At 41.3% G+C, this 72089-nt stretch overlaps 2 long non-coding RNA genes across 2 annotated transcripts; both read right to left on the bottom strand.

The window, feature by feature from the left end:
- Positions 1–41987: 41987 nt before the first annotated feature.
- Positions 41988–44053, bottom strand: LOC311057827. Its single transcript, XR_014602007.1, has 3 exons — positions 44009–44053; positions 43567–43896; positions 41988–42526 (listed from the first exon to the last, which is right to left on the bottom strand). It is a non-coding gene; the product is annotated as an uncharacterized lncRNA (long non-coding RNA).
- Positions 44054–48744: 4691 nt separating this feature from the next.
- LOC311057759 lies at positions 48745–58794 on the bottom strand. Its single transcript, XR_014602004.1, has 6 exons — positions 58654–58794; positions 58030–58157; positions 56247–56375; positions 55880–55989; positions 55688–55771; positions 48745–49003 (listed from the first exon to the last, which is right to left on the bottom strand). It is a non-coding gene; the product is annotated as an uncharacterized lncRNA (long non-coding RNA).
- Positions 58795–72089: the final 13295 nt, after the last annotated feature.

Raw genomic sequence — 72089 nt, 5'->3', positions numbered from 1 at the left:
TACTGGAGTATTTCCAATTGTCTATACTTTTACTTCTACTCCACTACATCTCAGAGGCAAATATTGTACTTTTACTCCACTACAATTATTTGAAACCATTAGTTACAAGTTACTTTGCAGATATAAAGTATTACATTATAAAACATACATTAACCACTTTAGCACTTTTTTATACCTGGGCTATTTGAAAATAGCAGACCTACAAGCTCACAACACGTCACATTGCGATGCGTTGTGAGCTTGTACTGTAGATCTGCTATTTTCAAACATTTTGGTACTTTAAGTACATTAGGATACCAATACTTTTGTACTTTTACTCAAGTCAATTTTGAATTCCGGACTTTTACTTGCTTCTACCATGCAGTATTGATACTTTTACTTACGTAAAACATTTGAGTACTTTTTCCACCACTGCCCCCTCCCAACCATTTCACTCTGTCTTTATTTTGCCTTCACACACACGCGCGCGCGCACGCACGCACGCACGCACGCACGCACGCACGCACGCACGCACACACACACACACACACACACACACACACACACACACACACACAGAAGAAACTTGTGTGAAGAACTTTCTCAAGGTTCTCAGTCTCCCATGTCTTCTTTGATGGTGGTGAAATACTGCAAAACTGCCCAACAAAATCACGCCGAAGGGTCTCCATCAAGGACCCCCCCGCCCAAAAAAACAGCTTGTTCCGGAGCTTTGATGCTTTGCAAACCACTCGTCTCTCTAGCTTCCTTCTTCCTCTTCGTTTTCTGACGGTATAAACGCCATAAAAGCGTTGATTTAACTCTTAGAGGGCAGGCTAAAAATGGATCTCTCTCTCTTTCTCTCTCTCTCTTTCTCTCTCTCTTTCTCTCTCTCTCTCTCTCTCTCTCTCTCTCTCTCTCTGTCTCTCTCTCTCTCTCTCTCTCTTAGAGTTTATTTTCCTCTAACTCTGAGAGTGTAATGGTTAGTATTTCATACTTAAGTAAAAGTATCAATACTGCAATATAAAAATACTCTGCTACAAGTAAAGGTCTGGAATTCAAAATGTACCAAAAGTAAAAGTACTCATTATGCAGAATGTCCAATTTCACAAGTTTTCAAATGTATATTTAAAATCTTTGGAAAATGGCAGATCTACAAGCTCACAATGCGTCGCATCGCGACGCATTGTGAGCTTGTAGATTGGCTATTTTCAAATGGCCGAAATGTATAGGGCTGAAGTGGTTAATGTATGTTTTGTAATGATAATCAAACAAAATGGTTCCATTTTGTACTCAGTCGGAGTAAAATAAACAGTGAGGGTTTCACAGTGCAGCGGCGTCTGTTTTTCCCACACAGGGTCAGTGGAGCAGGTCCATGCTGAGCCAGAGGATTTTCTTCTTCTTGGTTCTATAATTATTTACTAACACAAACCCTCTTGACATTAGTAACGCTGACTTAATTACAACAGCGTTGCATTTTTTTTTCCATTTTTATAATGACTTTGTGGTGGAATTTAACTAGAAGCTACAGCACTTGAGGATCTTTCTGCATTTATTCTATATCTTTTAGACTCAAGCAAAAAAGGCGATGTGGTGTTGCAGTGTTATTTCGGCTTGCCCACCGTTGCCAGGTCTGCGCTGACAACACGTCACAAAGCAACAGGTTGATCGGTACCCACTACCCAGCATTGGCCGTATTATTGCTATTATTGCTATTATTAAAGCGAAATTAGCTTGGGATCAATACCTTTTCGGGTGTGTGATCCGGTCGGGAGCGGAAGCAGCCCTACTGTATGCCTCACCCCCAAATAACCTTGGCCACGTTGTTTAGCTTATTTTTATAAATACAAAATAAATGTAAGTGTACTTTCCGGAGACTATTTAGTCTGCCTTTGTAATCGATTCAGCATTTAAATTGGGGAACCAAAACAAAGTGGCTCCGCAGAACCGGAAGCAGCAAAAAAACGGAAACCGGAAGCTATTTTTTTTTTCTTTCTTTTTTTACCTGATCACACAGGCCATTTAATAACGAATACCAGGCTTTCCTCCGAGGTGGAAAGACTGGTGACGCCAGGTTAGGGTGAAATAGGCTCTCTCCTCTACCTAAATGCAGTGGTGTGTTCTACCGTGTTACGCTATATACGTAGTATGACGTGCAGATTTTTTTGGAAAAAAAGCGTAGCCCTCTTCTACCGACCATTTCATCCATTGACCAGGCGCATGTCATGCAGGGAATGATTATCGTATGCCCTCCGAAAAAACCTAGAACACACCACTGCCTAAATGGTAAATGATGCATTTATATGGGTGCATTTCTCCATTCCGACATGTCGCCTTTCCGACGTTGACGAACCCTATACCTAACCCTAACCCTAACCCTAACCGCACGCGGAAGCCACTAGTCGGAGTGGTGAGATGTCGGAATGGAGAGTGAACACCCAACACCCATTTATATATAGCCTTTATCCAGTGCCAGCTTAACGGAAGCACAGGGCACCAACCTTGGGGGGCCACCAACCTTGGATGGGCACCACACAGCGTGGAGAATGTGAAAGAAGACAGAACTGTCGCCGAAAAGCGATAGTTTAGAACCAGCGGCTGCTGACGGAGCGCTAAAGCGGTGAAACGCGTCGGTGAAGCGTAATTTTTTATGCTTAGGAGAGAGTAGAGAAGCAATTTTTTTCCACGCTGCAACCCCCCCGCACCGAAACGGGTCGTAGCACAGGGCACCACAAAGGGTTAATCCGGCCCTGCCTTTATCCAAGGCGCTTTACTGTACATTCACCCTTCCACACACACACACACACACACATACACACACACACATTCACGGTGGAGGAAACCATGCAGAGGTTCAGGGTCTTGCTCAAGGACACTTCGTCAATAACTCTGGGCGAGCCTGGGGGCCGAACGTCCGGTTCACTTCCGGTTCACTGAGGATAAATCATATGCTGAAGTAACCTCTGTCATGGTGGTGGGGGGGGGGGGGGTGGATCAGCTGGTTGGTGCACTGACCACATTCGAGGACCCGCGAGTTCAAATCCGACACCCGTCATGTCTCATATGACTCCTCTCTGCCCTAGGTGTCCTGTCTTCTCTACTCTCTCCTAAGCATAAAATTCTCCCCAGGAATTAATCTCAACCACTTAACTACCTATTTTATACTTTCAAAATCTTCCAATAACAGGGAAAACAACAGATCTCCAAGCACACAACGTGTCGCAATTCGCAATGCCACACGTTGTGAGCTTTTATAATGGCAATTTTTCAAAACTGTTGAAAAGTTTAGAAAATCTTTGCCGAACAACATGCCCAATGTAATATTAGTCTATAAGATTGGTTCTCAAAGTGGGGTCCCCAGTTAGGAACCAAATGGACCCTTATGTGGTTGTAACTCTGAGAGTGTACAAATGGAACCAAATGGACCCGTTCCATTTGAGTTATGGTGGTCCGTGGTCTAATGCAGGGGTTCTCAAAGTGGGGTTATTTTCAAAACATCTTGACATTCTTTGAAAATGCCTGAATATTTTTTGAAAATGTTTTGAAAAAATACACATTCATTTAGAGGTCCTTGACATGAAAAAGTTTGAGTCTGGTCTATAAGATTAAAGGAGTCAACCTTTAGACAACCCTATAGGAGCGACATGCACCATTCTGTCCGTTTGGTACTTGATAATATGAATGTGTTGTGATTCTATTCTATTCTATTACTGCTACATAAGGAGCTGAGGAAGTGAACTGCTCCATGCAGAACTATTACTGCTCCACTCCCATCAGCATGAGAACACATTTCCTCTGCTGCTAATCCCTTCGGCCATTCCCTCTGAATGTTGGGCTTTTATGATTGCTGCTGTGTGTGTGTGTGTGTGTGGGGGGGGGGGGGGGAGAGAAATAAGAGAGAAGATAGAAAAAGAGAGAGAACAGAGAGAAAGAAAGAGAGGGAGAAACACGAGAGAAAAACAGATAAATAAGAGAGGAGAGAGGGAGAGAGAGAGAAATAAGAGAGAAAGAGAGAGAGAGATAAGAAAGGGAGAGAGAGCTGAGTGAGAGATACATAGAGAGAGAGAGAGAGAGAGAAAGAAAGAGAGAGAGAGAGAGAGAGAGAGAGAGAGAGAGAGAGAGAGAGAAACAGGCATAAAAAAACATGTCGGGGAGACATAGAGAAGAGGATTTTCTGCTACAAAGCCCCGGGCTGCATCTTTTTTACTCCTGAGATCCACCATCGCTCCCCCCACCCCCCCGCCGCCTGCCTCCTCCTTCCCCTCCGTCTGTCCCATTCTTTTTATCCCCTCTTCATCCCATCTTTAATTCTCCATATTCCCAGACATTTCAGTCCTCTGCTGCTCTCTGTGCCTTTTCTATCTCTCCCTCAGCGGAGATGAAGCCATTACGGTTGCATAATTTACCCGCAGAGCAAAAGTCTCCCCCCCCAAAAAAAAGGAAAGAAGAAGAGGGCTTCTTCTTCTTCTTTGCTTTGTGTGTGTTTTCAATACCAGGAGGAAGTGCCTTTGTGCAAACTTCAACCCGGCCCCCAGACTGTTAGGCTTTTTAAATACGCGCTCCGGGGCCACAAAGCTAACAACACCGGGCCGCTGGCCACAAGTTTGTTCAAAGAACCTTAACGCAGCAAGACCGGGAACGCATCTGTGTGTCATTTTTAGATTTATTTGGCTAATCAAAAAAATAGCAGATCTACAAGCTCATAGCGCGGCACCGAGTGCCGCGCTATGAGCTTGTAGATCTGCTATTTTTTCTATTGAATATAAATGTATTTTTAAAGCAAACATTTCAACTCAAATCTTTGCTTCTGGGGAATCTTCAAATCTCTTCTAAATCCTAACAAACTTATGTTGCTACAAACAATAGTTCTCAAACCTTTTTTCATGTCAAGGACCCCCAAGATGATATGTGTTTGGCCGCGGACCCCCATCTCAAAATATGTTGTTCCAGGGACCCCTCAGAAGCAAAGATTCGAGTTACAAATGTTCGCTTTAAAAATATATATATTCAAAGATTTGCACACATTTTCAAGATTTTTCAAAAATAGCCAAACTATAAAGTAATGGTTAAAGTGGTTACACAGATGCGTTCCCGGTCTTAATGGGTTAAATAGGGCCCCGGCTTAACGCTCGTAATGCATATGTTCCCGGTCTGGACGTCTGCCCAGACATTTTAGGACCGTAGAATACAAGCACACGCTCCAACTGGCTTAAAAGAAATCTGTCTGCGATTTAAATGGACTGTGTTTTTTTTGCGAGTGCGTCGGGTTGCATGCATGAGCGGTTTTGTGCACGTTTTAGAAGAGGCGGGTTAATGAATTCCGCCGCCGTGGCAGTGAGATGCATTGCAACGGAAGTGCTCGTGCATAATCACCAAAGACGACACTTAGGTGTGCATTTTAAATACCTAAACCAACGTTTGCACTCGTGTTTGGCTGGTAGTGTGTGTGTGTGTGTGTGTGTGTCTGCATAATGTAGCCCGAGCTCGACCGATATATATATTTGGCCGATGTATCGGCCATTATTTGACTTTTTTTGATGACGTCGGTAGTGGCAAGTATGTAGAAATCATGCATACAATTATGCAAAAAAGCTTTCACCTACACAAATCAACACATACAACATGTACTGTATACATTTCTATAAACTTTTACTTTTCACTAAACAAATTCCTCAGAAGGTCAGTTCACTTTTTTTTCTCTTCAAACCATGTCAGAAGGTCATATCACTGCTAAACATAATGGTAACATTTTACGCTGCCAAATTGGAGAAATTTAATAGAACACAGAGAAGACACTGGAGCAGCTCGGACAACGGAAGCGCCTGTGTCATTTTCGATTTTGGCATTGGCTATTCAAAAAATACCGATACAAAGTTTAAAAGGTGCAATAATGTGTTGTTTTTAACACAAATCTTCACTTCCGGGGGTAAAATAGCACATTTACAAGAACAAAATGTATCACGACGCAACGCATTGTAATTTTGCACTTTTAAAAAAAGAATTTTACAAAAAAATATCTAAACATGGGTAATCGGTGGTCCAGGACTCTACAACATCGTGATCGGCCTCTGACCCCAAAGTAAGGGATTGGTCGGCCTCATGTATATATGTGTGCAGAAGTCATGCAGTCCCAATGCAATATCAGTTCATAAGCTTTATTGGTCGGGCTCATGTATGTATTTGTGCAGAAGTCATGCGGCCCCAATGCAATATCAGTTCATAAGCTTTATTCCATGCTGAACGCAGCCAAACAGCAATCCTTATATTACATGCTGTATGTATAGCTGTTCTGGATCAACTACTAAACCACAGTAAGATTAATGATGGTCTGCAACACGTCTTGATTAAAAAATGCCTGCATATTGTGATATCATCATCGCTGTCGGTTGAAAACCATGTATGTCCAAAAAAACACAAATGATCAGAAATCGTGAAAATAAACATATCTACATGCTCGCGACGGCATTGTGAAGTTTGGAGATATGAGGTTTCTGCCTGACAGCGACGACATACCAAATTTACATGAGGCTGGCCCGTGTTAAGGCATAGAAAACCTCTTGCGACTGCAAAGCACATACACACACGTTATGAGCATGATGTATGTGCTCTCCAATACGTGGCATGCATATTACACAGTGACATGTCAATATGCCCTTGCTGTTTCTTTACTAAATTCATGTTGTGTCTCATTCTGCACTATAGGGGTCATACGTGGGACCATTTGTCACGGCTGTTTGTTCTCAGGGTTGGATTTGCAGGGGAAGGTGTTGATTTCATCGACTAAAACTATGATGGAAAATGTTCGTCGACTACCTTTTTTCACGTAAACTAAATAAAAACTAAATAAAAACTAAGCTATGATGACTAAAACTATGACCAAATATACTGACAATTTCGTCAACAAATAAAAACGAGACTAAAATGTTAGGGAGAGACGAGTGGAGAAGATGTACAACTAAAACAAGTCATCAAGGGTCCGGGCGGGTGTCGCAGCGCGACGCGTTGTGACCTTGTAGATCGGCTATTTTCGGCATGTAGCTAAGTGAAAATCAGCCATTTCGATGGCATCACGGCCAGCCCCAAAAAAGTGCTGTCAAAATCAACACTGATCCATATCTGGTCATTTATTTTGTATGGCTGTGGTGGGGATGTGTTTTGTCCTTGTGTCAGACTTAAATTAATTAAAGTAATTAAAGTACTGTAGCCGCGCACTCGAAGCTGAAGTGCCAAAACATCATATTTTGCCTTCGTCCTCCATAAATATTTGGGCACTTTAGCTACGAGTGGGCTGCTGTGGCTACTCGGATGTTTCTTACTCCATGTTTTATTTTGTAGTGATATGCTGTTCTTAGGTTTTACTTTACCGCTGTGTCCCTTTTATTTTGAATTCATGAGATAGTTCACCCAAAAAATTACTTATTTTCTTTCAATTAGTCACCCCATGGAGACTTGAATTCATAGATAGTCTTTTGATTTCTTAAGAAAAGAATGCAACAAAAACAAAAGAATATCTCTGAATTCAAGTCTCCATGGGGTGAGTAAGTGATAGAAACAAAGTAATTTTGGGGGTGCACTATCTTTTTAATGTTCCTACTGTTTCCTGTTGTCTTGTAGCTGTTGTCTGTGTTGTGTCGTCTCACCCAGAGTGTAGAAGAGAGAGTAACGTGAGGCTTTGATCTCGCCGCAAAGCGGGCTGCTATGGGCTATAGTTACAAACATTGGAACTATCTCAGTGAGATAGACAGAGCACTTCCGCATTCCATTCTTACAATGGGAGTCAACGCTAGTGTCATAACTCTCTTATACGGCTCTGGTCTCAACTACCCTGTGATTTATTGTTAATTTGAGTCACGTGACCTGTGTGTCCTGTTTTGCCCCAGTCAATCTCTGTGTAGTTTCACCTGTGTCTAGTTAGTTCCCTGTGTACATATGCCTGTTTTTGTTCAATCCTCTGTTTACTTAACCTGTGTTTGTTGTAAGTTCTGTCATCCTGTGTCCTCACCTACCCTGTGATTTATTGTTCATTTGAGTCACCTGTGTTCTGTTTTGCTCCAGCCAATCTCTGTGTTGATGATTGTATCTTTGAGTTTCACCTGTGTCTAGTTAGTTCACTGTGTATATATGCCCGTTTGTTTTTCTGGACGTCTTTGTTCGATCTTCTGTTTACGTCGTAACCTGTGTTTGTTGTAAACTCTGCCGTCCTGTGTCTTGTGGGCTGGAAGAATAGCACTTTGTTTTCACTTAATGTTGGACTCCTGCACCTGGGTCGAGCTTTAGAGAAACCCTGACATTTTTTGTGTTGTTTACCAATGGTCGGTACCTCTGTGGGACTGGTGTGTGCGTGGCACCTCCGTGAACTTAAACACACAAGTCTCCTTTTGGGGAAATGGACACTATGTGATCTGTTTCACATGTTTGATAATATCACAATTTAATAACTATTTAATTATAGATGTACGTTAACCACATGAATCCTGGTGTCCCTACAGTGAGCTTGTGCTGTAGATCAGCTATTTGCCAAGATGCATATACTGTAGGACTAACTAAGTACATTTACTCAAGTACTGTACTTGTTTTTTTTTACTTTACTGGAGTATTTCCAATTTTCTGTACTTTTACTTCTACTCCACTATATCTCAGAGGCAATTATTGTACTTTTAGTCCATTACAATTACTTGAAAACATGAGTTAATAGTTACTTTGTAGCTTTTGATTATTATTGCAAAACATACATTAACCACTTCAGCCCTATATGTATTTCGGCCATTTGAAAATAGCAGATCTACAAGCTCACAATGTGTCGCGATGCGACGCATTGTGAGCTTGTAGATCTGCTATTTTCAAAAGATTAGTCTACAAAAATGGTAGATTAGTCTACCTTTTATACATTTGAAAACTTGTGAAATGGGACATTTCTGCATAATGAGTACTTTCTACTTTTGATACTTTAAGTGCATTTTGAAACCAATACATTTGTTCTATTACTCGAGTAAATTTAGAATTCCAGACTTTTACTTGTAACAGAGTATTTCTGCATTGCAGTATTGATACTTTTACTTAAGTAACAAATGAAATGTGAGTACCTTTTCCACCACTGCAACCCCAAATGTATTCATGGCTACAACATCAAGATCTGTTTCTGAGAAGCTTATGTTTGACAGAAAAATGGCATTATCCTGTATTTACAGAATGATGCCGGGGCATGTGGCATCGGGATTTCAAGATGTGATCTCTCCTACCACGTCTGTTAGTCAGTCTGTCTGTCTGGCTTGCATTGTTTTGCTGTGAACAAAAAGAATGAATAGAAAATCCAAAAACCTTCAGCTATAGCCTTGCCGGTCGATTTCGATTTCACTTTCAATTCTATGAAATGCTAACATCATTTTAACTCTTTAAGACCGGGAACGTATCTGTGTAGTTTTTTGATTTCTTTGGCTATCAAAAATAGCGGATCTGCAAGCTCATAGCGCGGCACTGAGTGCCGAGCTACGAGCTTGTAGATCTGCTATTTTTGAAAAATCGTGAAAATTTGTGCAAATATTTCAATTTGTAAAATGTTTTTAAAGCGAACATTTTTAACTCAAATCTCTGCTTCTGGGGGTCCCTGGAACAACATATTTTGAGATGGAGGTCAGCGGCCAAATACAAACATACGTTTTTAAAAAAAACTGTTAGGATTTAGAAGACATTTGTAGAATCCCCAGAAGCAAAGATTTAGATTTGAGTTACAATTTGTCGCTTTTAAAAATATATTCAAAGTTTTGCACAAATGTTGAGGATTTAAAAATAATAGAGCTTGCAGATCTGCCGTTTTTGAATAGCCAAAGTATAGAATAATGGTTTAAATGGTCACACAAGATGCGTTCCCGGTTTTAATGAGTTAAAAGAATGAAGACAGGTGCTCTCAGTACATTTTTGTGGAGAGAAGAGAACAAAAGAGATTGAATGAAAATGAACCATTTTCATTGTGAAGAGCAGAGAAAAGGTTATGTACTGAACTGAATGTACTGTATTGTGAAGAATCACAGACAGTGTGGGAGTGGAGGAATAGTGATTGACAGAGACATAGGATAGAAAATAGAAGGTGGGGAGGGGGGGGTTTGGGGGCAGGGGAAGATGGGAACATCAAGCAGCACAGATGTCATCCATTTATTAACCCCTTTTCAACCTGGCATCGCTGTTTTGTGTCAAAACACATTAACCCCTTTCAACCAACCATTTCGGATGTTGTCAATGCACCGAATGGGACATTATTACGTTTGATTAGACTATTGATTGGTCTAAGTAGGTGAAATACTGATCTACCCATGTTTAATCAGACTATTATTGAATATTGATTGGTGAGATACTGACCTACCCACGGGGCTCAGTAGGTGTTTTGTATAAAGTATAGTTTTGGACCCTCCGTCGCAATTTCGGCACAGCAACTCACTTGCTCGGTTGTAGCCTGGGACCAGACGAATCTGCGAGTGCAAAAAAAATTGCACTCTGCGATTTGGGTCTGGCACCGTTCCATAGAGAATCCATTTCCTGCTCCAGAAGACGTGTGTAACCAATCGGGGCCCAGTATTCGAATATGGGAGACTGTAATTGGTAGTTGGTTGTAGGTCTAACCAATTGCGTCGTGGGCCATTGTTTTGATCCCGCCCCCTTGGGAAAAAAAAACGTCCTCATGGAAGCACCAGACTCCCCCGTGGGTAGGTCAGTATCTCACCTACGTAGACCAGGGGTCTTCAACGTTTTCAGGCCAAGTACCCCCTAGCTGAGAGAGAGATGAAGCAGGGACCCCCTCTATACTGTTTAAAAGTGTGTTTCAGATTACTTTTTTTGTTTACTTGGTCTGCTCTTTTTTCCCTCTACACCTATACTTTTTTTCCCTCTACACCTATACCTCTTTGCCCAAAATAGCCGATCTACAACTCACGCGCTGCGAGGCGTTGTGAGCTTGTAGATCAGCTATTTTTGGCTAAAGTTTTCCTCAGAAAAAGGGATGCTAGGGTTCAAGTGGTTAATGGGAAAAAACAAAACATATCACACAAAGATTTGACGGACCCCCTGTAGTAACTCTGAGGACCCCTAGGGGTCCCGGACCCCCTGTTGAAGACCCCTGTCGTAGACCAATCAATAGTCTGATTAAATGTGATAATGTCCCTATGATGGCTGACTCAGCAGCCACACATTGAGACTATACTATATGGTAATTCTTCCTTTTGGTTTATATATTTAGTTTGTTTATTTTCGGTTGTACATTATACACACATGCAATCTAATATATATAACCACACACAACCAGTTGGAATAACAGTTTATTGTTTAGTTGTTTTTCTCTGAGTTTATTTGCATTTGAGTTGACTGAGTTTTCTTTGAGTTACCAGTTCTGTGTGAAGCTGCTGACAGAAATGGAAATGATGGGCTGGCGAAAGGAATGGGAATCAGCTGCTCCTGATCTGCAGCTAATCTGGACAATTGGACTGCACCACAGTCCCTCTGCACCATGGGGAGGGGCAGAGGTTATTAGAGGGTGTTTCAATGGTAGTCTGTGTCTTTTCCCCCTTTATGTTCACAGTGGTCTGACCCGTCCCTATATATTTCCACCTCGTGTGTCAGCCTGTTCCGCAAGAACATAATGTCAGTCTCACTGAAAAAAAGAAGATCGTTTGGTGTTATATCTGACATACAGTCTGGTGCAGAATACCAAAGGGTGTGGGATAGTGGAGTCCTTGGGAAAGATGACTTGACACTAAGGTGCACCAGTGTTCAAAAGCTCTAAATACAGCATTTGGCCTATTCAGTGTCAGATTATTGAACTGAAACCGGAAATGAGGAAAAGGCATGTGTTGATACAAGCATTATGGTTTGGGCCAACTAAACCATCCATGTTTTCATAACTAACACCATTTGTTCAAGAAGCCTCATCATTAGAAACTGCAGGTATTAAGTGGCAAGATAGACAGGGAAACGGCCATGTTTCTAAAGTGTTGATTTGTAGCTCTGACTCTGTGGCCCGTCCATTGCTTCGAAATACTAAACAGTTGAATGGTTTTTATGGCTGTTTTTATGGCTACCACCTTTGTTTGCACAAAGGTGGTAGATCATATCCATATGAACAACCGGAACCCCCACTTCGAACGGAGAGAGATCACTTCAGTCATGCAATGGCAGGTACAGCTGATGAGCCAGTGTATGGAGTCAAAGGACCATCTCCTTTAATGAAGCTTAAATACTTCCAAATTATAAACGGCTTCATTCCAGAGTATCAACACAATGTGAGTCACTAGGTAACTCTCTAAATTGTGGTTTGAGTCAACAAACAGTGGATCTCCCTGGTACATTGGCAATGACATTGATGAAGTCTCCTATTCTATGCTCTGCCTGTATTGAAAGGCATACTCCCTGCCAAATTTTGGAACCATTTGTTCCTTCTGGTGTTTGGCATATACACATTGTTGCAGGAGAACATTAAGACTGGAAGCATCTTAGTATCAGAGCTAGCTCTTAAAAAGTTTGTCATTGAGTTCCAAAGATTGTATGGGAAAAACAACATGACTTTTAATGTGCACTTGCTCACACACACTGCTCAAAGTGTCAAACTATGGGGGCCATTATGGGCTACGTCAACCTTTTCATTTGAGTCCAATATGGGCACTCTCATGAAGTATTTTCATGGAACACAGTATGTCCCCTCACAAACAGTTAGGACATTTCTATTGTGGAGGGAATTGCCAGAAAAGGCCAAGCACACTATCAACCCAGAACATGAAAAGGTGCAATCTTTTGTTGAAGAACTTTACCTTAATAAAAGAAAAACGCAAAATGGTGAAATGCTAAATGAAAGTGTCAGAGGTTTTGGCCATCCGCCAGTGAAAAGAAATATTTCAACTTCATATAGGCTTGCCATTTCAAAGTTAGGTGGAACTATAAGCAACTGCTTCTGGTTTTACAACCGTTTTTTGATTGATGGGGTTCTGTATCACAGTCAAAACTATGACAGATTAAAGAAGAGATACAACAGTGCTGTATTCTTGAAAGATGGCATTTTGTTTAATTAATGACTTGGTTATTTTTAAACAAGAGTGTTCACATCAAATTGCTGCATTGTGTTCGTGTGCCAATGTGACATGTACATATCGCCGTTGCCAAATCAATATGAACAGGACTAGACCCTCGTCAATAAAATCAAGGAAAAATGTTTGTGTTTGTGTTTGTTTAAGAAACATAAAACATAAAAATCATGTAATGATTGTAATGTAATTCAACATTACAACTATTTACTCTAAGCTATTAAACCCCAAAGCAGACTTGTTACTATAAACTTAATCTCTCAAGAACAGATTCAGGCAAAAAACAGCAGAGGGCGCTGTTTTTCCCTTTTCTTTGACGATGGGTTCCCAGATTGCTATAAACTTGAACATGTATGTTTATTTAGTATGTAAAACATGCTGGGGTAATACGTCAAATAAGTCAAAGTGTGTAGTGAAAAACATAGTGTAATCAATTGAAAGTAAGCACCTGTTACCTTATACTTAGATCAAGATATACTATAAGTTTATATACTTTGCCTCAGGAAGTTTAAGTATAAGCCTTAGACTTTTCTTTATACTTTTCAGTATACAACAAGTATACTAGTCTCAGGATGTTTAAGTATAAGCCTTAAACTTCTCTTTATACTTTTCAGTATAAGACAAGTATACTTAAGTATACTAGTCTCAGGAAGTATAAGTATAAGCCTTAGCCTTTTCTTTATACTTTTCAGTATAAGACAAGTATACTTAAGTATACTAGTCTCAGGAAGTATAATTATAAGCCTTAGACTTTTATTTATACTTTTCAGTATAAGCCAAGTATACTTAAGTATACTAGTCTCAGGGAGTATAAGCCTTAGACTTTTCTTTATACTTTTCAGTATAAGACAAGTATACTTACGTATACTAATTTCAGGAAGTATAAGTATAAGCCTTAGAATTATAGTACTTGGTAGTCTAATTAGTATACTTAGACTTTTCTTTATAGTATAAGCCAAGTATACTTGAGTATACTAGTTTTAAGTCTATATCTGTTGAGTATATAAAAAGTCAACTTAAAGTATACTGTCTCATTTTTAGTATAAAAGAAGTATACTTATAGTACACTTTAATAAACTGCTTTTTGCTAAGGGTCTCCTTCCGACCAACTCGGTCCCTGACAGTCCACATTTTCAAATATGACTCAAATGTTGTGACCTTGTAGATCGGCTATTTTCGCCGAATGTTCGTCCCAAAACAGGGACGCTAGGGTTCACAATTGGTTAAACCCTTATATACATAGTTGACTGGGGTCCCCCATAGGGCTCCGCTCCTTTTTTCCCTCTACACCAAATATTTTTAGCCGAATGTTTGCCTCAAAATAGGGACGCTATAGGGTTCTTCTGGGTTAAATCCTATTATATTTAATTGACCGCGGGGTCCACCATGGCTATCCGCTCCTTTTTTCCCTCTACACCAAATCTTTTTTGCCGAATGTTCGCCTCGAAATAGGGCCGTTTATAGGGTTCATGTGATTAAGTGGTTGAAGGAATCAGGCGTTTGGCCCGAGAAGCTCCTCAGTAAAGAGGGGTGGATGCAGAGCCCAGCAGATACGAGTACAGAGTGGATGAGGGGTGTACTGTGTGCAGATTAATGCATTATGACCGGGAACGCATCTGGGTCATTTTGGATTTTTTTTTAGCTATAACCATAATTTGATACTTTGGACAATTCAAAAATAGCAGATCTACAAGTTCGTAGCGCGGCACTCGCCGCGCTACGAGCTTGTAGGTCTGCTATTTAAATTAGAATTTGAACAATTTTGTGCAAATCTTTGAATACATATTTTTTTTAAAACAACATTTTTGACTCAAAATCTTTGCTGGTGGGGTCCCTGGAACAACATATTTTGATGGGGGTTGGCAGCCAAATACATATCATTTTGGGGGTCCTTGACATGAAAAAGTTTGAGAACCACTGATTATACAGTAGCAACATAAGTTTTTCAGAAAACTTTTAGGATTTAAAAGACTTTTGTAAGAGATTTGATATATCAGTGGTTCTCAAACTTTTTCATGTCAAGGACCTCCAAAATGATATGCATTTTGGCCTTGGGCCCCCTTCTCAAAATATTTTGTTCCAGGGACCCCCAGAAGCGAAGATTTGAGTTAAAAATGTTCGCTTTAAAAAAATAAAATAATATATATAATATAATATATTTTAATAATATATATACAATATATTTTCCACGATAAAAAAAAGAATTGCAGATCTACAAGCTCGTAGCGTGGCACTCTGTGAGCTTGTATACTGGCTATTTTTTTAACAGCAAAAGAAATCTAAAAAAATGACACAGATGCATCTCCCGGATCGAATGGGTTAAGTGTGGTATTAATTCTGACCCCTAATCTCCTTGCCTCTGTAATTGAGGTCGCTCGCCAGGGGAAAGGAAGGCTGGGGAAGAAGACTGGGGCTTTCTGATTCGCTAAGCCCCAGAAATTGGGAGCAAAAAAAAAACAGCTGCGTAACTGAAGAGAGGAGATACAGCCTCTCTCCCCATAGGCATGTGTACTGTAGGCAGTTTTGTTTATCCCAGACAAACTGACAGGCAGAGGCTAGACAAGCCTGGGCCAGACAAACTATATACCTCGGTTTGAGCCCAGGAGAAATCAAAACTGGCCTAGTTAACCCGTTAAGATCGGGAACGCAGCACGTCACGTGTGTATTTTTTTTATTTCTATGGCTATTTTTGAAAAAAAAAAAAAAAGAAAGCGAACATTTGTAAAATATTTTGTTCCAGGGGCCCACAGAAGCAAATATTTGAGTTCCAGGGACCCCCAGAAGCAAAGATTTGAGTTCTAGGGACCCACAGAAGCAAAGATTTGTGTTCCAGGGACCCCCAGAAGGAAAGATTTGAGTTCCAGGGGCCCACAGAAGCAAAGATATGAGTTCCAGGGGCCCACAGAAGCAAAGATTTGAGTTCCAGGGGCCCACAGAAGCAAAGATATGAGTTCCAGGGACCCACAGAAGCAAAGATATGAGTTCCAGGGGCCCACAGAAGCAAAGATATGAGTTCCAGGGGCCCACAGAAGCAAAGATATGAGTTCCAGGGGCCCACAGAAGCAAAGATATGAGTTCCAGGGGCCCACAGAAGCAAAGATTTGAGTTCCAGGGACCCACAGAAGCAAAGATTTGAGTTCCAGGGGCCCACAGAAGCAAAGATATGAGTTCCAGGGGCCCACAGAAGCAAAGATTTGAGTTCCAGGGACCCAAAGAAGCAAAGATTTGAGTTCCAGGGGCCCACAGAAGCAAAGATTTGAGTTCCAGGGGCCCACAGAAGCAAAGATATGAGTTCCAGGGGCCCACAGAAGCAAAGATTTGAGTTCCAGGGACCCAAAGAAGCAAAGATTTGAGTTCCAGGGACCCAAAGAAGCAAAGATTTGAGTTCCAGGGGCCCACAGAAGCAAAGATATGAGTTCCAGGGGCCCACAGAAGCAAAGATTTGAGTTCCAGGGACCCAAAGAAGCAAAGATTTGAGTTCCAGGGACCCAAAGAAGCAAAGATTTGAGTTCCAGGGACCCAAAGAAGCAAAGATTTGAGTTCCAGGGACCCACAGAAGCAAAGATATGAGTTCCAGGGGCCCACAGAAGCAAAGATTTGAGTTCCAGGGACCCACAGAAGCAAAGATTTGAGTTACAAATGTTCGCTTTAAATATATATATATTAAAAGATTTGCACACATTTTCACCATTTTTCAAAAATAGCAGATATACATGCTCATAGTGCCGCACTATGAGCTTGTATATCTGCTATTTTTGAATAGCCAAAGAAATCTAAAAATGACACAGATGCTTTCCCGGATTGAATGGGTTAAGAGTTGAGTCTGAGTCCATGCGAACACCAGAGCGTTAAAGTCAAGGGCAAGCAGGGCCGGCGAGCTGAGAAAGTCGAGTTGTTTTTGAGAGATTTTGGAAAGATTCTTCGTTGTTGTCTACAGGGTAAGGTTAGGGTTAGATGTTCAGTGCTCTCGTCAACACAGAGAGACAACGTCGGCAATGGAAAATGATCAGAGGATTTCCAGAGGAAGGAGTGTATAGCCAACCTAAGAGCAGGGGTGTAAAGTAACTAAGTACATTTACTTCAGTACTGTACTAAAGAACAGTTTTGAGGTATTTCTTACTTTACTGGAGTATTTCCAATTGTCTGTACTTTTACGATCTACTCCACTACATCTTAGAGGCAAATATTGTAGGCCTACTTTTACTCCACTATAATTATTTGAAAACTTTAGTTACTTATAAATGATTATATTATAAAACATACATTAACCAGTTAAGCCCTATTGGAATTAATGAATTAAGCCCTAATCATACATGAGGAACAGCTGAGACAGGGAGCCAGCCAGAACAATCACAGGTGAGTGGCAGGTGAGTGTCTAGCCATAGACCAGGGCAGCAGAGCCAGCAAGGCAGGGTAGACACTAGCCCTGAAACATGACTGTCATGATCTACTTCTGTTTTTGACATTTCTACATTTACAACCCCACACACATATCTGTGTTGTCACTGCTGTCATATCCTACTGACTCACCTTCCAGTGAGGAGCCTCCACCGGGAGGATGTAGAAGAGCCTTCGTTCTACTCCTCCCGCCCAACACTCCCCACTGACCGGTGCCGCCCCCAACCCGAGCGCCTTTTTTTTTTAAAACTCATTTTAACTCAGTTAAATTGACACTCAGGATTGTGTGCAGAAACCTGGATTGGGTTTTTGAGTAGATCAGGGCTGGGTCAGAGTAGCTATGCTGGAATGACTATCAAGTGCTCCATCTATCACTGCTGTTTAATGGAATTGGACCCAGTCTCCTCCAATAGGCTCTACTACAGCATTGTGTGCGTGTGTGCGACTGTGCGTGTGTGCGTGTGTGCGTGTGTGCGTGTGTGCGTGTGTGCGTGTGTGTGTGTGTGGGTCCATCCTAAATGAAGACCTCAGCACTACACCATCCACATGCAGTATGTCTGCTTGAATGTCTGGCAGCACTCTTCTTTGAATGTTAAACTTTCCTTTGATAAGAGTCCCAGTATGCTGGTCCCTACCTATCTATCAATTCCACAGGGGAAAAAACTGTTTATTTCTATATCGATATAGATTATCAACCAGGGCCCAGTTCAGACTTTTAATCCCTATCCGAGTGGATAAGATTCGGATTTTGGTATAGCTAAAAAAAACAACTTGGTTGGCATCAGTGATCATATCAGCAAACATGTCAATAAGAAATATAAGTTTGATTAATCAAATGATATCTTTAACCCATTAAGACTGGGAACGCATCTGTGTCATTTTTTTATTTCTTTGGCTATCCTAAAATAGCAGATCTACAAGCTCATATCGCGGCACCGCTAGGAGCTTATATCTGCTATTTTAGAAAAATCTTGAAAATGTGTGCAAATCTTTGAATATATATTTTTTTACTTTTTTATTTTTAAAAGCGAACATTTTTAACTCAAATCTTTGCTTCTGGGGGATTCTACAAATGTCTTCTAAATGGTTCTCAAACATTTTCATGTCACTCGGTGCCGCGCTATGAGCTTGTATATCTGCTATTGAATAGCCCAAAGAAAGTGACACAGGTGCGTTCCCGGTCTTAATGGGTTAACACCCAAAATCCAGCTCTGATCCGCTCAGATAGGGATTCAAAGTGTTGAACTCCAGGATTGGGGCTTTCATCCTTGTTTGCCAGAGCTTATCAAAACGAGGGCTGGCATATCGTATTATTATTATGCAGCCCAGGGGTGTTTCTAGCAAAGTTTTAGATGAGAGGCTTAGCTCTTGTTAAGTGTCTGCACACAGTATTTATCACACCGTCATAATGTCTTGTCTGTTTAACTTTAGCATAACCATAGACTAGAGCCTTCAACCTCCTGACTGATGCTGACAACATCTGTCTTCTTCTTAAACCACTTAAAGGAGAGATCCAGTCAGTTTAGGTGTTTGCTTTGATGTGTCGCTAATCACTCACCGACATACCAGGGGCAGTTGACTTTTTTCATAGAAACCCCTTCCACTGGCATAATGGAGTTATGTGGATAAACGAAAATCGCCTATTTTAGCAGCTCTAAAGTTCGTTTTTTTCCACTAATCCTCATTATGCAGTGTCCTGACACTCAAACATGCACTGAATGTCCCTTATGAGCTGCCGTTCATGCAGAACGACATGGAGCTGGTTGCTTGTTTCTCTCACAGAATCTGGCAACACCGAGGACTAGCTTCTGCACTATGAGCTTGTATATCTGCTATTTTTGAATAGCCAAATCTAAAATGACACAGATGTGTTCCCAGTCTTAATGGGTTAAACATATACTTTGTTGACCGGGGTCCCCCAGGGCTCTATGCTTGGTTGGCACCGTCAGACAGTGACCAGTCTGAAGGACAGGCACACAGCTGGCTGATGTGTGAGTGATGGATCAGTGGGCCGGTCGACCTTTTCCAAGGATGATCACCCAGCGCCAGACAGTGAAAACCACCAAACTTTTATAAAACTTTCACTTTGTTTTATTATTTTCACATTTCTACAACAGGACAAAAGCAAGGTCTTACCATCCTCACCTGATCAGCTCAGACAGAGACGGGTGCGTATAGGGATCAGGCGTCTAGAACAGTGCTTTTCAACCTTTTTCATATCAAGGTGCATTATTTATTGGACATTTGAGCCAAGGTCAGGATGAGATTTAGCCTCTCAGACCCAAGACTTAGAATGTTTTGCTATCGTTGGATAAGATTTTGTCCACAATTCCATCCATGCTGTATTGATGTTGGTACCAATAGGAGAGATAACAGGCAAACGTTGATCAAAATAACAATTCTTCTACATTCTCTAATTGTGTAGACTTCTTGTAAATCAAGTAATGGAGATGTTTAACATTAATTTAACTCTTGAGAGTGTAAAATTTAAATGGACCCGTAACTCTCAAGAGTTAAAGATCTATAAGGGTCCATTTGGTTACCAACTCTCCATCATTCAGCTGGGGACCACCTGGAACCCCCCCAAAGACCGCTGGTGGTCCCCGGACCACTGGTTGAGAACCACTATAGAATATAGTCTACAAACTTTATTTAGCACACATATTGGCTATATAAATGTCCCCATTCACGGATACCGACGGGTGACCGACCACACGACACAACTAAATCACATGAATACATAAAAGAAAAAAAGAAGAGCTATAACTAAATAAATACAGCTATGGTTATGCCAGACCATTTAGAGTACAAGTAAAATCATTTTAAAAATCAATCCTAAAAACAACCGGGAGCCAATGTACAGTAGTGATGCTAAAGTATGTAGAGGGAGTTGGCTGAGAACAAGTCACGTGCCGCCGGCAGTCCTCCTCTCCCTGCTTGGTGTGCAGCCATCCTATGAACGTCCTGTGAAGGTCACAGTTTTCTACTCTGTGTTTGGGTTCCTTTGTGTCCTGGATGAACGCCAGTGTCTCCTCAACCGTGAATTCCACCAAACCATCCGCAGTAACAGGCTTCTTTTGGCAGCCGATCTTTGTCTACGGTTTTGTCGAGTTCCTTGCGCAGCAGCATAGGTCATTCACGGTGTTCATCACACAGTGGCACTTCTTCAGCTTGTGCTTCGTCTACTGCCTTATCAGCCCTACAGGGCCTGATAACAGTTATCAGCCTTACGGCTAATATCAATTACCAACCCGCTCTATATCCTTTTATCATTCCAGTCACTCAGGGGCAAATAAAGGCTGGGCAAAAAGTGATAAATAATTCATAGTCCAGAGACTTGAGAATAAATATCTCCATGTTAAAAAAAGTTATGTTATCTCTTATCTGCCAATGCGTTAAGAAAATACGTCTTGAAATCAGTAAGCAAACACTTTAATGAATCGTTTAGGGCTTGTCTCAGCTATAGTTGGATTTGCCCCCCGTTCACTTTTTTTGGGGTTCTTTGGCCCATGTGAAACTTCCACGAGGCTATACTCTCTCTCTGAGTTCCTCCTCTCTCTCTTCTTCAGCATCTGCTGCCCAGGATCGATATTTTAATAACTGGAGAGCTGAAGGCCTCATCATAATCAATAAGAGTTGCGTATGGCCGGGCGGAGGCAGACGGAGAGAAATCATTGCGGCCGACGGCGGAGCTGAATGACTCTGACACCCCATTCATTACGCTATTGAATAACCCATCACTAGCTCAGATGAACCAAAAAGCACTGGCTGCTCGCACACGCACACTAACACACACACATGCACGCACGTGCACACGAGCGAGCATACACACACACATACACACACACACACACACACACACACACACACACACGTTTTTATTACTATACTTGTGAGGACATCAACACGTTAGGACAGCCATGCATGAATGCCATTTAAAAATAATAATTGCCATTTTTAACCGTAAGCCTAAAGCCGAAAAACAGCAGATCTACAAGCCCACAACACGTCGCGCTGCGACGCGTTGTGAGCTTATAGATCAGCTATTTTTCGGTGCATGACACTGGCGCGCAACTAAGTATAAATCATGTTGAACGCTAATTCCAATCCCTAAACCTAACCTCTAAGACACCTAAATGTCTAATCCTGACCTGAATGTTTTTCTAATTGTAAACGTATCTCTAAAACACATTTTTTTTTAACTATAAAACAACCATTTGTCTTGTGAGGACCAGGAAAACGGTCCTCACAATGTATATTTCTTCAAATTCTACTATACGTGGTCCTCGCAAGTATAGTAACACAAACACACACACACACACACACACACACACACACACACACACACACACACACACACACACACACACACACACACACACACACACACACACACACACACACACACACACACACACACACAGATGTTTGTATTGCTATACTAGCGAGGACGTCAACATTTTAGGACGGTTGATTTACATGAATGACATTTTTACCTTTTCTTTTTGGTGCGATTTTTTTTACCCTAAATTCAAAGCCAAAAATAGCCGATCTACAAGCTATTTTCAAACGTAGTTCGATTTAACATAGTTAAATCGGCCATAACTCCACACCTATAACCTCTAAATGCCTATAACCCCAACCACAACCTATATTTCTTTCATTTGTTTATCTTTTCTTGTTTTAAAAAAACAACCATTTCTCTTGTGAGGGCCACTATATTTCTCAAATTCTACTATACTTGTGGGGACAATTGGCCCTCACAAGTATAGTAGAACACACACACACACACACACACACACACACACACACACCCACCCACCCACCCACCACACACACACACACACACACACACACACACACACACACACACACACACACACACACACACACACACACACACACACACACACACACACACACTCCCTCACACTTAGACGGTGTCCCAGACATAGCGTTTTGTTTGTTGAACGTCACTCTGTGAGCCATTTTCCTGTGACTGAGCGGAGGCCATTTATGTGTTAAAGAGCCACTTATTGCTTTAAGAGGCCTCTGCGTTAACATTGATATTTGTTATCATATCAACTCTGATGGAGCGTCACTTGGCACACATTCCCCACAAGGAATCAATCCCTTATTTGGAAACTAAAAAGACGTGTCCCTCGTTGAACTGTTCCTTATTTTTGTGAATCAATCAATGACACACAATACAGTACCGGTATATATATATCTAACTATATAAATGGCGACCAACTTCCGCACCCTCGGTGTCCACACCCCACAGCTCTGTTATCGACTAAACAACGCACCGCCAGACCACATGTCGCCAACTGACTCGCCACGCCGGCCGCGCTGAATTTACGCCTCGCGTAGGGGACATCTCACTGCTCACTACAGCTTTTCCACCGCGCAACATAATTAATTCTACTCACCAAATGTCGGACAAAACGGAAGGGGAGCCAGCTTCGTACCGTTTACCGTGCGCACGACCTCATCACCACAACAGCACGCAGCCGCTGCGGGGGCTTTTTCCTTTTTTTTCCAAACTTTTTTTTTGGTCACCATTTTCTCCAGGCACCATTTCTGGTGTAACGTCGGCTGTTTCTTTTCACCAGCCAATCACCTTTCACGTTGCCACGTCCGTTGCCACGTCGCGCTGACGTACGCTAAACAAGCGCTGCCGTGCGCACAATGCAAACGAGCCCAAAGGCGCGCAAAAATAAGCCGACCATTGCTTAGACACAAAGTCAGACCTGGCAACGCAGCCTACGCCAATCATGTGTGAGAGATCTGCAAGCTATGGGGCAGAGACGCCACCGTATCTTAGCAACAACTACAGCGCTCACTGTCATTGGTCCTGTCACGCTAAGAGCAGTCTCCAGACAATGGCATCGCAGACAGCTTGCTGTTACTGCTGTAGCCATCACAGGCAGTTGCAGCACGACGGACAGGGCGCTGTGCTAGCTGCCATGTCGCTAACGCTAACCTGGTTGTCATGCCTGCAGCGGCTGTGCAATCACTTTGTCAACAATGCACGTTCGTGTGGTGAATGTCTATATTGCTGCTCAGTTCGTCCATTGTAGATGGTGTATGTTTGTGTGTGTCTTCTGGAGAACTATGTCGCTCCACAGCAACTACAGTAACTAACGTAATGGCAGGACCGCCCCGTACAACGCATGTTAGGCTGCATTATGGTCATGTAGTAATTTCAGATAATTTCGCTCCGATTAGAGCAGTGTTTATCAACCCTTTCACGCCGCCCCCCCCCCCAAATACACGTACTTGATCTGGGACCCCCCCATTCTGTTTGACTCCGTTCCACAAGTACATATTGTGCAAATAGCCGATCTACAAGCTCGAAACGCCTCACGTTCAGAGGCTTTGTACGCTTGGAGATCGGCTATTTTCCACATGATTGCCTCTTTCTTACATTCTTTGCCAATGTGGCCCATGTTTTCATAGCATAGTTTATTGACTACTTCTGTTGCAGAAATGGCCATTTCCTTTACTTTCGGTTTTTTATTGTCTCCGCCAGGCCGAAAGGCATGGCGCAACACTATGTTTCACCCCCTGTCCGTCCGTCTGTGATAGCTAATCTCTCACATCGTTGACTTGATCGCAGCAAAATAACAGCCCGATGTGGAGAGTCAGTGAGAGCTGGATAAACGACGTAAAATGTGTCAAAAGGAGTCTGTACGGCTGTCGATAAATGAACACATGCCGTCGGTGGGAGAGGAGATATTGTGTCTTTTGGACAAACAGCAGCGTGGTGCTGATGTTTGTTGTGTGAAGCAGCTTAATGTCAGAGTGTTTGTGTTGGAGCGCCTCAGTGCGGCTGCAGAGTTCATGTGCAACCTCTTCCACAGAGACACAGAGACACTAGAAACTCTGCTGGGGAAAAAAAAAACTGCTGGCCATTGACTTTCCTATGGACATTGATCTACACATTGCAGGTATATCTGCTACACACACAACATCAAACTACACACTGCAGGTATGATGCAGCGTTTGCATTACAGCCAGCATGCCAGCGTAGTTCCCATATGCTTTCAAGGTGGGCTAAACCATATGGACCCCATGTCAGCAATGTCAGCGGCATCCACTTCAGTCCCAACTGCGATGCCCATGCAGGCTATAAGTAGCTTCTACCTGGCCCTTAGGTGGGCCCCAACTAGCCATGTTTATGTGGGACCAAGGCGGGTCCTAACTGGGTTTGCCCATGCAGGCTTTAACTGGGTTCTACCTGGGCCCTAGGTGTACCCTAACCAACCACAGTGCAGTGCCCATCGCTCCAATTGTTGTGACGTCAGGGCTCTCAATACTGCACATTGGTGGAGGAGGAGGGGCCGCAGGGCGACCGCACACATCGCTGAACCAATGGTAGCCCACGGATGTTTCCTCTGTGGATTTACAATCTGCCCCTCTATGCCACATATCATCCGCACTACAGGGTCTTCACTGACCGAGCCACGGCCCCACTGACCCTCATGACGCTACGCCACTTAAACGTGCGGCAGCATGCGCTGGGTTGCCAGGTTTGCACAGCCTGCGCCAGAAACAAGCAACCACCTTCATGAAAAAAAAAAAAACACCGAAATGCTCCGCAATGTTCCAGGGGTGTCCCCGCGCGTCCCAACACTCCACAGGGGGTCAGTGGACCATCAGGGGGTCCGCGGACCCCCTGTGGACCCCCTGAAACATAACAAATATTATTTCTTCAAATTTTTTCCTTTTTCAAAAAAAAAATTCCACAGTTTCACTCCGGCGATTTGGGTCCCCCAATATACACACGGTCACGCTGGGCCCCGTGCGCGGCTGGGGTTGAGGGGGGCGTAGCCCCCCGAAACTCTAGTATACTATAATACAGGTTGTCAACCACTTACTGTAAACCCTCTAGACTTAGTATAAAGTGGACCTGAGTTGTCTCTGCACTTGGACCACTTTTTTCTGTCTACACATGTCTTTGCCAAAAATAGCAGATTTACAAGATCACAACGCGTCTGCATGCGAAGCGTTGTGAGATTGTAGTTCTGCTATTTCTCTTGCTGTTGTTCCCCCCCAGAATATGGATGCATGGGGTTGTTGTGGTTTATATAATATACAAAAGCTGTACATAACGTGTACAGTATATACAGTGAGATGTTATCTTTTTCTGGGCGTCTCTTATTTTTCCCCCGGCCGGGCGACCCATATTTCTCTGGCTGCAGAGACACCCACATGATATGCCCTGTGGTTCTGGACAGAAACCATATTAGCTCTTCTCCCAGGCCTGGGATCGAACCGTTCCGCTCCCTTCCCTCCATATGACTCCATCATACTGTCTCCTTCTCCTCTCTGCTCTGCTCTGATCTGTCTTAATAAACGCAGGAATTGGTCAGTAGTGAAAGTCGAAGTACTCCGACTTTTCATTTTTACTGAAGTTAAAAGTAGCAATACCACAATGTTGAAATCCTGTTAGAAGTAAAAGTCCTGTATTAAGAATGTTACTTGAATAAAAGTACAAAAGTCATGGTTCCCGTTGATCCTAGAAGCGCCATCAGTCTACGTTTTTTTTAACTATTTATCTCCATTGAGCACCAGGTTGGCCTCAATGTTTATTCAGGTAATAGAATCAAGTCTAAAGTTCGGCAAAAACCCACCCACTTGCATTGAGTTATTTCTTCTGACACCAGCAGAGGTAAAACAGCTAAACTACAGGCCATTCATATGAACTGTCACTTCCTATATAGACTCAATTTCAAAGGCGGGTGCTGGGCCCTTGGTTTTTCCTCTGCTAAAGTATAAAAGTACCAAATAACTCCAAAGATTCACCAAAGATTTCTTTCTTTTGTTTTCTCCCCCCCCCACCGCAAATCTAGCAGATCTACAAGCTCAACACGTTGCATCTGGACCAGTGGTTCTCAACCTTTTTCGCATCAAGGACCCCCACATTGACAAATATTAGCCCAGGGACCCCCTTTTGAAAAGATATGCCAGGGACTCAACCATTTAGATTTCTTGGGGGTCCCAATCTACACTGTATCACCATCATCAGTGTTCATTTAACTCTGAGAGTGTACAAATGGAACCAAATGGACCCGTTAGGGTCCATTTGGTCCATTTGTACACTCTCAGAGTTACAGACATATATGGTCAATTTGGTTGCTAACTATTAATTTGGCTGGGGACCCCCTGGAACCCCCTCAAGGACCACTGGTGGTCCCCGGACCACTGGTTGAAACCCCCTGATCTGGACAATCTCCATTCACTGTGCATTTTATATTATCCCACACAGAGAGTGTTTGAATTAGGTTCTATTTGAATATGCAACGGGTCCTCCGTCCTCGCCTGGCAATGAATCAGCTTCATGCCCCAGCATGCTAGAGAGAGAGAGAGAGAGATAGTGGGTTTCATGAGGCGGATCGTAATACAGATTGTGGTTTGATTGAAAAACGGGAGACATCCAGCCCAGCGCACACAGGACACCTGAGGGAACACAGTCCCTTCATTATCTGTGTAATATGCGGACAAGATCAAAGAGTCAACGCCTTTAGCTGCCAGATCTTAGGGAGCCACTGTGCCACAGCTAATGTCCACACATTGGTTATCATCACGGCTTTGATGTTCCTGACAACACAGGATTACTGTTCTGTATGTATAAGACTGTAGGGTATGTAGTCTGCTGTCCGGTGCACAAACACACACAGTCGGTGTTAATCAGACCTGCGCTTTAGCTGTGATGGCATCTATTAAAGGTAGTGGTAGAGTGTGACTAAGTACATGTACTCAAGTACTGTACTCAAGTACACATTTGAGAAATCTTTACTTTACTGGAGTGTTTTCAATACTTCAATACTTTTACCTCTACTCCACTACATCTCAGAGACAAATATTGTACCTTTACTCCACTACAATTACTTGCAAACTTTAGTTACTAGTTACTTTGCAGATATAGATTATTATATTATAAAACATACATTAGCCACTTCAGCCCTATTTTATACGTAGGCTAGGCTATTTGAAAATAGCAGATCTACAAGCTCACAATGCGTCGCATCGCGACAGACAGACATACAGACAGACAGACAGACAGACAGACAGACAGACAGACAGACAGACAGACAGACAGACAGACAGACAGGGGCGAATGCAAGATACTCCACCCTGATGCCTTTAGCTTGGCAGTAGATCTAGCAAATACAATTCTAATGTCACATAATGTGAGTACATGTTTGCACAGGCAGATGATCTGCTGCCACCTCTGAGATCTAAATCACAAAAAACAGTCATCATCTCTATCTCTGAACACAACTCTCTGTACATGTTGGACTGAGAGAGACACGTTTTCAGGCTGATCATGTACAGATTCAACCTGCTTGCTGCAGCTGATTGCATTTTAAGGAGCTGAAAATGACTCCTAAGATCTCCAATCTGCCATGAAACCGTTTTTATTTCATTTTATAAATGTCTAGCGAATCAAAGCTTGTCAGAGAATGTGTGTTGTAGCTCTATACCACAAAACAAAGGACTCATGATAGCCATCAGCCAGAGAGGGAAGTGATTGCTCTGACTGCCTCTCATTAAGCTTTTTGTTTTGGTTTAGATAATAGTTTTACATTGATAAAACACAAAGCGCTTAAAGGCCATTAATACGCAGAATACGAGAAAAGCACAACTGGATAATGGAATTTAAATCATAACGTATTAAAATCACATTACAAAGATGATGCTTGAAATAATGGCGATACGGATTAATAGAGAGAGAAAGATAGAGAGAGAGAGAGAGAGATAATACGTGTGTGTGTGTGTGTGTGTGTGTGTGTGTGTGTGTGCGTGTGCGTGTGCGTGTGCGTGTGTGTGTGTGTGTGTACACGCACGCGCATGCGTACGTCCGTGTGTGTGCGCATACGTGCCTGCCTGCATGCATGCATGCATGCCTGCATGTGTGTGTGTGTGTGTGTGTGTGTGTGTGTGTGTGTGTGTGTGTGTGTGTGTGTGTGTGTGTGTGTGTGTGTGTGTGTGTGTGTGTGTGTGTGTGTGTGTGTGTGTGTGTGTGTGTGTGTGTGCATGTGTGTGTTGTGCACACACTTGTGTGTTTCCAGCCAGCTGCGATCCTTTTTTTAACAGGTTCAACAGGATTGACCTATGGGGCGACTGGACACCTGCCAAGGCCTGGCCTTCAACCTCCCCCTCCACCAATCACAGCATAGAGAAGAGAAGGGCGGTCCCAGCCGAGGCCCCTAGAGGCTTTGGGGGGTCCCCAGACAGGATAAGGAAGAGGGCAGCAGGGTCCTCAATGCTGCTGACACAGCCAGTCCAGCTGGTTCTATAGAGTCCAGTTTCATCACTGAAGTCTGCAGAAGAGAAACAGCTCCACAACAATAATAATGAGAATCAACCTTATTGTCACATCACTGGTTTACAGGTTTAAAGAAGTGGGGGAAATTAGTTTTTGCAAAAGCTCCATCATTTTGTCGTTTAATCAAGTAGAACAAGCACAGGAGATGTAGTGGAGTAGTAATAAATATTAAAAAATGTTTTAAAAAAAAGAAGAAAAAAAGTATAGTACTTCAGTAAATATTGTCTCTGTCGGGTGGAAAACGTCATTATGTCCAAAACTGTTACTTTACAGGATTCAAATTCAAAAACGGCAAAAGTAGCAGATCTACAAGCTCACTGCGTGACACTTCGTGCCGCACTTCGAGCTTCTAGCTTCGAGATCTGCTACTTTTTAATACATTTGTGTGTGACGCTGTAGTATGATCAAGTTAAAGGGGTAATTCATCCAAAACATTTTTTTTTCTTCTATCGATTAGTCACCCCATGGAGACTTGAATTCATGGATATTTTTTTAGTTTTTGTCGCATTACTAAGCCAATAATTTGATGACCGGCGAACTGGTTGGCAGCGGTTCGGAGACTCAAAGGAGACTCTTTGTGTCTCCTACCAGAACCGCTGCCGGTCATCAAATTATTGGCTTAGGAAAGTGACAAAAAAAAAAAATAATCCATGAATTCAAGTCTCCATGGGGTGAAGTCTCCATAGAAAAAGAGTATTTTTGGGGGTGAACTATCCCTTTAATTTACGGGGGGGGGGGGGAATAAGTTACAATATGGAGATAAGAGGTTTCTGCCCGACAACAACAATATATGCTCCTTTTCACTACTGAACGTGCAAAATATACCTGTGAGGCATTTCCCATACTGCTGCTCCCCCCCTCCCTCCTACAGTAAATCCAACCCATACACACCTCTATTTTCCGCAACAGCAGCGCCTGGGCTGCCTTGTCATCTTCTTTTCTTCTTCTCATCTTCATCTCTTCTCATCTCACGTCTCCATCAATTCAGCTTACCAAAGCAAAGCTGCTATCTAGGATGTTGTCCTTTTTTTTCCTCCTTTATTTCTTTTTTTCCCTCCTCCCTCCCTCTACACGCAACCATTGCATGAGTTAAGAGCTATTGGCGGAGCAGGTGACAAGATGACAGAGGAGAGAGGAGGAGAGAGAAGGAGAGAGGGAGGAGGCTATAGGCAGAGATTGGAGAGATTCCGCTGGACAGTATATATATGGTTATTATTCACTCTGCCTGTAATGCATAATGATCATGCATGTTGTTTCCCCTCCCGCTCAACTGTAACGGGCACAGCATGTGTGTGTGTGTGCGTGTGCGTGTGCGTGCGTGTGCGTGTGTGTGTGCGTGCGTGTGTGCGTGCGTGTGTGTGTGCGTGTGTGTGTGCGTGTGTGTGTGTGTGTGTGTGTGTGTGTGTGTGTGTGTGTGTGTGTGTGTGTGTGTGTGTGTGTGTGTGTGTGTGTGTGTGTGTGTGTGTGTGTGTGTGTGTTTGTGTGGGAGGAGGAACGTGACAGGAGTTCCTATATCATGATCATTTCAAAAAGCTCTGCTTGCTGGAGAAGCCCTATGACCCACAGGATTTCAAGAGGCCAGGGGCCACCGGGGGGGGCAATTGGAAAGGACAGGAAAATGAAAAATATATACAGCATATACTATAGAATATATAAAAAGTTTGCTCCTCAGAGCGCAGGTCTCCGCCAGGCCGGATTGCCTATACCCAGGGCCCGCAAACTTTGGAAGGCAGTCATAGCCAATTGGAATGGAATCTGAAAGAATCTGGTTGATACATCTTGATCACATCACTCCAGAGAAAATGCGTATGACGATTTGTGTGGGGTTTGACGTAGCATTTAAAGTGTGTTTTGAAGAAAACGTAAAATGGTGGAAAATGTAGTCTGGCACAAATGGCCGGGGCAGTAGCAAACACTGTGTTTTGCCAAAAATACCAAATAGCTGAAAATATTGTCAGGCACATTTATTGTCAGTGAACTATTATGGGAGTTGCGTCATGATCCAAGGAATCCAGTGGTACATTTTTACTTTAGGACCTATACGGTTTAAGAGTTATAGGCCAAAGAAGTGCAGTGTTCTGTTCTCATTTTATGTTACATGCAACGCTTCGCTTTGGGAAGCCCGGCTGTAACCAAAGTCACTATTCCCTGAAAGTGACTCAGGGAACTTCAGTCACTACATATCGTACAACTCAATGATGCATTCAGTGTAATAACTGTCAAACTGAATGTATATAATATGGGTATTTGTTTTTTTTCTGCAATGTCAGCTTTCTTGGTGTGCAGGACAAATTACACTATGGGCTATATTCTAAAAGGTCAATCATTTTGAACTGAAACTTGGCTGAAACTACACCATCCAACTTCAAACAGTCAAATGCTCTCAGTGTTCTCAGTGTAGTCTGAGAGTGTACGCGGCTATTTTCAAATGGCCGAAATGCATATAGGGCTGAAGTGGTTGTTTTGTAATAATAATCAAAATCTGTAACTAGTAACTAACGTTTTCAAATAATTGCAGTGGAGTAAAAGTATAATATTTGCCTCTGAGATGCAGTGGAGTAGAAAAAAGTAAAAGTAGCCTACTGAATTGGAAATACTCCAGTAAAGTATAAAGATATAAAATATTATACAAGGATCATCAATATAGGGGCAGTAAAAGTATGTTCACACATTATATTTGTCTGTGTGTGTGTGTGTGTGTGTGTGTGTGTGTGTGTGTGTGTGTGTGTGTGTGTGTGTGTGTGTGTGTGTGTGTGTGTGTGTGTGTGTGTGTGTGTGTGTGTGTGTGTGTGTGTGTGTGTGTGTGTGTGTGTGTGCATGTGCGTGTGCGTGTGATGCGTGCGTGTCCAGTAGATCTTTTGTATTCAAGGTTGAAATGTTGTCTTCTCTGGTTGTGAATGTATCATTTCTCATTCTGTTCTATTTCTAGCGCACTGACTCGCACTGAGGAGGAGGTGAATTGAAATTCCGTCACACCTGCAATGGCAATAAATAAAAACAGGAACTGGACTGAGGTCTGTTTTGTTTTTGTGGCCAGAAATTATGATTACATTGGTTAACCCATTTAGACCGGGAAAGAATCTGTCATTTTTAGATTTCCTTGGCAATTAAAAAATAGCAGATCTACAAGCTCATAGCACGGCACCGAGTGCCGTGCTATGAGCTTGTAGATCTGCTATTTTTCTTTGTGCAAATCTTTGAATATATATATAATGTTTTTTGAAGCGAACATTTTTAACGCAAATCTTTGCTTCTGGGGATTCTACAAATGTCTTCTAAATCCTTATGTTGCGACTCTATGTGGTTCTCAAACTTTTTCATGTCATGGACCCCCAAAATGATATGTATTTGGCCGTGGACCCCCATCTCAAAATATTTTGTTCCAGGGACCCCCAGAGGCAAACATTTTAGTAAAAAATGTTCGCCAATTAAAATATATATATTCAAAGATTTGCAAAAATCTTCCAAGATTTTTCAAAAATAGTGGTATGTCTGCTATTTTTGAATAGCCAAAGAAATCTTAAAATGACACAGATGCGTTCCCGGTCTTAATGGATTAATGGTTGCAGCTCTGTGTCAAAGGAGAACAGCATGGAAGGCAAAGCCTTACTGTACATGAAAAGAACACAACAGAACAACAGCGGTGTCTTTGCCCTGAGGAAGACTTTCTTAGAGAGGAAGGTACTAATAAAAGAGAGAGAGAGAGAGAGAGAGCTGTTTGCCACAGAGGAGCACAGAGTCATGGTGAGGTAAACCCCCAAAAGGAGCAACACAACAAAACAAGAGAAGTAGAAAATGTGAGTGAAAAATAAATGAACGAGGGGGAAAAAGATGATGAAATGAGGAGCTAACACGACAGAGACGCAAGAGAGAGAGAGAGAAGGAACTGGTGATGATGGATGGATGGAAGAATAATTAAAGTGGAAACACAAGTCAACAGACTGTTAAAGAAAATGGCAGGCAAGAGCTTCCTATAAAAGCCCTCAGAACTCAATGAAGTGTTCTGAGACAAGCTGCAAAGCCCACACACACGCGCACGCACGCACGCACGCACGCACGCACGCACGCACGCACGCACGCACGCACGCACGCACGCACGCACGCACGCACACGCACGCACACACACACAGAGGTGACAAGAAAGAGTGTAGGGACTTTAGAGTGAGGTTTATACAAAGATTGAGGGAGAGAGAGAGAGAGAGAGAGAGAGAGAGAGAGAGGTGAGCAGAGAGAGAGAGAGAGCGAGAGAGAGAGGTGAAGTAGCAGGGGAGAGAGAGGCCATCAGTGTAGGAGCCCTCAGTAGATGAAACATGGTGGAGGGATAATGAAAAGGGTTCCGCTCGGTCACACCCGACATTAGGCCGGCATCACGCTGACCCCAAAGTGTCAACAAGTTAATAGGCTGGAGATCGCTGGCACTGTTTGTCACCGTGCCACCGTCCCCCCCGTCCCTCCGTCCCCCCCTGTACCCCCGTCCCCAAAGTCCCCCCTCCCCCAAAGTCCCCCCGTCCCCCCCGCCACCCCCGTCCCTCCCGCCACCCCCGTCCCTCTGTCCCCGCGTCCCCCCACCCCCCTCGTCCCCTCGTCCCCCTGTCCCGTCACAGACACTTATCATTCACACATATTAATGTTCTGAATACTGAACAGATATAAATACCTCTGCATGGGAATTATTAACCACTTGAACCCCAGCAGCATCTACTCTACTGTATCTGGGGGGAACATTTGGTGTAGAGGGAGAAAAAAACATTCCAAGTACAGAGACAACCCAGGTCTGTTTTACTGAAGTCTAGATGTTTTTTAAGTGGTCTCACACACCCTGAGGACTGAAGCGTGTGCGTGCGTGTGTGTGTACTTGTAGTACTTGTTGTGTGGGCCAAATGCCCCCACAAGTATTGTAGAGTTTTTAGAAACAGACATTGTGAGGACAATTCTCCTGACTCCTCCAGTCTGGACTTCGGCCCATACGGAGCGAGTATAAGAAATCAGAAAATGATCGGGCCAATCAGTGACTGCGTTTCAACTGCTGTCCGTACAACAGTGAGAAGCATCAAAAATCATTTTCTGATTTCTCGTACTCGCTCCCTATATGGCCGAATTCCAGACTGATACCGGGGAGGAACGTGAGAGTGAATCCACGGTATCAGTATGACCAATGCCAGGCTACTGACTTGGAGCTGATGTGGTCAGTGTTAATTTTGACAGCAAATTCTGATTTAGTCTTAGTCTTTAACACATCATATAGTCTCAGTCCTATTTTAGTCATCTGAAATAGTCTGGTCTTAGTCGACAAAATATCAAAATATGTTTAGTCTTAGTTAGTCTTAGTCAATAAAATTAACACTGCATGGTGCCTAAATACTAGTGTTAATTTTGACAGCAAATTCGGATTTAGTCTTAGTCTTTAACACATCATATAGTCTTAGTCCTCATCTGAAATTGTTTAGTCTTAGTCTTAAAATATTTTTATTCTTAGTCTTTGAGTCTTATAGTCTAAGTCAATAAAATGAACACTGGCTGTGGTACAGACAGACTATTACTGTTGATAGCACCAGTGCATAATATCCTCCTCCTGTGGGAGGATATGCACTGCTACGATCAATATGTGTCATTTAGCTGATTTAATTGTGTATTTTTCTCTGCTCAGCCCCTCAATCCTCTAGATCATTGGTTCTCAAAGTGGGGTCCGAGGACCCCCAGAGGTCCATGAGGAGGTTCCCAGGGGGTCCCCAGCAAGATGTGTCAATACAGCATCACAATCATTTTAACCATGGCTGTTCTTGAAAATTCTTGAAAATGTTTAGACGATTTTGAATTATTTCTAATTTTGTCAACACAAATCTTCTATTCTAGGGGCCCCTATAGCACAAAACATGTTCAGATGGGGGTCCGCGGCCAAATATAGGCTATTGTCAGAAACTGCAAGGTTCATTTCCCCTCCACTCCACAAGGAGACACCACAATGGGATTCAGACTGGTACCTGTGGTGGTGACCTCACTTCCTCCCACTATAAAAGCAGGACTGGATTCCCATTTCCCCCCTTGTCCTTTGTTCCAAACGCATGCAGCCGGCCTGTGTTTGCCATGTGCTGCTGATGTACCTCTGATGTTTGCCATGCGTCTGTTAAACCTGGTATAATGTAAGTTCCAGTGTTTTACTTCTAGTGATGTGGATTATATGATTATATTTAAGAATTGATGAACTTGAGTTATATGGATATTTAGATGCTTAATATTATGTAAATTCTAGTAAATGAAATACTTGGCTTATTATTATTTTGATGATATACCTTAATATATAACATGATTTAAAGGCCATATTTATGTTTGACGTTTTATCTGACATGATATTATAATTTGTTTCATTGTGTCTTTGTTTAGAACCATGGCATCATCATGAAACCCAATGTCAACCCTATTCATCATTATCCGGCTAAATAAACTGGATATTTGATTGCAACCTTTGTTTCCTGGTGGTTTGTGGCTCCAGTATGAACTTTAAATCCTAACACATATAATTTTGTGGGTCCTTGAGTTTGAGAACCACTGCTCTAGAGTAGGGGTCTTCAACAGGGGGTCCGGGACCCCTAGGGGGTCCTCAGAGTTACTACAGGGGGGCCAAATCGTTGTGTGGTATGATATTTTTTTCTCTTTTTTTCTGAGGAGAACTTTAGACAAAAAATAGCCGATCTACAAGCTCACAACGCCTCGCGCTGCGAGGCGTTGTGAGCTTGTAGATCGGCTATTTTTTTGGCAAAGAGGTATAGGTGTAGAGGGTAAAAAAAGAGCAGACCAAGTTAAAAAAGAATGAGTTTAATCATTATTTTATACAATATAGAGAGCGGGTCCCTGCTTCATCTCTCCCCTGCTCTAGACCATTGGTTCTCAAAGTGGGGTCCGGGGACCCCCAGGGGTACTTGAGGGGGTTCCAGGGGGTCCCCAGCTAAATGATGGATAGGAACCAAATGGACCCTTATGGGTCTGTAACTCTGAGAGTGTACAAATGCAACCAAATGGACCCTAACGGGTCCATTTGGTTCCATTTGTACACTCTCAGAGTTAAGTTAACATTGATTTTACAACATGAATTGTGGTCCCAGAGATAGAAATGCCATTAAATGGGGGTCGGTAGCCCTAATGCATGTCAAACTGGGGGTCCTTAAATTTTATCTTTTCAAATGGGGGTCCGCGGGCTTATAAGTGTCGATTTAGGGGTCTTTGTCATGGAAAAGTTTGAGAACCACTGCTCTAGACTATGTGACTAAGACAGATGCCTATATTTTTCTATTGTTGTTTTTCAGCTATGAATATTCTGATGTACTGTATGGTTGGTTGTTTTAGTTGGTGAATCCAGACGAGAGCGGCCCTATATGCAGGCACACGATCACGACGGTCAAGGTCAAGTTTATTAGTCTGTCCCAAACTGGGCAATTTATTTACACATCAGCACATCATTACCATCCTCCCAGATGGAGATGGGCCTGTCAACTGTCCCCTGAAACTGAACAACAGCCACCGAGCTCCTGCTTCCCTTATTGAATGATGGCACAAATGGAAGTATAGGTATAAATGAGAATTTGAGAATTCATATTCAGGATTTAAGGGATGTAGAGCTGCCTGCTCTAATAGATCACGCTTTCTTAAAGAGGTGGTGCCATGGTTTTGCACTTTTTCTGTTTGTGTCTATGAGGTTGATAGAACTTCATTAATCCCCCTGGTGGTGTTTTTATGGTGTTTTATGTCTTCCCTGACTATTTTGAGTTTCTTCCTGGAGGCTGAAACCTTGAGGGTCAGACGTGCCAATAGAAAAACGGCGCTTTAATGACACAGTCAAATGAGGCGTGTCCACATACAAACATAATTTTAACACTTTCTGTACACCTTTTTGAAAAAAATCTTCCTCCTAGTATAACCATAATCCCTGATTATGTTTTAGGAGGGGGGGGGGGTCACTGAAAATCACGGCACCCCGTCTTTAAAGGACAACTTTGTTTTTGTTTTTACAACAAGGGTTATTTTATTAGTTTGTAATGATAATAATTAAAAGATGAGTGTTAAAAAAAAATAGCTTTCTATCGTTATAGTGACTTTAGTGATATTTAACTGGGGGGGGGGGGGGGGGGGCGGGGGCATTCGGTCCATTGGTAAATAGGTAAATAGCCTCCGATTTCCGTGAAACTTTGTACGCATATCCCCACTAGGCCAAGGAAGAAATGCCACCCTACGTTTCTCAATTCAGCCTCACAGTGGCGCTGTTAAAAACGTGACAGGCAGAGTCACGTTTTGGCCTATACAACAGTTATAGGCCAAAACGCTGAATTGTACCCCACAATCCTGCTAGCCCCCCTCACAACCCCCGTTAACATAGATATACAAGATATACAGCAGATATATAAGCTCATAGCGCAGCACTCGGTGCCGTGCTATGAGCTTGTATATCTGCTATTTTTGAATAGCCCAAAGTGTAAAATAATGCTTTTTTTTTTGCTCAAATCTAAAAATGACACAGATGCGTTCCCGGTCTAAATGGGTTAATGCAAACACATCTCCACGCAGCATCACCGGGACCGGTTCAGAGCCATCTCCACACATGAGTCACAGCCATCTGACCACATGAAGGTCAGGTCAGGTCGCCCAGCCAGGTGTTGTATCATCACCGGGCCTCGTCTATCAGAAGCTCCTTATAGACCCAGATGTGGGTCCACTCCTACATGGAGAGCTGGACTCCATCCATGGCCTTGTGGAAGTAGAGTGCATTGCTTGTTTTTGAAAACTGAAAAGAAACCTTGTTTTAATACAGGGGTCTTCAACGTTTTCAGGCCAAGGACCCCCTAGCTGAGAGAAAGATGAAGCAGGGACCCCCTACTCTATATTGTATAAAATTCTAGAATTCTAGGGTTCAAGTGTAAAAAAACTAAATCCTATCACACAAAGATTTGGCGGACCCCCTATAGTAGCTCTGAGGACCCCCTAGGGGTCCCGGACCCTCTGTTGAAGACCCCTGTTTTAATATAATGCAATATTAATTAATTTGCATTTATATAATCACAGTTAAAGCCTGTGTGAGGATAATGCACACTGGTGCTATCAACAGTAACATATTTGACTTATAGCTCTACGTCAACAAGTGCTGCAGTGTATTGCAAGTGAGTCTTTCCTCACCAATGGCAGAGTTTCTATAGAGCTATAGTGCTCTGCGGTGATAAGTTGGATCACACACACCACAGATGAGGACCATGATTCAATGAGTGGCTTATCAGTAAAAAGCAGCACCACACAGAAAAAGTCTTCATTTCAATTTATTTTCAGTATCTTTTGGGACAAATACATATCTGTGTATTATGTAGTGCAGCTTTAGAACAAGAACACAATTTGGTGGCACAATCTCAAACAAGTCCACGGTACAGGTAGGCAAGTCCATTTGACATAATAGATAATGTCCAAGGAGAAGCATTATGCTTATCAAAGCCCTATATCCCTGGCTCAGGTTGTATCAATAAATCAAGTCGTCAGTGTTTACAGCCAGTGGTGGGAAAAAGTACTCACATTTTTTACTTAAATAAAAGTATCAATACTGCAATGTAGACATACTCTGTTGCACCCTGTCAGGTGATAAGAAGCGGCTCGCTAGCTCCTCATGCATTGAAGGAAGCCATGAGTTCAGTTCGGGGCTCTCCCCAGGCTGGCAGAGGGAGAGTAGCGCCCAGGATTACAAGCTTAGGCAATTTGCACTGGGTAAAAAAATGGGTTACAAAATAGAGGATATGCGTGTGACATCATCATCAAACCCGGAAGTTATGCAGGAATGCCTACTGAGTGTCAAAAAAAATACTTTCTGGCCTTGACAGCCCATGCATCCAAACAGAAAAGTCATATCTGATTGCATTAAACAACATTAAACAATGTTAAACTCACTTTGCATGTTGCTTTGCCACTCGCTTTGCCACTCGATGTGCCATTCACTTTAAGCATGCGCATATCCTCTATAGTGGGATAAAAAAAAATGATTAAAAAGAGAAAAAACATGTACCTAAAACATTCGGTGCTTTATAAAGCAACAGTGGTAGCTTTAGTACTATTTTGAAATCAATTATTTGACAGACAGACAGCCAGTAGAAAGATCTAAGAACTGGAGTGACATATGATCCACTTTCTTGGCATTAGTACGGACTGGAGTAGCAGCGTTCTGAATCAACGGCTGCTGTCTGATAGATTTATTTAATGGAGAACCTGTGGAGACACCGTTACAGCAGTCTGAGTCTACTGAAGATGAATGCATGGACAAGTTCTTTACCAAATCCTTGTGGAGACACAAATCCTTTAATCCTTGATAGTAGGCTGACTTTGTAATCGTCTTAACCCATTAAAACCGGGAACGCATCTGTGTAACTACTTTAACCATTATCTCATACTTTGGCTATTTTTTGAAAAATGGCCCCTGGGACAAAAATATTTTGAGATAGGGGTCCGCAGCCAAATACATATCATTTTGGGGCTCCTTCATATGGAAAGGTTTGAGAACCACTGATATTATACGTAGCAACATAAGCAGGGACGTGCAGAAAATGTTAGAGGGGCTGGGACTAGTCTCAATTTAAGGGCATGCCTTGATATATTTCCGGTGTGTGACACAGCACTCAACTAAGTATAATTTACTGGAGATGCGGTGTATGGCATGGATTTCGACAAAAATAGGGCAATTATTTAAAAATAAAAATGCTGCATTCAAGGGCAAGGAGAGTTAGAAAAAAAACTCTTGAATGCTGCCTTCGGGTACGGCATGGAAAGGCAGCATTTGCATTTATTTAACCATAGTAAAAGCTGCATTCATGGTCTGTAGAGGGCCCTTTTACCCGTCTTTTAAAGACGGGTAAAAGGGCAGGGGCTCAAGCCCCCTTTGATGCCTGTGTGTGCACGTGCCTGAACATAAGTGTTTCAGAAAACTGTTGGGATTTAGAAGACATTTGTAGAATCCTCCAAAAGCAAAGATTTCAGTTACAAATGTTTGCTTTAAAAATCGATATAAGACACAGATTCTTTCCCGGTCTAACTGGGTTAATATGGCTGTTGAAATTCCTTTTCTGAGTCTAGTACTACAAGAGCAGTTGAATCAACAATGAAAGCATTACTCATGAATAAATTATAAATAAATGAGACTATATCACGCGGCGCCTCTAAATATTAAGGCTCCAAATAAGTGGCAGATGAACAATGGTGGATTTTTCTACAGCCCTTTCAGAAAAATATGTGCTTTGTAATTATATTTTTGAATACTGAATTGACCTTATGTTAGCTGCCAATCGCTGCCACAGTCAAAAGATAGCAGACCATTCAAATGCTAAAACGTATTTTTTTTAAATCAAGCATTTCTGGTCATAACAATGAGAGAAACACTCTTTCTGTAATTAGAAACCAATGTTGCTGTTTTGTCGCAGGCAGCTGTGACCCATCTCCATCAAATGTAGATATATATAAATGATTACATTATAAAACATACATTAACCACTTCAGCCCTATTTTATACCTAGGCTATTTGAAAATTGCATTGCAACGCGTTGTGAGCTTGTATCGGCTATTTTCAAACATTTTACTACTTTTACTTTTGGTACATTTTGATAACAATACTTTTGTAATTTTACTCAAGTACATTTTTGAATTCCGAACTTTTACTCGTAACAGAGTACTCCCACATTGCAGTATTGATACTTTTACTTAAGTAAAACATTTGAGTACTTTTTCCACCACTGAGCGACACCCATAGCACCCACATTCTCTCTGCAATTAATGCACGACAGCACCCCATGTTGTTAAAGTGATCATTATCACCAGACAAAACAGCTTATTGTAATAATAACAGTGTACTGATAATACTGTTGACACTGTTAATATCGGCGTATTCTGTTGATTTCACACTGTGATCGTTATTTGTTCAGGCTCAGGGTAGGATAATGCAATTCGCCTCTGTTGGATGGAAAGCCAATATGCCCAAAACTATTACTTTTCAGCATTTCGAACTTGTGGATCTGCTACTTTTGAGTGACGCTGTAGTGTGATCAAGTAGGGCGTAAATTTACGAAAAAACAAAAAGTACAAGATAGTATGGAGATGAGGTGAATGACACTAACTGTACGCATTTGTTTCTGTATAGTGCAGAACACTTTTCTGTATAGTGCAGGACACTTTTCTGTATAGTGCAGGACACTCTCGGGAGTATAGTGCAATTTATTGCTGATGGTGTATTTGTGATGCCGTTTATAAACCATTTAAATTTCACAGGAGTTAGTAGTTTTAGCACTTTCCTAGACAGGGTCTGTCACACAGAAAGACGTTTGACTAAAGCAGCGTTTGAAGCTTTAAAGCAGTGATCTAGGAACGTTATACTCTATCACCTCACTAATGCCTACCAACTTTGGCATCCCCATTTTGGCACTTTGGCATCCCCACATGTTAGGTGAACATTGCCAGATCTACAGTAGCGACAAGCTCGCAGATACAGTAGTCACATTGTGAGCTTGTAGATCAGCTATGTTTGGCATCGTCGTACAATGAAGTATGTATGGCTTAAAGTGACTTGGAAACAGACACAACTCATAAACAGATGAAATGCTACCACACTGTAGCATAAAACTCAAGTTAAAGCTCCAGATTTAGAAAGAAAAGGCCTGGCTGGAATCAAAGACTGAAAGTATTGTGATGGTTCAGGGTCCCAAATTGACCCTGTACAGGTCTCAATTCTGAGAGCATACAAATGGAACGGGTCCATTTCTACGGTCCTCTACAGTCCAGATCAACCATGAGAGTGTTTACCATCCAATGTTGTGCGTTCCTGTACTCATGAGCTATGAGGATAACAGTCAACCAAAGGCATCTAAATATCAAAAGATGCTCCATGGGTCAAACCATTTTTAACACAGTCATTTTCAAATACAAGCCATGGAGTGACAGACCACATAATTAATGCAGATGTTAAATTCAGTAACAAAGTTTTGGTCTGTCCCATTCGCCTGCCTCAATATTACAACAATGACAAAATGCTCCCACAACTTTTGCTCTGTGCATCAGGGAATTTCTCTTACAAGTTGCATTGTTCAATTCACAAATGACAGAACAGGATCTACTGATGAATTGATTTTAAAAACCTTTATTTTCAGCTTTCAAAGACAAGGAGTAAACGATGGACATCAACTCTTTAAAAAAAAAAAAAAGTGTAATGAAAAGCCAGCCTAAACGGTCTTAAGGGATAGTTCACCCCCAAAATTACTTATTTTCTCTCGATTAATCACCCCATGGAGACTTGAATTCAATGGTTATGTTTTTGTTGCATTTCTAAGCCAATAATTTCATGACCGGAAGCATGAGCGGAATGGGTCAACTCCGCTGGTCATCAAATTATTGGCTAAGTAAAAACAAAACCCATGAATTCAAGTCTCCATGGGGGGAAAAAATCATTTTGGGGGTGAACCCTCTAAATATCCCTTTAATGTCTAGAGGGGGTCTGAACAGAGAGAGGGGGGAGCTGGTCTGAACAGAGAGACGGTGACCGTCTCGGCTGGATTCCGAACTGCAGAGAGCTGATGATGACCATGTCCCGCATGGTCCATCATCTGAGAAACCATCATCTGAGAAATGAATGTCCTTATTCATTAAGGCCCATGAGCTAACTGGGCCTCATTGAATGTCCTTATGAACCAACTGGGCCTCCCTCGGGGTTGGGAGGCTCAAAGCTTCCTGGTGAACAGCAGAGTCTCATGATCTGTGATGAATAAAGAATAAACCCATTAAAAATCAGGAAAGCATCGTGTGTAATTTTAGATTATATAGTAACATATGTTAAAACAGTGGTTCTCACAAATAGCAGCTATACAAGGCTCACATCGCGTCACTTCGTGCCACGCTGCAAGCTTGTATATCTGCCATTTTTGAAAAAACAAGTGTTTGTCTTCTCTTCTGGGGGTCCCTGGCACACATATTTTCAGATGGGGTTCCACAGCGCCACACCTTTTATATATATCAATTTGTGAGTCCTTGGCTCGAACCTTTTTGAGAACTACTGATTTAGAAGGCATTTGTAGAGTCAACCTCAGGTCTTAGCCATTCAATTCGGGAACGCAGCCGTGTCACTTTAGATTTTATTTGGCCATTTAAAAAAAAAAAATAGTAGATATACAGGCTCATACCGTGGCGGTCGGTGCAGCGCTATGAGCTTGTAGATCGGTCTCTCTCTCTCTCTCTCTCTCTCTCTCTCTCTCTCTCTCTCTCTCTCTCTCTCTCTCTCTCTCTCTCTCTCTCTCTCTCTCTCTCTCTCTCTCTCTCTCTCTCTCTCTCTCTCTCTCTCTCTCTCTCTCTCTCTCTCTCTCTCTCTCTCTCTCTCTCTCTCTCTCTCTCTCTCTCTCTCTCTCTCTCTCTCTCTCTCTCTCTCTCTCTCTCTCTCTCTCTCTCTCTCTCTCTCTCTCTCTCTCTCTCTCTCTCTCTCTCTCTCTCTCTCTCTCTCTCCATACACACACACATTTTAACTAATATCTTTGCTTCTGGGGGTCCCTGGAACAACATATTTTGAGATAGGGGTCTGTGGCCAAATGCATATTATTATTTTTTTTTTGGGGGGGGGGGGGTCCTTGACATGAAAAGTTTAAGAACCACTGATTATAGCAACACTTTTTTTTTTAAACTGTTAGGATTTAGAAGACATATGTAGAATCCCCCAGAAGCAAATATTTCAGTTACAAATGTTACTATACATCCATACATGGACAAATTGAAGACTTTAAAAAAAAAAAAAAAAAGCAGACTTACAGGCTCATAGTGTGGGCGGCGCTGCAGGACCGCACCCTGCAGGACCCACAGCTTTATCTCAGGAACACTGACACATCGACGTGGCCAACACCTGGGCAAGAGGCGAGAAGACACAGCCTTATCCTGGACCCCAACACTTCTGCTCCAGGAACACATTCTGATGGTTCAACCAGTATATGGAGATGGTGGTGCTATGACGACGACCCTTCATGCGAGACTCAAGTTTGGAGATGGCTCCTATATGAAAGAACTGGGCCTGGTGACGTTGGATGGCTGTGTTGTTTGCAGTGGGCGAGACCGCAAACACACACTCTCATCTGGATTCACCAACTAAACAAAGAAGAAAACAAACATTAGATTACAATATAATCACAGATAAATCGCTGTATGAGGATTACTGCATCATGGTGCTATAGCAACAATATTCATCTGTTTGTCTTACCACAGCATGCCATGCAGACTCCATGTCAACAAGGACTGACTCGTGATCAGCAAGTGAAATTTTCTTCACCAATGGCAGAGTTTATATAGAGCAGCGCTTCGTGGTCATTGGTTAATAGCTGCACACGCACGCACGCACGCACGCACGCACACCACACCACACCACACCACACCACACAGGTGATGCAATAAGTGGCCTTACTCTTTCCTTGAAACCATTGTGGGTTGATTCAAAAGTCTCATCTAAACATGAATCATCACAATAGCAGACCATTAAAAATGCTTTAAAAACGTCTTGTAAATCAAGCATTTCTAATCACAAAAAATGACAGAATCAGACTGTTAGCTATGATTATCCACTTAAACTGAAAAGGGGGAAGTTGCTGTTTTGTGGCAAGCAGCTGTAACCCATCTCCATCGATTAGATGGAGGTGACTCTGACTGACTGACTGTCAATAATAGAATATTGCCCCCATATTCTCTCCTTGCAATGCACAGCAGCACCCAATGTTGTGAAAGTAGCAGAGATGGAAGAAGTACTCTTCCAGTCTGCCTATTAAAGACATGGTTTAAAGCGGTGGTTTTCAACCTTTTTCATATCAGGGTCCATTATTTATTCGGCATTTAAGCCACGGAACCACAGTTTGATGAGATTTAGCCTCTCAGACCCAAGACTTAGAATATTTTGTTATCGTTGGATACGATTTTGTCCACAATTCCATACATGCTGTATTGATGTTGGTACCAATAGGAGAGATAACAGGCAAACGTTGATCAAAATAACAATTCTTTAATTAAGTAAATGCAGATGTTTAACAATAATTTAACTCTATAGAGCGTAAAATGAAACCAAATGGACCCGTAAGGGTCCATTTGGTTTCATTTTACACTCTCAAGAGTTAAAGATCTATATAAGGGTCCATTTGGTTACAAACTCTCCATAATGTAGCTGCAGGGGACTACCTGGAACCCCCTCAAGGACCACTGGTGGTTTTTAAGAGTTCAAAAAAGGTTTTCTAGAACTAGATGAGGAACATGAAGAGGGGTCCCTGGAACCAAATATGTTGAGATGGGGGGGGGTTGGGGGGGGGGGGGGGGGTCCACGGCCAAATACGTATTATTTTGAGGGTCCTTGACATGATAAGGTTTGAGCACCACATGTTTTTCACAAAACAGATTTAGAAGACATTAGTTGAATCGGCCTCAAGTCTTAACACACGCGCTGGTCCACAAGGACAAGATCTGTGTGTGTGTGTGTGTGTGTGTGTGTGTGTGTGTGTGTGTGTGTGCGTGCGTGCGTGCGTGCGTGCGTGTGCGACACCGCCATACGGCGGAGGATAAATTAGCCAATGAGGAAAGAGAAAATCAACATGGCAAGATGGAAGACAGAGAGAGAGAGAGAGAGAGTGAGAGAGCGAGAGAGAGAGAGAGCGAGAGAGAGAGAGAGAGAGAGAGAGAGAGAGAGTGTGAGAGAGAGAGAGAGGGGGGGAAAGAGAGCGAGAGAGAGAGAGAGAGGGGGGGGAAGAGAGAGAGAGACCCACCCTGCAGGCAATTGCTTCAATTGCTACCATAGTTGTTTCTTTAAAAAAAATAAAAACAAAAAACGGCCTTTGAGGATGAAAAATTGATCGATGGGTCTATTTAATCAAGAGCCGACTGTCCTTTAGAGTACCTTGGGCTGCAGACGAGAGCAACATAAAAAATGGGATGCTAAGTTTTACAAGAGCATTCTGACATGCGGTATAGTGCCTCATTCATTTCCCCTGTCACACATGCTACCCCACCCCCCCACACACACACACACACACACACACACACACACACACACACCCCACCACCCCAACCTCCACCAGCACCTCCACCTGTCGCCTCACCTCTCATCAATAGGAGATGGATCAGTGCATAGACATATAAAGGTATAGACTCCTCCTATAGCCGTCTGTATCTCGGGCGCCATTTTGGAGAAGGCAAGCTTCCTGACTATACTGGCCAATCACAGCGCGTCTTTTCCGGGACCTGGCAGAATCTAGTTGTATAAAAATATAGCAGGATATTTTTATTCAACTGGATTTCTGACAAGTCCCCATGATGATTAGCTAATGTGCAACATAATTGTTTTCTCACTCAGTAAACAAACCATAACATGCAGTAGAAGTGTATACAGCATTGGTTCTCAAAGTGGGGTCCGGGGACCCCCAGGGGTACTTGAGGGGGTTCCAGGGGGTCCCCAGCTAAATGATGGGTAGGAACCAAATGGACCCTTATGGGTCTGTAACTCTCAGAGTTAAATCTAACATGGATTTTACAATATGAATTGGGGTCCCAGGCATAGAAATGCCATTAAATGGAGGTCCGTAGACCTAATGCATGTCAAACTGGGGGTCCTTGAAATTAAAATGGTTGAAAATCACTGCAAGAGCCTTAAAAATATTCTCTTATGGGGGTCCCTGGCATATCTTTTCAAATGGGGGTCCTTGACATGAAAAAGTTTGAGAACCACTGGTATACGGGATATCTGCACATTTTTAAAGCCACAATTTCATTACTTTTTAAGACCACCTTTAAGTGAATAATTATAGAAACAGCGTGTCTTGTCAGTATTTTTTTTACCAGAAATGCTTGATTTTCAATATGTTATAGCATATTCTATTTGATCATAGCTTGTAGATCGGCTATTTTCACTATATTCATCTGTGGAACCTATAGACAAACAAAATGCAATGCCTCAACTCCTACAATTCCAAATGCTTGTCAAGGTGGGGGGTCCCCAGTTCAAATGAGATTATTTTGGGGGGGTCACGGCCTGAAAAGGTTAAGATGAGGCTTTGGATTAAAACAAAAGTCAAAAGTAAATAGGAAAGCCACTTATTGCATCATGGTTCTCACCTGTGAGTGGGTGTGTGCAGCCAGCCAATCAACCAATCACCACAAAGCACAGCTCTATATAAACTCTGTCATTAACGAGGGTGATTCACAAGCAGACTGTATGTGTCCGGCTGGTGTTGGGAACATCCAGAGTCAGACTCCCTTGTCGACATAACTGTGGTAAGACAAACTGGTTTATTATTGTTGATCAGTGGTGGAAAGTAACTAACTACCTTTACTTATTAAGTACTGTACTTAAGTACAATTGTGTGGTATTTGTACTTTACTTGAGTATTTCCATTATTTGACCTCTACTCCATTACATCTCAGATCCAAGTATTGTACTTTTTTTTTTTTTTACTCCAGATGCATACATTACATATGGAGTAAAATTTAAATTCTGAATATGGAAATGTTCACACAGGACAGTGACCCTACAACTGAAGTCTGTGGCAGAAACTTTATTCAAAGGGTACACCTTAAGTAATGACTCACAGTCAAACAAGATGAACATGTATGCAGTATTTCTTGTATAGTATTATCTTGATGAATTGAATACATGGGGGACCACAATGGAAACAAGCCCTCAGGTTCTCTGTGTTATCCTTTTAGCATTATTGTATAACTGTACCTCTGTAGTTTGCACAACTGTTAATATAAGTTTCGATCAAAAGTTGTGATAAAATTGTAACATAAATGTGTTTCTCCTTTGTTTAGTCGGCGAGTCCAGAGCAGCCCTTCAAGCCACACCCACTGCAAACAAACTGTCTGAAGTAAGAGTGACTGATGCCCATATTTACTCTGTATCTTTTGTTGCTATGATCATGTTGCAAAGTTACTTTACACCACAAAGTAATTCAGTACATTTTACTCAAGTACTGTACTCGAGTCCAATTTATTTAGATTTTCTTTCCTGGAGTATTTTCAAAAATGTTGCTTCTACTCTACTAAATCTCAAATATTGTGCTTTTACTCTACTATTATTTGAAAACTCTAGTTACTTTAGCGCTTTAGATTATTATAAAAACAAACATGCATTAACCACTTCAGCCCTATGTCTGTCTCTCTGTCTGTCAGCTCACAATGCGATGCAAGCTTATAGATCTGCTATTTTCAAAAGATTTTTATATTTGAAAACTAGGTGAAATAGGATATTCTGCATAATGAGTACGTTCTACTTTTGTACTCTAAGTATATTTTGATACCAATACTTTTAGTCAAGTACATTTTTAATTCCGGACTTTTAACTTGTAACAAGAATATTTCTACATTGCAGCATTGATATACTTTTACTTAAGCAAAAAATGTGATTACTTGTTTTTTTTACCACTGCAGCCACTCAACATCCAGGGTCTCCAGGCCCGGTTCAGACCGACCGAAACGTAACCGTGCCTCATTCATGGGAGCCATCATCTCTTTAACATCTACCAAACAACCATGAGACGGGTCGTACACAGCGCCACATCTCCTCCCTACACACAGAAAAATAACGGTTCGATCTGGAACCAAAAATGGTTCTTCAGAGTGATTCCATAGAAGAACCATATTTGGTTCCAGAAAGAACCTTTTACACTAAGGTTCTTTAAAGAACCATTTATTCGAATGGTTCAATAAGGAACCATTAAAGGTGCATTAAAGAACCATCAAAAAATGGTTCTTTGAGGAACCGTTTCTGGTTCCTCAAAGAACCATGTAAAAAAATGGTTCTCTGAAGAACCTTTTCTAAAGTGGTTCTTTGAGGATCCAATTGGTTCAATAAAGAACCGTTTTATAATGGTTCTTCAGGAAAAAAAGGTTCTTTGGATAATAAATGTTTCATTACACATTAAAATATATTAGATTTACTGGAAAAGATGGACACAAGATTTTATCATTTGAATTTATTAATAAATAAGCCCACATATCTCCATATTTGAACATTAAACATGAACTTAACACATTTAGATTTAAATCTTTAGAAACTTTTGGGGGGCTAGTGGGGGCATTCTTTGTCTGTAAGGCTCATGGTCTTCAGGGTTCTTGTCCCCCAAATGGCAACAGCAAGCTCATTCATGAACAGGGAGTCCTTGGTGTTTGCTGCCACCATCTTCCAGATCTCCTTTTGGAGCCACACACCAGAGCCAATGTGGACCTGAAACAGAAGAAAACAAGACATGTTTTAGAAATGAAAACACAGAACTTTCATTTTGGACAAAAGCAGGCACACTTCAAACAGTCCACTGTAAAGAAATTACATTTTCATGTCAAGGACCCCCAAATGTGGACCCTATTTGGAAAAGAGTTGGTGCCATGGACCTCCAATAGAGAAGATGTTAATTGTTGGATTAAATTTAGTACAGAATTCTACAACTGTCTATACTGTAGGTGGGGAGAGTTAAAGTAATTATTATACAGTACAATGTCATTGGATTACATACTAGCTGGTAAAACAGTAGTGAAATAACCCTTTGTGCCATGCATCCCTATTTTGTGCATGCCATACATCCACACGGCGTAGTGTCATCATCAGTGGGCCGTACCTACGGAGGCGGAGGCGCGCTCGGGGAAAACACAAATTTCCCCCAGCTGGTATAGACAGAGGGATGTGGGGTTTACAGCTGGTATAGACAGAGGGATGTGAGGTTTACAGCTGGTATAGACAGAGGGATGTGGGGTTTTCAAACTCACATGCTGTAAAAGTATACCAATTTAGAAAGCAGGCGTCATGGCTTGCCAGATCACAGGCACAGAACCTTGCTGCCACTCGACAAGGAACGTTACATTAGCAAATTAAACAAGAGTCCGATTGGAATGTTGTCCTGACTGGACAGAGGATCCAACACAACACAATGGCCCGAGGTTATCTGATTTAATCGCCTGGTAAGAGACACTATTACATTTTCTATAGATATGATCAATTAAACTTATCATAATATCAAAAAGCAAAAGTCATTCATTCATCAATGATGTTTATAGAACACGTTTTAGTGAATTCCTAGTACAGGAGACATCGACGCCATTACAGTTTGGAAACGCAACATGCAGCGATTTACACACAAAACAAGCCAAACCCTAACCTATCCTCGTTTAAAAACCTACAGAAAACACAATTGTTAATCTGGCAATGAACACGGAGCTAAAGCAGTGTGTAAATCCTGCATGATATCAAATGATGCATGTCGCCAAATGATAATGGTGTCGGTACGTGCCGTTCACAAAACAGTCTCTAAATTGTACTTCAAATTCACTATAAACATTATTGATGACTTAATGGCTGTTTGGTTTCGATATAATGGTAAGTTTAATTGATCATATCTTGTAATAGTGTCTCTACCAGGCGATTAAACACTGTGCAATGTGTGCATATGTAAACATGTTTGGCAACACGGAGGGAGACGGGTGGTAACCAGAAAACTCGCCCCAAAACACGCTCGCCCCCATTTCCACCGACCAGCGGTTCTTGTATTCTTGCATCTGTATTACGGTTTGAAATAAGTTCAGGGTTAGACATAGTTTTACTGAGGTTATGTTTAGGAATACCAGGTGAATACCGGCGGGTTTGCCCCGGGGCGACTGTGTTTTGGGGCGAGTGTTTTAGTATTCAGACGGAGATGTAAAGAGGGAAACATCTCCGGTCTCGGTGGTGCTTGTGCTGAAACTTGACTAATGCAATAAAATATAAGGATAATCTGATCAGTGATAAACCACATGAACCCCAGTTTACGTATTCTGGGGGGAACATAAACCAAACATTGCCAATCTAGCTCACAGTTACAACGTGTCGCGTTCCGACGCGCTGTGAGCTCATAGATTGTCAATGTTTGGTCTTTTTAGTCACATATATCTTAAAAATAAGTCAGTCAAGTTGTGTTCCAGCTGTCCTTCTGATGGATTTTTTCTTGGCTGACAATGTTTCTATCGTCCATAAAATAGCACTGAAAGTTATCCAAACGATCGTGTATGATGTAACTCTATGAGGCAGATCGTTGTGTTTTCCCCCGAGCCAAAATCGAATGGGCGTTCCCGTCTATCTCCGTGTGTATCTATAGGCAAAACTGTTCAAAAATAGTTCAGAAATAGCAAAACCTAGCTGATCTACAAGCTCACGATGCATCATGACCCGTTGCCTATTTTTGAAATAGTGCTTTTGTGCTTAACTGTTTCTTATTTAGCTGGGGACACTGTGGAACCCCCTGTAGACAGGGTCAATTTTCAGAGAAGCATAACCCCGAAGGCATTTCGTGTTTATTTTTGGTATACAATATTTCTAGGGGTATTAAGGGGTGCTGAATCCAAATCTGCTGTATACCCAGCGCAAAAATGTCAATTAAGGCCTCAAAATTGAGAAATTCAACATGGCCGCCAGCGCCAGGACCTCTTTCCAAAAAAACAGGTGCTAAACCCACATTCTTTATTCTACTGACATGAAACTTTGCACAGAACATCTGCACTTATGGGGGAAGAAAGTAGGAATATAGCTGGGGTGCAACCATGAGAGTAACAGGGTGTTTTTGACTGTCTAACTGTAATCTTTGTATAGGCGAGGATACAAAAATGACATTTCTTCAGTGTTTGCAGGAATACTACAGCAATTTGGTAATAACTGTACAGTGTTGGACACCAACATTGGAATCCCCCAAGTCTTAGCTTTCTTCAGGTACCAAGTTTATGCCAGTAGCCCTTATAAGTCTGGATATATAAGCATTTTAGTGTAAGCATGCTGTTTTATAGTAGGGTCCGAAAGTGAGGTTCTGTGACCATCCTTTGGCAAGTATGTTTTTACGATTGATTTGACCTCTATGGACCCTTTAGAAAAGATTTAGCCCCCAGGTCCCTCCCAAAAATCCCGGCATTTTTTGCTAGACAGCCAAATTCAAAATGGCGCCCGGCGCCATCTCTAAAAATTAACTTTTGATCTGGATGACCTAGAATCATGTATGAAGGCACTTTTCCATACAAGTCAACCATGAGGATTCCAAATCTGACACAATTTTAATTGTCAGACCTCGTTTTGACTCCGAAATTCAAGATGGCCGACATCCAGTACAGTAAAAACTTATACCCAGGGGGCAAAGAACCAGATGGGCTAGAAATAAAAACTTGGTGTCTATTTCATGGTTTCAGAGCATGAGAAACTCAATGGAATACTTATCTTTATGATTGGGTGTGTCTGGACCTTTAATTTGCATATTTCCAAGATGGACGCCATGCGAAAATGAGTTTTACTATGACTTTTACAGTGACAGCTTACTGTTATGGCAAAAAGTCTGCTTTTTAAGCAATATGAACACATTTGGTCAGTTTGCGCTTTAATTTATATGTTGTCAATATGGCTGCAGTCATAAATAATGTATGGTATTACATTTTCCATTTATTGATTTATAGATCTATAGTTGTGGGGATGATTGCAGAGAAAAATCGGAGAAAAAGCCCACAATGTACCTTATGTATCATTTTAATAAACTAAATACAATATAAACAGACACATGCACACTCCAAGACTTGCCAAAAACTTCAACTTTAGGGCTATACAAATTAACATAGTGGTATGCATTCAAGTAACATAACAAAAGATAGACTACTTAGTGACAAATAGAGTAAAAGCGGAGTTGAGGTTGCCTACAAAAGGTTCATTTTGACCTCTATGGTTCAGTCTTGCCTGCTTCTAAAGCCAATGATACTATGGTACAATGCTATTCACTGTCACTGTTGTCATGTTGCACTGATCCTGCTGCATCGTGTCTCCAGTCCCTGGCAACGGCATCCTAAGTAGAATGGAATTGCCTTCTTTGCACGGGAACAGTTTTTCTGGCAGCCTTTGATACAGCTGCATGATATTGCCTTGTTCATTGACACAGGCCAGGCTGGCTCGGTAGATGCAAGGGGGACTGCATTGCTAGCACTGAGAGAACATCCATACTCTGTGAAAGAAGGAATATCCGGCTTGGCGATATGTGCACATTTATCTATTATGGTTGCTAGAACAGCTCTTCTCAGGTGCAGGTCAAAGGAATTATCTGTCGGGGGCAGCAGCTTTAAGAGGGTTGATCTATTATTGAGGAACTTGTACACTCTAAGCTTACTCAGGTCAAAATCCTCCTGGTGGTCCGCTTTGGATGTATATACAGCAATTGTGAGGTCTCGTGCCTGATTGATGGACGTCATCTGAGAGGGAATCATAAGAGTTTTCACCAAACTCCTCAAGTGCAGAGATCCAGACGCATGAAGGGAAGGGATAGCTGGTGGTACAGTATCTCTGCCACTTAAACTATGGATAAAGGGCAGGGCACGACACTGTGCGAGACCCAGTGCTGATACCATTTGATGGATAGGAAGGTATGAATTTTGCTCTGTTCTCACCCACAGCTCTGGAAGGCATTGGAGATGGGTTGCTGCATAGTAAAGGCACATGATGATGATGTCTGTGTCATTGGCATGGATGACAGCGCCGCCCATGGCTGCTGTGGTGTTGGGGAGTGTTGTTTCTGTCTGTTGTAAACTGTGCTCCGCTGTACCAAATGAAATTCCTAACATGTTCACATGTCATGGCAATAAAGTCTTCTGATTCTGATTCTGACAACTCTGTCAACTTTGTCATTCTGGACACTGTACAGGGTGTGGAGTATTATTCTTGTATCAGCCTCCTGTTGTGTGGATTCTAGTGCAGGGACATCTTCAATAGACCCCTCCTTGATCACCACACTCCTTGTCTCTTCTTTAAACCCCCCACCCAGGTAAAGATGTGTTGGACCAAGGGCCGACTTAAGTTTCTCATTTTCACACCATTCGTCACAGAGGAAACTCAATAGGTTTGCCTTGTTAGCTGACACAGCAAAAAACTCCTGAGGATCTGGAGCTGTGTAATGCATACTGACTTCATATTCTTTGGTAGGTTTTGGTCAAGCATATCTGTGTTCTTGCTCAGCTGTCTTAAGACTAGGTCCACAGTACCGGTCAAAACAGAAGTGAATGATCTCTGTGCCAGCAGGCACATCATTCAACAGCAGACGTTGGTATCGTTCAGCGATTGTTCCAAATGCTTCACCTTTCAGGAACGACCAATGGCGCATGGCATACATGGCATCAATAACTACTGCTGTTTTTCTGTCTTCTGTAGGCAGGTCAGGGATACATGCAACTTTGGGCTCCTCTTTCAGGACCTTCACAAGGCTTGCCTTGGTACCTGTTCTCATCCTGCCATCTTCCTGGAAGAGGGAAGGGGGGAAGTCACTGCACTCGTGGTTGCCTATAAAGTCAACAAGGTTGAGTTCTCCACCACTGGCTATGATTAGGGTCATGCGCAGGAGGGCAGTCATTTCATTGCTCTTGCCAGGTGCTGAGGTTTTCCCCTTAGCTTGTTTAGATTTTGTGTTTTGAGTGTAGAAAGTGTTAAGCTTCATTATTCTTGTCTTCTTCTGTTCACTGGACAGTGACTCACACAGTGCCTTCAGACCCAGTTCTTTCACACTCATCAAGTCGTCCTTGACTGTGGATGTGGAATCAGCACACTGTCCTGTAGATATGTTGATCATGGATGATGTGCTCACTGTAAAAGGGTTAGTCTCCACTGCTGCCTTGACTACCATCTCTGCATCCCGGATTACACGACTCTGACCAGACTCATGGTGTGGGTCTGCCATATTGACAACATATAAATTAAAGCTCAAACTGACCAAATGTGTTCATATTACTTAAAAAGCAGACTTTTTGCCATAACAGTCAGCTGTCACTGTAAAAGTCAAAGTAAAACTCATTTTTGCGTGGCGTCCATCTTGGAAATATGCAAATTAAAGGTCCAGACACACCCAATCATAAAGATAAGTATTCCATTGAGTTTCTCATGCTCTGAAACCATGAAATAGACACCAAGTTTTTATTTCTAGCCCATCTGGTTCATTGCCCCCTGGGTATAAGTTTTTACTGTACTGGATGTCGGCCATCTTGAATTTCGGAGTCAAAACGAGGTCTGACAATTAAAATTGTGTCAGATTTGGAATCCTCATGGTTGACTTGTATGGAAAAGTGCCTTCATACATGATTCTAGGTCATCCAGATCAAAAGTTAATTTTTAGAGATGGCGCCGGGCGCCATTTTGAATTTGGCTGTCTAGCAAAAAATGCCGGGATTTTTGGGAGGGACCTGGGGGCTAAATCTTTTCTAAAGGGTCCATAGAGGTCAAATCAATCGTAAAAACATACTTGCCAAAGGATGGTCACAGAACCTCACTTTCGGACCCTACTATAAAACAGCATGCTTACACTAAAATGCTTATATATCCAGACTTATAAGGGCTACTGGCATAAACTTGGTACCTGAAGAAAGCTAAGACTTGGGGGATTCCAATGTTGGTGTCCAACACTGTACAGTTATTACCAAATTGCTGTAGTATTCCTGCAAACACTGAAGAAATGTCATTTTTGTATCCTCGCCTATACAAAGATTACAGTTAGACAGTCAAAAACACCCTGTTACTCTCATGGTTGCACCCCAGCTATATTCCTACTTTCTTCCCCCATAAGTGCAGATGTTCTGTGCAAAGTTTCATGTCAGTAGAATAAAGAATGTGGGTTTAGCACCTGTTTTTTTGGAAAGAGGTCCTGGCGCTGGCGGCCATGTTGAATTTCTCAATTTTGAGGCCTTAATTGACATTTTTGCGCTGGGTATACAGCAGATTTGGATTCAGCACCCCTTAATACCCCTAGAAATGTTGTATACCAAAAATAAACACGAAATGCCTTCAGCATTTTATACAAGCACATTTTCTGAAATTCTGCCTAGTCTACTGGGGACCCCACTTTTATGAACCACTGTCCTACACAGTATGTTTCTTCAATACCTTGTCACCGTTGGTGTCAAACATCCCAGGTGTCGATGCCAAATCGTCTGACTCGGGGGGAAGAGGAAATGGAGGAAGTTGCAACTGAAAATGTAGAGAATCACATTTAAGCTCCTTTTGGCAGTATCACAGTACTTATATTGTACACATTGTCACCATTTTCCGTAGAACAGTATGACTGTCTAAACACACCTATGCTGTCACTGGTTTGCTTATCTGCAGCAGGGATGTCAGGCTTTGCTGCAGAGCTATATTGGGGCCCTTCCTCCAGTTTCTGTTTTGCAATCTCTAATTTGTTGCATCTTAAAGCATGAACAGGGTACGGAGAAAAAAAAGAAAAAACAAATGAATTGATGTATGCGTTAGTAGGATAACAGTTTAATAATGAACCTAGCATCTGTCCACTCCATATAACATGCTTTCTATATAATGTTTTTTTTAACATTTGTGGTCAAGATCTAAGTAAAAAAGAACATGAGAACAATTAACCAACATATAGATATATACTTGAGAAGAGCAACCTCATGCAACTGTTTCGTTAAAATTAGTCATTGCTTACTTAGTTTTAAGGTGCTGTAGGTCCAGCTCCAACTCTTTGGCCTTCTTCTGGGTACGACTGTACTTGACATTTCGTCGTGGATAGCTTGGGGTACAGCAGCATCTCCACCATATTCAGACGAGTCAGAGTCTAAAGGTAGTGCAAGTGATATATTTTGGATAAAACAAGATATTTTTTGTTATAAAGTTAAAGGTAGGGTAAGTGATATTTTTTTGTTAAAACAAAAAGTATTTTGTTAAAAGGTTAAAGCACTATATTCTGATAGTAATCATTGCTATAGAGTGTTTGTTCAGTAACAGGAGTCTCCCCGTCTCTCCAGCTCTTTAATAAACAGAAAATACATTTTTTTGGTAGGTGACAATATCTCAGCCAATCAGGAGAAAGTACCCATTTTTAAGCTTCATTTTTATAGTGTTCCAGTTCCAATTTTGTCTGCTCATTTCTTAGTGTCATCACTTCCAATTTCACTTGTTTAATCTGTATCCTGACTGAATTCTCTATCCTTATTGGATAACATTGGAAATGAAACTGAAACTGAAACAAAAATGCATTTTCTGTTTTATAAAGAGCTGGAGAGACGAGGAGACTCCTTTTACTGAACAAACACTCTATAGCAATGAATACTATCAGAGTATAGAGCTATTTAACACTTATTTTAACCAAAGAAAATCACTTACCCTACCTTTAAAGTGGAATAAAATGTAATTTTATGCAATCTGTATCGTAGAGTATATTAATACAATAACTTATACAATCTGTATGTTAGAGTATGTTAATACAAATAATACTATATAACTTATACAATTGGGGTGGTTGCATTTCGTCTCGCCTGCTCTTCTATTGAGACATTTAGTGTCAAAGGTCATGTCTCACCTAGACACAGGATCTGACATGAATTTTGATCTGATGGTCAAGGTTCAATGTATCACCTGAGCAAGCAGGCAGGCTCTATAGAGCGTGCCAAAAATCCTGAAGGGGGCGTCAACAAGTGTCATTTGGTAGCGGCGGACATCTTTGAGGGGTATAAAACAGGTTGACTTAACATTGCCCCCCTCAAGTATGTCTGCAGCTACTATGCCACGCGCCCCATGGTGACGAGTCGTTGGCACGCTCTATTAGCTCAATGGTAAAAGCACTTGCTCAGGAAACCGGGTTCAAATCCGGGGGAGAAGAGGAAAGTTACATAGTGCAGCTTTAACCCATTAAGACCTGAGGCCGATTCTAAAAATGTTCTCTAAATCCTAAAAGTTTTTTGAAAATAAAAGGAAAAAGATTTGAGGTACAAATGTTCGCTTTAAAAAATATATATTCAAAGATTTTCAAAAATAGCAATCTACAAGCTCATAGCGTGACACCGAGTGCCGCGCTATGAGCTTGTAGATCTGCTGTTTTTGAATGGCCAAAGAAATGGCCAAGTTTTTGAATGGCCAAAGAAATAAAAAAAAATGACACAGATGCGTTCCCGGTCTTAATAAGCAGGGGTCTCTCAATCTCTTTAATAAGTAGACAATTCAGTTTCAGATGGGTTGCCAATTTCAGGAGAGAGTACCTATTCATTAGCTTCAATGTTAAGTGTTCCTGTTCCAATGTTGCATGCCCACTTCTTTGTGTCATCACTTCCAATTGCACTTATTTATCCTGTATCCAGAGTTCTGATTAAATTTGGTATTCCTGGAAATGCATTTTCGGCTTACTAAAGAGGTGAAGAGTCTGGGAGACCCCTGTTACTGAACAGTTTGAAGCAATGATTACTTTAATATTACACAAAACAATATCACTTTACCTTCAAACTGTTTTCTTTTCTTTGTGGGAGGGGAGGGGGGGGGGGGGGCATAACACATAATGGTTCTCTCTTCTTGGGTTCCTTTTTCTGTTTTAGTAGGGCTGCCTGCAAACCATTCGTTTTGGCCACTGCAGCCAAAGAAATGTGTAATAATAACACACACACACACACACACACACACACACACACACACACACAGACACACAGACAGACAGACAGACAGACAGACAGACAGACAGACAGACAGACAAGCGAATCATTAATGTTCAGAGTTCACAGGATATTAAAACACTCTGTAGCTTCATCACTGAAAGCCACACACACACACACACACACACACACACACACACACACACACGCCAGATTTTGAATTTAGTTTTGAGCAGCACACAGGCAAGCAGTACAGATAGTGGCCTATATTAAAAATTATATTGTATATTCCCACTGTAATTTCTTGTAATTATTGTCATAATCCCTTTATCAAGACACATTATATAACTAAACAATGTTGGGTCATGACTTGTGATTGACTTAGAACACAGCAGCCTACGCACTTATAAATACAGTCAGTAATAGTAGGCTAAAAAGCCTACATAAACAGTATTTCTGTGTGTCAACACTCACCTAAAATGTCCGCCGCTTCTTCTTCTTTCTTTTATCTTCTCTGAAGCCGGTTTATAATTATTTTTTATGAATCTAAAGCAATGCAATTGATTTAACTTTCTATGAAGTGAGAGCAGGCAGCTTGACTCGAGACAGCGTTCATTCTCCCCGCGCGTCGCGAGCGGTCGGGAGCATAGAGTTCAAGGGTCGCGAGCCAGCTGAGACATTGTTGCCAGATTTTGTGAGAGAAATAAGCAGCCAGGTCTGTGAAAACAATTAAGCCCAAAAGAAGCGACACCTACATAGGTTTATAGAGCTTTATCTACAAGCTCACAGTGCGTCGCATTTGCAACGCATTGTAAGCTTGTAGATCTGCTATTTTCAAAAAGAATAAGTGAAATATTTCACTAATATTTACGAGCAACTTTACAGAAAAACAAGCCCAAAGTCGCTTATAATAAGCAGATATGGCAACACTACTCAGGGCCCATAAAGGGCCCACTTCTCTGTAAAAACAGATCACAAAGCTCACAACGCGTCGAATGCAACAAGATGTAATGTAAAATATACTGTATATACTGGGGGGGGGGGGGCAATTAGACCATTAGACTGTGAAAATCTTCACAGTCTAATGGCAGGTAAGATGTCTCCCCGGGATCCAAACTATAATAGCAGATCTGCAAGCTCACAACTCTTGTAGATCTGCTGTTTTTTTTTATTAATTGATGGAATATTTTTTTTTAAATATTATATATAATATTATATTATATTATATATTTTAGATTTTTATATAATCATATTTGAGCTGGGGACCCCCCACCCTGATAAGCACTTGGAATGTAGGAGTTGATGCATTTACGTTTGTTTGACTCTATTGTGAAAATAGCAGATCTTCAAGCTCACAACGCCTCGCAAGGAAGGTGTTGTGAGCTTGTAGATCTGCTATTTTCAATGTTTTTATAGTATAGTTTGTTGATATAGCTTTTGATGCAGTAATGGTGGGTTTTTTTTGGGTACTAAACAGGTCTTAAAGGTCCTTAAATTGTCACTTCACTGTCATCTGGGGACCACCCCCAAATCACGTGGGGACCCCCCTGGGAGTCCCGATCCACATGTTGAGAACCACTGATCTAACCAAACTTTACCAGCTGCTAAGCTGGTCTTTGCTGGGTAGTCCACCCATTTGACCAGCAAAGACCAGCTACCAGCTTGGCTTTGCTGGTCAGTCCAGCCAGCCAGCTGGCTGACCAGCAAAGACCAGCAGAATCCAGCTTAGTGACCAGCTAACCAACTACACTGGCAAACCAGCCTGACCAGCCTGACCAGCTTGTCCAGCCTGGTATGCCATCTAAACCAGCTTAAGACCAGCCAAGACCAGCTCATACCAGCTAAAACCAGCAACCTTCATAAGCTGGTTTGTGCTGTTTTTTTCAGCAGGGTGGTTAAGGCTGAATTTGACATCAGAGATAAGGCTTGTTTCCCCCCATATTATATAATATGATTAGACTGACAATAGACTCTCGGGTTACCTATCCTAAAACTACAATCTCCATGTAATGCATTTGATGTATTACCCTTGCTTTTTGTGAATAACTCTGAAATAAGAGCGTCTACTAAAATAATAATTTGTCATTGTTTTATACAGGTTATAATTTACAGTTGCAAAATCCCCTACCAATAAGAACCTTTCAAATCCCATAGAACCATATGAGGAATATGAAGAACTATTTGTAATATAAAATGGTTTGGAAAATAATTCCCCCTTCCTTGAACCTTTTAAATCTTGAGAACCATATGAGGAATCTGGAGAACCATTTGCTCTATAAAATGGTTCTCTATTAGGTGATGGTTCTTCAAAGAACCATATAGCGTTTTAAAGAACCATTTAAGAATCTAAAGAACCATTTGCTATATAAAATGGTTCTTTAGCAGGTGATGGTTCTTCAAAGAACCATATAGGGTTTTAAAGAACCATTTTAAAGAACCAAAGAACCTTTTTTTTTCTGTGTGTACTGACTGGGGCAGTAGTACAGGGCTGCATGGCTCTAATCCTGGATTCTCCTCGGATTCTGTCACATCTCATCTAACACGTCCAGAGACTCGGGGTCATGTAGTTCATCTGCCTGATGAAAAGTCAAAAGTCATTTTGGGGGGAAGGGGGGGGGGGGGGGGGAGGGGGTGAACTGAACTAGCCCTTTAAGGCTGTTGGGCTGGATTTGGGTTTTCATATAAAGACGCACTACTTTACAAGAACAAACCGACGTTACAAGGTGAAGTTTCTGATTCTGCGAGTTTTGTCGAGTAACAACTCCTGTTAGGATTTTTAACCTTTGCCTTTTTTAATGTCGATGACCTGTTTTTGTAATGTTGTGTGCGTAAGGAAACCCGAGTCAAGGATGTGGTTTCTCCCCAACACCAGCATACAGTTTGTTTCGGGGTATTTTTCACTGAATTGTCTGAATAATTCTTGTGAACTGAACTTTTGTATGATGTGTGGTGATTAAAACTGTATTAAAAACACCTTCCAATTCAGCAATGCAACCAGTGTTGATTTCGTCGACTAAAACTATGACGAAAAATGTTCGTCGACTACCTTTTATCACTGATGAACTATATGAAAACTAAATAACAATCAAACTAAGATGATCTAAAAGTAAGACTAAACATACTGACAATTTCGTCAACAAATAAAGACTAGACTAAAATGTTAGTGAGGGACTGGTGGAGAAGAGATCCAGTAGAACTAAAAGACAAGTCATTTTATGTTTGGTTGCGCTCGGGTGTTGCGCTCTGAAAATAGCAGATCTACACACCCCTCCCACCACACCAACCTCCACCAGCACCTCCACCTGTCGCCTCACCTCTCATCAATAGGAGATGGACCAGTGCATAGACATATAAAGGTATAGACTCCTCCTATAGCCGTCTGTATCTCGGGCGCCATTTTGGTTAAGGCAAGCTTTCTGACTACTGGCCAATCACAGCGCGTCTTTTCCGGGACCTGGCAGAATCTATAAAAATATAACAGGATATTTTTATACAACTGAGTCCCCAGATGATTAGCTTAATGTGCAACATAATTGTTTTCTCACTCAGTAAACAAACCATAACATGCAGTAGAAGTGTATACAGCATTGGTTCTCAAAGTGGGGTCCGGGGACCCCCAGGGGTACTTGAGGGGGTTCCAGGGGGTCCCCAGCTAAATGATGGGTAGGAACCAAATGGACCCTTATGGGTCTAACTCTGAGAGCGTACAAATGGAACCAAATGGACCCTAACGGGTCCATTTGGTTCCATTTGTACACTCTCAGAGTTAAATCTAACATTGATTTTACAATGTGAATTGGGGTCCCAGGCATAGAAATGCCATTAAATGGAGGTCCGTAGACCTAATGCATGTCAAACTGGGGGTCCTTGAAATTAAAATGGTTGAAAATCACTGCAAGAGCCTTAAAAATCTTCTCTTATGGGGGTCCCTGGCATATCTTTTCAAATGGGGGTCCATGACATGAAAAAGTTTGAAAACCACTGGTATACAGGATATCTGCACATTTTTAAAGCCACAATTTCATTACTTTTTAAGACCACCTTTAAGTGAATAATTATAGAAACAGCGTGTCTTGTCAGTATTTCTTTTACCAGAAATGCTTGATTTTCAATATGTTATAGCATATTCTATTTGATCATAGCTTGTAGATTGGCTATTTTCACGATATTCATCTGTGGAACCTATAGACAAACTAAATGTAATGCCTCAACTCCTACAATTCCAAGTGCTTGTCAGGGTGGGGGGTCCCCAGTTCAAATGAGATTATTTTGGGGGGGTCACGGCCTGAAAAGGTTAAGATGAGGCTTTGGATTAAAACAAAAGTCAAAAGTAAATAGGAAAGCCACTTATTGCATCATGGTTCTCACCTGTGAGTGGGTGTGTGCAGCCAGGTAATCAACCAATCACCACAGCTCTATATAAACTCTGTCATTAACGAGGGTGATTCACAAGCAGGCTGTATGCATTACGCTGGTGTTGGTAACATCCAGACTCCCTTGTCGACATAACTGTGGTAAGACGAACAGGTTTATTATTGTTGATCAGTGGTGGAAAGTAACTAACTACCTTTACTTATTAAGTACTGTACTTAAGTACAATTGTGTGGCATTTGTACTTTACTTGAGTATTTCCATTATTTGACCTCTACTCCATTACATCTCAGATCCAAGTATTGTACTCTTTTTTTTTTTACCCCAGATGCATACATTACATATGGAGTAAAATTTAAATTCTGAATATGGAAATGTTCACACAGGACAGTGACCCTACAACTGAAGTCTGTGGCAGAAACTTTATTCAAAGGGTACACCTTAAGTAATGACTCACAGTCAAACAAGATGAACATGTATACAGTATTTCTTGTATAGTATTATCTTGATGAATTGAATACATAGGGGACCACCACAATGGAAACAAGCCCTCAGGTTCTTTGTGTTATCCTTTTAGCATTATTATATAACTGTACCTCTGTAGTTTGCACAACTGTTAATATAAGATTCGATCAAAAGTTGTGATAAAATTGTAACATAAATGTGTTTCTCCTTTGTTTAGTTGGCGAGTCCAGAGCAGCCCTTCAAGCCACACCCACTGCAAACTGTCTGAAGTAAGAGTGACTGATGCCCATATTTACTCTGTTTTTGTTGCTATGATCATGTTGCAAAGTTACGTTACACCATGAAGTAATTCAGAACATTTTACTCAAGTACTGTACTCGAGTGCAATTTATTTAGATTTTCTTTCCTGGAGTATTTTCAAAAATGTTACTTCTACTCTACTAAATCTCAAATATTGTGCTTTTACTCTACTATTATTTGAAAACTCTAGTTACTTTAGCGCTTTAGATTATTATAAAAACAAACATGCATTAACCACTTCAGCCCTATGGCTGTCTTTCTGTCTGTCAGCTCACAATGCGATGCAAGCTTATAGATCTGCTATTTTGAAAAGATTTTTATATTTGAAAACTAGGTGAAATAGGATATTCTGCCTAATGAGTATGTTCTACTTTTGTACTCTAACTATATTTTGATACCAATACTTTTAGTCAAGTACATTTTTAATTCCTTTTTAACTTGTAACAAGAATATTTCTACATTGCAGCATTGATATATTTTTACTTAAGCAAAAAATGTGATTACTTTTTTTTTTTTTTTTACCACTGCAGTCACCCAACCATCCAGTGTCACCAGGCCCGGTTCAGACCGCCCGAAACGTAACCGTGCCTCATTCATGGGAGCCATCATCTCTTTAACATCTACCAAACAACCATGAGACGGGTCGTACACATGCGCCACATCTCCTCCCTACTGACTGGGGCAGTAGTACAGGGCTGCATGGCTCTAATCCTGGATCCAATCCATCACACATCACATCTAACGCGACGCGTCCAGAGACTCGGGGTCATGTAGTTCCTCTGCCTATGATGAAAAGTCAAAAGTCATTTTGGGGGGGAGGGGTGGGTGAACTATAGCCATTTAAGGCTGTTGGGCTGGATTTGGGTTTTCATATAAAGTCGCACTACTTTACAAGAACAAACCGACGTTAGAAGGTGAAGTTTCTGATTCTGCGAGTTTTGTCGAGTAACAACTCCTGTTAGGATTTTTAACCTTTGCCTTTTTTAATGTCGGTGACCCGTTTTTGTAGTGTTGTGTGCGTAAGGAAACCCGAGTCAAGGCTGTGGATCCTCCCTAACACCAGCATACAGTTGTTGTTTTTTCACTGAATTGGCTGGACCCCATGCACAAAGCCATGTTTGGAAGAAATTGGGCCTCAGGCCTACTCACCTACTGTCTAGTTTCTTTACAACATGTGCATAGCTCAATTCTTGTAAACTGTCTTTTTTTTAAATTATGTATTACCTGAACTTGTGTATGAAAGCACTGAAGACAATTAAAACACAACATCTTAACTTTAACGTGTATTGGTTTCTCACCAAGGAATTTGAGATGTACAGTACTTGGACTGGTCGACCTGGTGCTGACCATCCACATTAACCTCTGGTGTCCCTGTTTTGGACTCATTCATAATTGGATCATGTTAGCTTTTAGATCAGCCTTTTGTCCTGCACAAGAGTTTAAAATGGGGCGGAAGTGCCAGGTCTCCAGTATAGGTGTGGCTTTACATTGAATCTGTTAGTACACTTTTCAGGAATGTTTTCAATACTTTTACTTCTCTACTACATCTCGGAGGCAAATATTGTACTTTTACTCCACTATGGAATAGGCCTGTCCCCGACTAAGGCTTTGTATAGTCGAATCTGATTGGTGACTAATTGCCAATAGTCGACTAATGCAACACCCAACAAAAAAATCATGCAAAGAATGTTATGCAATAGAGGAACATTCCATTTGGACTGTAGGGGTGCTTAGTGTCTGCATGCTGTAACCTATACTACTGGTTTCTCCCAATAAATCATGATGTATATCCTTGGCATACTTTTTTTTTTTAATGATTCGACTAGAGATTGGCCGTCGACTCAGACACCCCTCGACTAACTATTGGACTACTAGAGGTCAGGCCTACTATGGAAACCTTAGTTACTTTGTAAATTTCCGTGTCTCAAAAGTCAGGAAATGAAACATATGTGCTTTTGCAGCAAACATTTTCACTGCAACTTTGACAAATGAGTTTAATACCTGTTTTCATCACAAGCACCTCACAGCGCTATAGTGAAACTTGTGGCTTAGTGCAGTCAGTGGTTCTCAAACTTTTCATGCCAAGGACCCCCAAAATGTGTATTTGGCCATGGACCCCCATCTCAAATATTTTGTTCCAGGGACCCCCCAGAAGCAAAGATTTTAGTTCCAAATGTTTGCTTAAAAAAAATAAATAGTATATTCAAAGGTTTGCACAAATGTTCACAATATTTCAAAAACGGCAGATCAACAAGCTCATACCAGAGCTTGTAGATCTGCTATTTTTGAAAAGCCAAAGTATAAAAGGTTAAAATTATTGTTGATGCTATATTACCACATTTTGTTTGGTTCCCCCACAAGGACCCCACTTTGAGAACCAATGGCTTTAGTGGATCTGTTACAGTATGATTGGAGAACCAGTCGGCTTGAAAAAGAAGTGCTTGTTTTCTTTGAGTTGTGCACCTTTTTCAATCTGGCTGGTTCTCCAATCGTACTGTGACAGATGCATGCGTTGAATCCAGTGCATGCCACGCTGTCATTGCAGCAGTGTTGATTTAGTCAGCCTTTTGTATCAAATTCGACTAAATATCATGAGATTTTAGTCTACTAAATCTACAGTTGATTTAGTTGACTAATAATGTAATGGCTGATTTTACACTTGGTTGCATGCTGACAATAGCCGATCTACAAGCTCACAACGCGTTGCGCTGCGACTGTAGATCTGCTATTTTCAGAGCGCAACACCTGAGCACAACCAAGCATAAAATGACTTGTCTTTTAGTTCTACTGGATCTCCTCTCCACCAGTCCCTCACAACCATTTTGGTCCAGTTTTTATTTGTTGACGAACTGTCAATATATTTAGTCTTAGTTTTAGTCATCATAGCTTAGTTTTTGTTTAGTAATTCTGCATTGGAACATTTTTCGTCATTAGTTTTTTAGTCTACGAAATCAACACTGCATTGCAGTAGTGCTGCAACTACCGATAATTCTTTTTGGTTTGACATTGGTTACTTTTTGATTATTCAAATACTCAAAGCATGTGTTCTTTTTATATTATGGTATAAATGTTGAAAAGAAATAATCAGCTACATCGATTAGTACCAATTAAGGCCAATTCATACTTTTTTTTTAATGAATTTAATATCTGTTGCACCCCTACATTGCAGCACAATGCATTTGCAACACTATGGTGTGTGTGTGTGCAGGGGTGCAATGCTCACTGGACGGTCTTGCACGCCATGCAGGAACCTACTGTATTTGACCAGGAGCACGCGCAGGCACACGCATAGATTTAAAGACTAGACTAAAATGTTAGTGAGGGACTAGTGGAGAAGAGATCCAGTAGAACTAAAAGACAAGTCATTTTATGTTCAGTTGCGCTCGGGTGTTGCGCTCTGAAAATAGCAGCTCTACAAGCTCACAACGCGTCACGCTGCGACGCGTTGTGAGCTTGTAGATCTGCTATTTTCAGCACGCCAACAAGTGTAAAATCAACCATTACGACGCCATCAAGGCACCGCCACAATACATTTTAGTCGACTAAATCAACTGTAGATTTAGTCGACTATAATCTTATATGATATTTAGTCGACTATAATCTTATATGATATTTAGTCGACTAAAACTAGACAAAAACTAAAACATTACAGATGACTAAAATATGACTAAAACTAAATGGAATTTTATTCAAAAGACTATGACTAAAACTAGTAAATCAAAATTTGCTGTCAAAATCAACACTGATTGCAACACTGTGTGTGTGTGTGTGTGTGTGTGTGTGTGTGTGTGTGTGTGTGTGTGTGTGTGTGTGATGCTGTTTGCCTAAAGCCTGAACCATGGCTCACATTCCCACTGCTGCACTGCGGTGCCGTTTGAGCATCCAGACAGAGCAAAGAGTATGAGTATCCCTTCAACAACATCACTGAGACGCTGGTCGGAGTTGACCTTGGAGCACGCCGAGTACGTCTGATGAAGTGCATCTGTTGGGAATTATATATATAAGCAGCCCTTGGTTGAGCGGGGACACAGCACCACACATAAGTCATGGCAAAAAAAAGTCTGGATTCACTTTTAAAAGTGAGGGGGGAGACGTTTTGTTTCTTTTCGCAGCTAAATTATGACGTGCCGGCTGAGTTTAACTCGAGTCGTAAAGCAAAAACTTGACTTGTTAAATGTGTTCACCCCCTACTGGTAGCCATATGGCTATTAAGGCCCCTCCGAGTGCTACCAACACCCAGAAACTAAATGCAGTGGTGGAAAGTAACTAAGTAGCCTACATTTACTCAAGTACTGTACTTAAGTACAATTTTGAGTTATTTGTACTACTACTAATTCTAATTTCCAATACTTCTAATTTATAATACTTTTACTTCTACTCCACTACATCTCGGATCCAAATATTGTACTTTTTACTCCACTACACTTATTTGAAAACTTCAGTTACTAGTTACTTTGTAGATTTTGATTATTATTACAAAACATACATTAATAACTTCAACCGTATATACATTTCGGCCATTTGAAAATAGCAGATCTACAAGCTCACAATGCGTCGCGATGCGACGCATTGTGACCTTGTAGATCTGCTATTTTCCAAAGATTTTTATACATTTGAAAACTTGAAATGGGACATTCTGCATAATGAGTACTTTTACTTTTGGTACTTTAAGTACATTTTGATGCCAAAACTTTTGTACTTTTACTCAAGTGCATTTCGAATTCCAGAATTGTACTTATTCTAGCATTCTGCATAATGAGTACTTTTACTTTTGGTACTTTAAGTATATATTTTTATGCCAATACTATATTGCAGTATTGATACTTGTACTTAAGTAAAAAATGTGAGAACTTTTTCCACCACTGGCCAAAATGCACACCTACTACACACTGCAAGAGGCCAAAATATAGGAGGGTGTCAGATTACCGGACATGATAACATGTGAGTGAGGACAGTGTTGACAGAGGCTTTCCATGCAAAGAAGTAGATTTCATATGAATTGAATAATAGAGCCTAAAACAGGGATTCTTAAACATTTTCAACCAAACCTTATGAATTAACCAATTATCCCTATTTAAAACAATGACAATAGAGTGACTTGTGAGCTTGTAGATTGGGCTATTGTCCAGTGGTGGACAAAGTACTCAAATGTTTTACTTAAGTAAAAGTATCAATACTGCAATGTGGAAGCACTCTGTTACAAGTAAAAGTCTGGAATTAAAAGTTTACTTGAGTCAAAATGTACTTACAATACCAAAAGTAAAAGTACTAAAATGTTTGAAAATAGCAGATCTATAAGCTCACAACGCGTCGCTATTTTCAAATAGCCTAGGTATAAAATAGGGCTAAAGTGGTTCATGTGTGTTTTATAATATAATCATTTATATCTGCAAAGTAACTGACTAAGTTTTCAAATAATTGTAGTGGAGTAAAAGTACAATATTTGCCTCTGAGAGGTAGTGGAGTAGAAGTAAAAGTACTGACAAATGGAAATACTCCAGTAAAGTAAAAGCACCTCAAAATTGTACTTAAGTAAAGTACTTGAGTAAATGTACTTTGTTACTTTACACCTCTGAGGAAAGGTGAAAAAATATATAAAGCACTCAGCTGGTCTAAAAGATAACAGAATGTGTCATCATGGTGGAAACTAAAGCGATATAAAAGTCAAGATGTCTACAATAAGTAATGAGGCAGATAAGCGTTCAAACAGCCCTGGGGGAGCAGTTATACTTCAGAGCATTATGCAACATTACATCTATCATGGGTGCTGTGCTGTCATCAGAGCCCCCACCTGTCTCCCAAAAGGCAAATGAATCCCATACGCGTTAAACTTTGTACTCCCAGTGGTGTAAAGTACATTTACTAAAGGACTGTAGGCTACTTAAGTACAATTTTGAGCTATACTTTTTACTTTACTGGGTCACGGTCCACTCCTCGGACCGTGGACTGTGACTTTATCATTTAGCCCTTGTCTGACCTTTTATGGTTTTGGACCCTTTTGACCACGCTTTCTGTTGTATTGTTCCCTGTTGTCCTTATACCTTTATTTTGTAGTGTTGTCGTGGTGTTTCCTGTCTGCCCTAGTTGTTGCTTCCTGTCTTGTCTCACCAGTATGTCTTTGCAATTGTAGTTCACCTGTGTCTTGTTCTGTTACAGCCAATCATGTGCTAATTGTCCTTTGTTCACACCTGTGCCTAGTTAGTCCCTGTCTATTTATATGCCCCTCTGTTTCCAGTCTGTGTTGGTTCATTAATGTTGTCACTGTGTTCGGTCTGTTACCTGTTGTCTTAATATTCCCTGTTTAAGTAATAAAACCCCCTGCATCTGAATCGTTCCGTCTCCACTTGACTGTCTGCGCTTGAGTCCTACACTTCTCTAACCCGCACCATGACATACTGGAGTGTTTTCAATTTTCAATACTTATACTTTTCTAGTCCACTACATCTCAGAGGAAAATGTTTTTTACTCCACTCCCATTATTTGAAAACTTTAGTTACTAGTGACTTTGTAGATTTGGATGAAACATACATTAACCACTTCAGCCCTATTTAAACTTTGGCTATTTGAAAATAGTCGATCTACAAGCTCACAACGTTGTGAGCTTGTAGATCTGCTATTTTCAAAATACATTTCATCATACATAATTATGATACCTTGTGAAACGGAACATTCTGCATAATGAGTACTTTTACCTTTGGTACTTTAAGTATGTATTTTGATGCCAATACTTTCGTACTTTTACTCAAGTACATTTTTATTTCCCCCACCTGTCCCAAAAGGCAAATGAATCCCATATGCGTTAAACTCTGTCTCTCTCTGTCTCTCTGCTCTGCTCTGCGCTGGGAGACATTAAACATCTGTCTAAGTCATTATGCACAGCCTGCCTGACAACATAGCTCTCTGGTACACATCACACAACACCTTGACCAGTGGTGGGTGAAAGTACCCAAAAAAATGGTTTACTTACGTAAAAGTATCAATACCATCAATGTCCATTATGTAGAAATACTTTATTACAAGTAAAAGTCCAGTATTCAAAATGTACTTGAGTAAAAGTACAAAAGTATTGGCATCTAATATATATATATATATATATATTTTGACCTGATGGTCAAGATTCAATTGATTCCCCTGAGCAAGCAGGCAGGCTCTATTAGCTCAATGGTAAAAATGTCACTTGCGCAGGAAACCGTGTTCAAATCCGGAGTAGAAGAGGAAAGTTACAAAGTACAGCTTTAAAAGCCAAGACCACTTTGGTAGAGGTTTAGGTTGTGTACCTTTCATGATGTAACTCCAAAGGTGGACAAGAAATCACTACAGTTTGTTTTTTCTATAAAAATGTTAAAAACTTCCTGTTGATTTTACTATTTGAAGATCCGGATCGGGATCCAGTCCAGGTTTTCTTCCTAATAAAAATAGCTAAATCAACAGGAAGTTAATTTTTATAGAAAAAAAAGAAAACAGTACTGGGTTTGGTGATGTTCTATATTGTCTGAATCAACTTTGTTTGCCTTCGTTTACGTGCTAAAAGAGTAACTTTGAGAGCTGTCTCAGCGTACAATGTAAGTCAATGGGGAGCATTTAGAATGATGCATTTCTAAACACTGGAGCAATTATTTTTGATTTCTTGTCCACCTTTGGAGTTACATCATAGGTAACTACACAACCCAAACCTCTACCAAAGTGGTTTTGCCCTTTAAGTTCAGTGCTTGAGTAAATGTACTTTCCACCGCTGCACGTAACAGCCTGACACAGAGGGCTCACTCTCTCTGAGCAACAGACAGAAACAGTTAACATCTTTTACGGCAACAACAGATGCTCTACCCCCTCATTGCTGTCACTTCTTTGATCTTTGTTTTCTCTTCTCCATTGTGCGTTCAATGTGGCTTCTATGTTTGTGTGTGACGTAGGTCTTATGCAATACAAATACTGCAATACTGCCATACAAATTCCCTTTGTTTTTTTAAAAGTTAATCTTGGGGCTTTGTAGACCTTGTGTGACCTTGTAGATCGTCTATTTTCGCTGACTGTTTGCCCACAGGATAGGGATGCTATAGGGTTCTTCGTATGGTTAATTGTGTACATGGCATGTAACAATTTATCGTAAATCGCTTAAAATCGATTCAAATTTCAAACTGGAGACAATTTAAATTGATTTAATAAAACCTTTAACGCGATGCAAAAAATATCCAAAAGAAATCTCTTTGTAAGAGAATTGCCTCTGTATTGAAAAGAGGATAAGAGAAAACACAATATTGTAAAAAATACTGGATTTGTGTAGTAGGAAAAAAAAAGAAAAATCATTGTTTTGTCTGGAAATTTATTTTGTGTTGAAAAAATCTTGAAAAATGTCAGCTGTCAGTCAGGTGACAAGAAGGTCAGTCGGCTCTCATGCATTGAAGGAGGCATGAGCTCGGCCCTGGGCTCCCTAGGCTGGTGGGGGGAGTGTAGCGCTCAGAATCACTTAGAAAATCGTGGGATAAAAATTCAAGAAAAAAAAAATCCTGAAAAATGGTATCGTGAACCCAGTATCGTGACTCGAATCTCGAAGTTGAATGAATCGTTACATGCCTATAGAACAGACTATGAAAATAGCGCTCTGTGGAGCACAATAAAACAAATCAATCTCAATCTGAATCTAATCCCTTGGGACAAAGGGGGGGATTCCTATTTGGCTGAGAGTGAAGTGGTATATGTGTATGTGTATGTATGTGTATGTTTCAATAAGAGAGTAGGTGAACAACTCTCACGCCCACAGTGTTTATGAGGTGCTT

Source organism: Gymnoscopelus microlampas, assembly GCF_963454915.1.
Source record: "Gymnoscopelus microlampas genome assembly, chromosome: 12".
NCBI lineage: Eukaryota > Metazoa > Chordata > Actinopteri > Myctophiformes > Myctophidae > Gymnoscopelus > Gymnoscopelus microlampas.
This window is presented reverse-complemented; position numbering and strand designations above follow the sequence as displayed.